Here is a 55,670-nt window from a genome sequence, read left to right on the forward strand (position 1 = left end):
AAGAACAAACTCAGAGCAAAAAAGGGGAAATGGCATTCTTATCCATCTTCTGTGGTTGTAAAAGGAATGCATTTATTGTCTTTACATGATCTTATTCACACTGGAGTTCACACTGCATTTCTTAGATGTTTACTTTAAAAAAAAAGAAAATTGCTAATAGAAAATCAGGTTTGGCCTTCATGTCTTTAGAGTTACCACTGTACTTACATTTCAATTTGATACTTCTTTAAATGTATTTGTGTCATTTCAGACAATTTATATGGATGGTTAGAAAACTTTCATTGATTGACTTGAGATTAGCTGGTTTCTGGTTTTCCTCAAAACATATTCTCTCATTAAGTTCTGTGAGCCTCCATTGGAAGTTCTTGGAACAGGGAAAAAGATTTCCCAAAATCCAGATTTCCAAGTATATCAGAATGGTAAAATTACAGCTATTGGAATAAATTAAATATATTTTGAATTTTGATGTTTCTCCTCTCAACTTAAAAACATAATAAAAAAGAAAAAAGTATTTAAACAAATCTTCTTATCAGTTGTTCCCTGTTATTTAAATCAGGCCTCAAAACCATAATGTAACATTTAGGAAAAAAGATGCAGCCCAGGAGCGCACCACTAGAGCACAAGATAGAGAATATCTCCACAGCCACCATGGCTTTTCCTCTGGTGCTCAGGTATGTTGGTACAAAGGAGGCCCACACACTGCAGAAAGCCAACATGCTGAAGGTGATGAACTTGGCTTCATTAAAGCTGTCAGGCAATTTACGAGCCTGGAAAGCCACAATGAAGCTGGCAAGTGAAAGGAGGGCCATATAGCTCAGGACACAGTAAAACATAACAATTGAACCTTCATTGCATTGTAGAACCATTTCTTCAGTTGTTGAATGCATGTCTAATTCTGGGAATGGGGGAGAGGTAGATAACCAAACAATACAGATGCTTGCTTGGAGTAGAGAGCAGAGAAGGACAATAGAAACAGCCAGTCTTTTCCCCACCCATGTCCTCATCTGAGATCCTGGCTTGGTGGCCTTGAAGGCAAGAGAAACAAGGATGGTTTTGGCCAACACACAAGAGATGGACAATGAGAAAGTGATGCCAAATGCAGGCTGTCTGAGGAGACAGGTGACTCTCCCAGGTTGTCCAATAAAGAGCAAAGGACAGAGGAAGCAGAACAGAAGAGAGATGAGGAGAATGTAGGTGAGATCCCGGTTGTTGGCTTTGACAATTGGACTGTCTTTGTGCTTAATAAAAGTTCCCAGCACCCATGTTGTAGTGATGGAGGAAAAAGCAGCAAGACAAGCTAAATTATACCCTAAAGGTTCTTCATAAGACAGAAAGTTTATCCTTTTCAGGAGACATCCATTTTTTTCTTGATTTGGATACTCATCTTCTGGACATTGGACACAAGCTACCATATCTGAAATTGGAAAAAAAAAGACACACGTTGTAATCAGGAAAAATAAAATAGCAACAGTGACTAAACTGAGTCCTAAAGATTCTTTATAAGACAAGCAAAAAAAATTTCACAAATTTTTTTTTGCACTGAAAGTCAGAATGTCTAAAAAAACAAGTCAATATAGATTCATGAGACAGAGAATTAATGCCATGCTTAGAATCATATAATTTTCAATGAACTTTTTCATTGACTCGTTCCACTTCCAAATATTGTGATACTTTGGTACTCAACTGCTTGGAAACTCTTTGAATTTGGCATTTTGACAGGAAAAGTTTGTCCCAGTACTCATTGTTTGTTTGGTACTCAACACACAAGCTGGAATTAGTCTGTTTTATCTGCATTGTGACTCACTACATTATTCATTATGGGGGAAATTGTTTGGTACTCATGGTTTTTATAGAATGGGACAATTTGGTGCAGCCAATTCACCATACCCAACTTGCCATGGTGAAGTGAGTGCGGCCAACTCACCATGGCAAATTCATGGTGTGATAACTTGCCATGCCATACTCATTGTGGGACAACTCATTGTTTGACAATTCAGCAATTCAATTTAAATATTTAAAATAATATTAAAATGATTTTTGTCATTCACATTTTGTTTTCTCCCTCCTTTTGCATCCTTTCTTTTAATGACTCAATTCCACAATTTCTTTGATATAAATGTAATTCTTGTCCTGTGGTGAATTGTCATGTAACAAATTGGCCAAGGCAACATGTCCCACAGTGAGTTGGCTGCACTGAGATGGCCGTGCCAAGTTGTCCTAGACCTTCATTTTTGGTTGTCATTCTATCTTGAACCAATTAATGTTGAGTACTAATGTACCACTGTAAAATGACATGAATGTATAACCTGAACAAAAACAACAACAACAGATTAGCTGAAGGTATTAGTATTTTAGTATTTATTTGATTTGTCAATCGCTTACAAGATACAGGTGTAAGAATAAATATAGTTTTGAATATATGAGATAGATACTTATGAGATAGATGGATACTTATAAGAAAAATAAAACAACAATAGGACAGGGATGGTAGGTGGAACACAGACTCAGTGATAAACTCAGTGTACTTCTATGGTGTACTTGATTTCTCTGGAAGTTTTTCTGGAATTTCAACTTCATTTCTATAGCAAAAAACAACAACAACAGAGTATTGTGTTAGCTTACCCATCTCCTTGGAGATTTTTCCTTTTGGACATGGAACACAATCATAGCAGCAGAATTTTTTCCCTTCATTCTTCCTCTTCTGATAACCAGGGTGACAATAATCATTGCACAGAGAAATAGGAATGACCTAATTATAAATATTAAATGTTAGAAGATGCATTGTTTTGAAGAAAAAATAGTTAATATACTGGAAATAAATATTATATTAAAAGAAATACCCTAACAAAAGGCTGTACAAAAGGATCAAAAATTCAATTTATTTAAAAACAGTTAGGTCCTTTTCAATTTGACCTTTAATTTGAATTTGTGAGTTTATCTGATCTGAATTTCCAGGTGTTTTTTCCCCAATTAGATTCATATCAAGATCTCAATATGGAATATTTCATTAATTCAATTTATTCAATGTGAAAAAATGAGTGAATCAAATTCCCTTTAAATCACAGCTCTAATGCATCTTCACTCAAAAAGGAAATACAGTCACTTAAATGCATGTGTTTGTCTTTCACTTTTTTTTCCAATTTTTAGGGGAAGTATAATAAATAATGTAAAAATATATATTTGTCTTAGTTTTTAATAGTAAAAGTTGAAAGAATAATCTTCTTGATTTTTATAAGTTGCCTGGAAGAAAAACACTAAATATCCCAAACAAATGAACCCATCTTACAATGATCATACAAACTCTCCTTGCATCCATACCTGGTTAAACAATCTGTGCCAAACTATCATGTCCACATTTATGGCTAATTCCTTTCCTTTGAGAGCATCAGGGTTCACTGTTCCAACCTTTACTCTCTGGTAAGTAGAATTGGGAAAGACAGCTATATTTATAATATCAAATCCACCCTCCATCTTCTTTTGATCATAAAAAGTCAAGGTTTCTCCAAGAGAATTATTGAATTTCATGCCTTTCAGAAATTGGTGGAGCTAGATTATTGGGACAAATAAAAAAGGAAAATAAAGAATAGAAAGGTATGAGTAATTTTGTCATATTTGCACTATACTTTTGAGAGAGAAACTCTGAAAACATAGACAATCGATTTGTTCAACCTCTTGAGAAACTGTTTACTGCCACCAACATGGTGGGGGGGGGGTACAGAAAATAAGAAGGATTCAATATTGCAATTTAAGGAAGGGTCAAATAAAAGGTAAAATGGATTCTAGGCTAGCACAACCCCTTGATCCCAGAAAGAGACATATAAAAAACTGAAGAAACAATTTCTAAACATGCTCCTCACTTTCCATCTATTTTCATTTCATGTTATTCTGATAGATATAAGGTTGTTAAGGATGTGTTAAGGACTGAACAACAGCTAAGGAACATTCCTTTACTATCTTCATCAATAGGTGAAATTCCTGAATAGCCAAAAGACCTCAAAAACCAGAATTTTAGTTCAGGGGTCTCCAAATCCTGAGCTATGGACTGGACTGGTATTAGCCCATAACCTGTTGGGAACTGGGATGGGCAAGTGATGGGTGAGCTCACGAAGCTTCATCTGCACATGCATGGCATCTAGGTTGTGCACACAAAACTATCTCCCCCTTCTGCCACTGCCACTGCTGCCTCCATTGCCACTGCATGGAGCCAGAAAGGTTGGGGACCACTGTCTTAGTTCATTCATGATTCAATCCTTGCTTCTGAACATGTCCAGGGAATAAAATGGAAAACATACACTGTGAACTTAAACCCAACAACAACATAGAAAAATTCAGCTGAGTTCAGTTTTTTACTTGCTTACACACAATAGACAGAATCTTTCCTGATTAAAGCCTTACTATTCTCATCCTAACAGATATATACTGAGACATTCAAAGTATGGCTATTCTAATTCCTTTCTATCTTTTTTTTTTCAATATCCAAGCTATGTGTCACTTGCTCAAATTTCTGGAATGTGTTCTCTTCATCCTGGGTATCTGCCTGTTAACTGTAGTCCATCAAACCAACTCCACCTCTACAAAAATTATTTCTATAAATACAAAGATGCAAATAAAGATAAATATGATCAATGGACATTAATATTTGCTTCTTGCCTGCTTGCATCATGCACTCTTTTCTATTATCTAGTGCAAAGTATTTGTAGCACACAAATCACCTGCCATGGTTGTGAATCTTCATACTCTGATAATTTATGCCTCAAAAAATGCTTGTGGTTAGATCGAAATAAGGAAACAGCATGTAAAGCTTGAGCCAATACATAGACTGCATTATAGATACTATAGCTGTGCCCGGACACTTCCAGCTCAAAAAGAGCTCTAGGAATATCTTTCATCCTCTCATTTCCAGTACAAGTTTCACTGTCTGGAAGGGTCAAGGTATGAGCTGACAATGAACAATCAAATACTTGTTCCCAGAAAAGTGGAAAAAATCCATCTTCTTGAATCCAAGGAGGCTTTATGAAGTTCAGGAATTCCTTGAACCTGGGAATGTCTTTGGAGTGAATTGTAAAAAAAATAGCACCATCTAAACCCTGCCGATCCCATTTTTTATTCATTCCCGTTAATAAATAATCCATCTGGGCAGTCATGATCCATACCTTTCCCAAGGAACTCTGCTCATGTCTAGGATCAAATGTGAATATAGTATTAATTATCCATGCAATTGTCAAAGTTTCTCCACAGATGATAAAGGTATTGATCTTCTCATCAGCTATGTGCTTGTAAATATTTAACCCTATATGGAACATTTCGGATAAATTGTCCCAGTGGGTTAAATAGGGAATTCTTTGTGTACAAGCAGAGCAGATTCCATGCTGGGAAAAAAGAGACTCCATGGTCTGCAGAAAATATTCTCCATGCCTATTATCAATAGTAAAGAGCCCAACCCATCTCCACTCAAATCGTTGAAGCAGTCGGATCATCCCAATGTATTGTGAGGACTCATTCGGAACCATGGAGTAATAGATGGGAATTGCAGCACTATGAATATCCTTCGGGGCAAATGACCCATATGTGAGCTAATAGAAAATAAATACCTATTATATATTATCATCATCATCAATTTCTCTTTTTCTATTTGTATACTTATATTTCTTGGCACATATGGTCACATTGTGAGCTACGTGGGCATTGTTCAGAGTATAATCTTTTTTTTCATTGCCCTCATTTGGAAAAAGAAAGGAGAAGGGAATATTCATGCCTCTGTCCTCAAAGATCCTACCTGTGGAATCTTGTAAAACTGTATAAGGTCTGCAATATACAATGAGGTTTCAGAGCTGAGTCCCCCAATGACAGAAAAGAAATTTTTCCTTGTGTCACACTTGTAGTTGGGGACAAATTTCTGTGACCTGAACAGGAGTTCTAGAGTGGTCCGATAAGTCATCATTGCATTGTAGTAGCTGTCGTGAATATGGAAGCCAAGAGTGACGTTGGACAAGATTTTTGGATTCTCATTGATCTCCTTCACAGCAAAGACCAAGGAAAGGACATGCTGGTAGAATTTTGTTAGCACGCTGAAAACAGGATAATGTATAGGTCTCATTAAATATTCCTAATTCTACCCACTTTCCTGTAACCTCATGGAGGTGCTTTGGTCAACATTCAAACACAATTGAAGAACAGCTATTTCAACACTATTGCCATCTCTACTGAACTGAACTAAAGGAAAATGTTTCTGGGACTCAGCATTCTGGGCCAATGGGTGGTAAATGAAAAGAAACCACAGTGGATGGACTGGAAAATGAGGAATGAAAAAACATCTAAAGGGAAAGCATGGAGAAAAATATTCTGCTAGAGAAGAAATTCAGAAAACTGATGAAAATACCACAATAACAGAGTTGGAAGGGATGTTGGAAGTCTCCTAGTCATTCTAAAGTAGTAGATCCCTATACTGTTCAAGACAAGTGGCTATCCATACTCTTGTTAAAAACCTGCAGTGTTGGAGCATCCACAACTTTTGAAAGCAACTGACTCTACCGATTAATTGTTCTAATGGTTCTAACAGTTCTAATTAAGGAAATTTCTTCTTAGTTTCACGTTGATTCTCTCCTTGATTAGTTTACATCCATTGTTTTTTGGTTTGCCTTCTGTTGTTTTGGAAAATAGGTTGTGGCAGCCCCTCAAATATTGGAACACGGCTATCATGTCATCCCTAGTGACATGATAGCAGCATTCCAATAGTAAGATAGTATACTATAATATAGTATAGATAGTGTACTATCTATACTAATATCTATAAATCTATATCTAATAGTATAGATGGTAGATACGACTCTGTGGCCGAATGAATCTTTTTTTAACACACTTCTTTTATTATCTGCTGTCCTGTACCTGTTCAAATCTACATAAAGTTAATAAACCTTTGACTTTCTAAATTTTATTTATTAATTGATTTGATTTTTTTCATGCAGCTATGGAAAAGGAACTCCTCTTTAGAAAAAATAAAATTGCTTTACCATTGCTATGCTACTTATGAAATCACAGAAGACTCTTATTATGAGATAGCTATTTTCACATTTCTGCTAAGTTTAGTATTATGTAACCCAACCACTCCCACCAGAATTTTCCTTCGAGCATAAACTATGTTTCCTGATCTATGGTTTTTAAATTTTTGTTACATTAAAAACAAACAATGCATTAATAATATTCCAAATTCCAAACTATAATATCTTTTATTAGAAGGTATTCTCATTATGAAAGGAAACAGTCTAGAGCTGTCACATATGTGAACGATCAGAATTACTTACTCTGGGCTTTCAAAATAGTCCTGAGAAGGATGTTGCTGAAATGAAACTTCATTAAATTGGTAGTTAGCCATGGATACCATCCCACCAATGACAAGGTCCCCTTCCTGGTACCATTCATTTGGAACAGGTATGGGTTCACCTGGATGATATGGCAGAGACTTCACTCTGAAAAATGCAAATAGAAGAAGAAAGAACATTTGGCCAGCAAATGCTCTCTAACTATAGACCTTCCACCATCAGTAAGCTAACCCATGTTGGTCTGCATTCATTCTTTTCCCTAATGTCTTTTTCAGTTGTAAATTGTTATCATTGAAATAATGTCAGTAGGGAGTTATGTCTTCAGAATTTTCTCTCCCTTAGTATTTCCTTATTTATTTTCTCTTTGTGATGCAATAATTGGAAATGTTCAGAGAGGAACTTCAATTCATCACAAAGCTACACTTTGAGCATTAAAACTTTGGTCATTTTCCACTTTTCAACTAAAAATGTTTTTGTGTTCAAGCAAGGTTCACAATAACACTTACACAAATGAATTTCTTTAGTAAAATGAATGATGATATCACTCCCCAGAACTTTTTGGAAATGGGAACATTGTTCCATTTGTGATTTGAAGGCTTCCTTGTGAAAAACACAACAGATTAATTAGTCTGCAGAACCTGATCCACATCTATCTGAAAGGGATCTGTAATCAGGGAAAGGCAATTGTTCTGAGTGGAGCTGATACTCGGTACTTGCTTTAAAGGGATCCCTTTGCATATCCATGGGAGAGCTGCTGTAGAATGTCTACTCCTTTGTCTCTACCTACTGTAATTGACCCTGAAAAAAGGAAGAAAATACCATGCACAACACCATGTCAACACCACCCATTCTCTGAGCTGATCCAGAAGGATATCATGATCAATGGAACTGAAAGCCACCAAGAAGTCAAGTAGGACAAGAAGGGATTTACAACGCCAATTCCACAAATGCCAGAGATCATTCAAAAGTACAACCAATATCGTTTCTGTCCTGGGACAGAATCCTGAGTGAAATGGATCCAGATAATCTGCTTCATCCATGACCATGAGCCTCAGTGTCCTGGTGGCCAGAGTACAGTACTGAAGATTACTTCTGCTGCCTGCTGGCTGCCTGTAATTTGGCAGTTCTAATCTCACCAGGTTCAAGTTTGGCTCAGCCTTCCATCTTTCTGAGGTGGATAAAATGAGGACCCAGATTGTTTGGGGCAATATTCTGACTATGTAAACTGCTTAGAGAGGACTGAAAAACATTGTATAGCAGTATATAAATCTAAGTGTGATTTCTTTGCTATCTGTACCAATTGTGCAACCAAAATTCAAAGATTTTTCTCCTTTAAAGAATAAATATTTTCTACCTGAAATAGACTTTGACAGTGTTACAATTGTAATATCCACTGAGATCCCATTTAAAAATATTCTATTATAGATAGAATGTCCTATTTTATCTCCTATGATAAAAAAAATTAATATTCTTAAGTACTAAATTCACATACCTATGTGAATATTCACCATGGATTGAATTGCATGGTCATTAAGACATATATTTTTTAAAAAATCCATTTCAGATAAATAAAAAACTTATCTTTGTGCAAATAGCCCCAATTCTCAATATACTGTAGAATAATTGTAGTTTTATAACTGTATTACTATTGGTTCATATATATTAGTTCATGGCAGCCATGGTAGCATAGTGGTTAGGATGCAATACTACAAGCTATTTCAGCCGACTGCAATTTGGCAGTTTGAATCTTATCAGGCTCAAGGTTGACACAACCTTCCATACTTTCGATGTTGGTAAAGTGATGACCCAGATTGTTGGGGGCAATATGATAACTCTCTAAATCAGGGGTTGCCAACCTTTTGGACCTCAGGGACCACCAAACTCATAATTTTAGATCCCAGGGACCACTAACCGGTTCTGTGGGAATGGCCTAATTTGTGGGTGTGGCTTGGTGGTCATGTGACTGGCGGGGCATGGCTTGTATGTAAATATTATATTTATATAAATATTGAATTTTTTTATTAAAAAAGAGCAACTTTTACCCAAAATCAGGCAAAGCAGGCAAATTGAGTTGCTCACACAATCACAGATTCATTCAGAGATCTATCTATCTGCCATCGGCTAGCTCAGTCTGTCACATAAAATTTGCTTGCAAGCAAACTCACAAAATTAACTCACAACACACCATGCATGTAAATATTGATTTTTTTTTTATAAAAGGAGCAACTTTTACCCAAAATCAGGCAAAGCAGGCAGATTGAGTTGCTCACAGAATCATTCAGTGATCTATCTATCTGCCATTGGCTAGATTAATCTCTCAAATTTGCTTGCCCTGAGTCTGCACTGAATTTGCTTGCAAGCAAACCTTCAGTCCTAAGGGAGATTTGGCTGTGCTGAGCCGAAGATTTAAAAAGACTAGCAAGAAAACAAGAAATCCAACCATTTCCTACTTCCTAGCTAATCTAAATCTGCTGGCACAGCAGAACAGATGATGGTTGGAAAAAGGAAAAATAGCAACTTAGCAGACAAGTTTTCCGGATAAGGAGTGAGTGGGCAGGGAGGGTTCCTGTGGGCCATGTGAGCTGAGCAGCCTTGTGTTTCTGCACAGCCTGGATTAATTGCTTTGTGGGGGTGCTCTGGGGGTGAGATTTCTTTGTGGCCCACCAAAATTTTCTCTCAGCCCACCGGTGGGCCACAGCTCACTGGTTGGTGACCGCTGCTCTAAAACACCAAGAGAGGGCTGTAAAGCACTGTGAAGCAGTATATAAGTCTAAGTGGTATTGCTATATAGAATATACATATTTGTTTAGAATAGAATAACAGAGTTGGAAGAAACCTTGGTTTCTAGTCCAACTCCCTGCCTAGGCAGGAAACTGTACACCATTTCAGACAAATGGTTATCCAACATCTTTTTAAAAACTTCCAGTATTGAAAGCATTCAAAACTTATGGAGGCAAGTTGTTCCACTGATTAATCGTTCTAACTGTCAGGAAAGTTCTCCTTAGTTCTAAGTTGTTTCTCTCCTTGATTAGTTTCCACCTATTGCTTCTTGTCCTGCCTTTAGGTGCTCTGGAGAATAGCTTGACTCCATCCACTTTGTGGCAGCCCCTGAAATATTGGGACACTGCTATCATGTCAGCCCTTTCTAGGGATGGCCCTTAGAATTAGGTGCAAATTAAACCTGATGTAAATCATGCTGATTCCAAGCCACCTATTCTAATCTTAGTGTCAGCTCTGAAAGCCATATTTTATTTGGGAGCTTCGAGGCTGCCATATTTTGCGCCTATGAATTTGGAAGGGGGGATTTCATAGAGAGGTAGAAGAGTAGACTCAACAACATTCTTTCACATAAAATCAAGGCCATGTTCCCTGGCATGTGGAGGGGAGTGTTTGAAGGAAGGTCTCCAGTTGGGACAACGTTTGACTGGACCATGTGATGGAATGGTGGGTGCAGAAGAGGGATTTTTGATTTGCTAAAGAATGGGGAGTCCATGATAGACAGTTTGAGATTGAAGCTGTGAGGGTTTGAGGCTGTAACAATGGAGTCTGGTAGAGCACTCCAGGCATTGACCACTCTGTTGCTGAAGTCATATTTTCTGCAATCGAGTTTGAAGCAGTTTACCTTGAGTTTGTATTGATTGTTTGCCCATGTATTATTGTGGTTGAAGCTGAAGAAGTTATTGACAGGCAATATGTTGTAGCAGACTATTTTGTGTACTATACTTAGATCCAACTTCAGGCAGCATAGTTCCAGATTGTCCAAGGCCACAATTCCAAGCCTAGAGGCATTCTGGTGATGAAGCACTCAGAACTTCTAATGTGATGTGGAAATAATTTCAATCTGCTTCACTACAGACTATTTTCATAATGTGGGAGTGAGTCTTACTCAAAGATAAAGGAGACTCTGATCTTTTGTTATTTTATAGATGAGATTCCTACTCTGTAAATTTTATCTATAATAAATATATGTTATGAATGGTCCCACAGTTTCCATTTGAAGTACTGGACTATTGGATTTGATGAATTGTGATTCCATTGCATTTGAAAAGAGACTACAGTGAACACTTAACAAAATGAAGTGATAGGGAGAATGTACCCCTGTGAATAGGAAGGGGAGGAATGAAAGGAAAACCTCTCATGAAGGAAGGAATGCTTTGATAAAAGAAATCCACATATATCTTAATTCCATATCTTGTCTCACTAAGCAAATTGCTAAGTTAGATGTATTAACATCCTTCTAATAATTAATCAGAATTTATAGATATTTTATTTCTGTTTTGTTATTAAAATGTGTGCTTGCTAATAACAACTGATAACTACAACATAATAAGTAAAAAGTACAAACTCAAAGCAAAAAAGGGAAAAAAAATCTTAGTTATAAAAGTCTTTAGTTATAAAAGAAATACATTTATCGACCTTGTGTGATCTTGTTCAGTCTAGAATTCACACTCTTGGATTTTCACTTTAAAAAAAGAAAATTGCTGATAGAAAATAAATGTTGAACTTTAGTTGTTATATTTAAATTTGAAATTTCTTTAAATGCAATTGAGTAATTTCAGACACTTTAAGTGGATACTTAGAAAACTTTAATTTGTTGACTTGACAACAGGTTTTCTCTGGTTTTGCTCAAAGCATACAAGTACTCCCCCAATAAGTTCTGTGAGCCTCACTATCCCACCAAGATTTCAGAGTTATAACTAAATCAGACTGGAACACATATTCCTTAAAAAAATAACTTAAAATTAATTTTGAATTTTGATGTTATTCTCAGGAGTGATTCTACCTGTTCCACTATTAGTTTGGTGATCGCATGCAGATGTGTGAGCACCTAACAGGCAGACACCTAATGCATGTATATAGCTTTCCACACACCAGCTGAGACCTGCAGCATCAATCAGCTGAGAGGATAAAGGGAAAAGTGCAGGGGCAGGTGGGAGGGCTGATCCTCTTCTTTCTCTTCTCAGCTGATTGTTGGAGGGTTGTTGTTTTTTACTACCAGTTTGGCTGAACTGGTCTGAACCGGTAGCCTACCACCACTGGTTTCTCTTCTCAACTTTAAAACAGAATACAAATAAAAAAAATAAAAAGGTGTTTAAAGAAATCTTCTCATCAGTTGTCCCTTGTTATTTAAATCAGACCAAAATAAAATAATATAACACTTGGGGGGAAAGATGTACTCAGGTAGGTTGGAACAAAGGTGACCCAACACACTGCAGTAAATAAAACAATAGAAATGTATGGGCAATTTTATCATAGTTGTACTATGCTTTTGAGTCTGGAAACATGTAAAATCCATTTCTCCAAGATTTCAGAGTTACAACTAAATCAGAATGGAATACGCACCCCCCCTTAAAAAAATAATAACTTAAAACTTAAATTTTGAATTTTGATGTTTCTCCTCTCAAGTTTGAAATGCAATAATAAAAATGAAAAAAGGTATTTAAATAAATCTTCTTATCAATTGTTCCCTATTATTTAAACCAGGCCTAAATACAATAATGTAGCACTTGGGGACAAATATACATCCTAGAAGCACTGCACTAGAACACAAGATAGAGAAGATCTCCACAGCCACCATGGCTCTTCCCCTGGTGCTCAGGTAGGTTGGAACAAAAGAGACCCACACACTGCAGAAAGCCAACATGCTGAAGGTGATGAACTTGGCTTCATTAAAGGTGTCAGGCAGTTTACGAGCCTGGAAAGCCACAATGAAGCTGGCAAATGAAAGGAGGGCCATATAACTCAGGACACAATAAAACATAACAACTGAACCTTCATTGCATTGTAGAACCATTTCTTCAATTGCTGAATGCATGTCTAATTCTGGGAATGGGGGAGAGGTGGATAACCAAACAATACAGATGCTTGCTTGGAATAGAGAGCAAATAAGTACAATAGAAACAGCCAGTCTCTTCCCCACCCATGTCCTCATCCGGGATCCTGGCTTAGTGGCCTTGAAGGCAAGAGAAACAAGGATCGTTTTGGCCAACACACAAGAGATGGACAATGAAAAGGTGAGGCCAAATGCAGACTGTCTGAGGAGACAGGTGACTCTTCCAGGTTGTCCAATAAAGAGCAAAGAACAGAAGAAGCAAAGCAGAAGGGAGATGAGGAGAGTGTAAGTGAGATCCCGGTTGTTGGCTTTCACAATAGGACTGTCTTTGTGCTTAATAAATATTCCCAACACCCATGTTGTAGTGAGGAAAAACAAAGTAGCTACAGTGGTTAAAATGAGTCCTAAAGGTTCTTCATAAGACAAGAAGCTAATAGTTTTCATGATGCATCCATCTTTCTTATGGTTTGCATATTGGTCATCAGGACATTGAAAGCAAGTAACAGTATCTAAAAAGAAAAAAAATATCAACACAGATTCATAACAATGATCATTATTAATTTTCATATTGATCCACACCCTGATGTTTATACCTTTGTACCAAATATAGGATCTACAGTATGAAAATACATTTGAATATCTCCTTATGTATATTGTGTGTGTTGTTGTATTAAGTCAAATATTAATTGGATTATACACAAGGAAAATTAGCAAACACCATGAAAATCCATTTTATCTTGATTTGCTTTCTTGTGATAAAGGAGCTCTCCAATGATGATTTATGAATATCTGAATATATTTTCATATGTAAAACCATATTGACTTATTGAATATTTGATTTCTTGTTCTTATCACCATCTTGGAATAAATCAGCATTATATATAAAATACACATAGGTATTACACATCCACTTTGAGGAAAATCTGAATAAGGATTTTTCAACTAACCAAATTGTGCAGAAATGTATAGATAGATGGATAGATGGATGGATAGATAGATAGATAGATAGATAGATAGATAGATAGATAGAGAGGTAGATAGATAGAGAGGTAGATAGATAGACAGACAGACAGACAGACAGACAGACAGACAGACAGACAGACAGACAGACAGACAGACAGACAGACAGACAGACAGACAGATAGATAGATAGATAGATAGATAGATAGATAGATAGATAGATAGATAGATGGAAGGAAAAATAAGAAATATTTAAAGTAGCAAGTAATTTAATTATATTCCTCATTATGTCTGTAGGATCCTAATTATTGTTAAGAGATATATTTCTGTAATTTGTCCACTCTTGCTAAGAAATAAATGTTCATTTTCATCAATTTCAGAAATTCTTGATTTCATTATTGTATTTCAAAAGTCTCCTAATTTCGTTGGTGAACTATGGAGGTGTTTGGATTGCATAGTAGTACAAATGTTTCAATTTAAATAGCAAGACATCACTTCTGAAATCCTCCCTTCCTTCTTTCCTTCCTTCCTTCCTTCTTTCCTTCCTTCCTTCTTTCCTTCTTTCCATCTTTCCCAGTCATTGTATTACATATAGTTTTTAAGTTGTACAATCACTTTCTTGTTTTTTCTTGTTTTTTCATTTAAAAAAAAAACTCTCTGAAATAATTTTTTGTGTGTGTGTGAGACTGTATTCCCTATAATGCCAATATTTCTGAATCTCCACTATGATGGTTGCTTGGGTATAAAGCTGAAACCATTTCAAGATTTATTTATTTAATTAATTGAAAAACGGTGTTTGTTGTTGTGTTATCATCATCACTTGTAATTCCATTGTTGGAATCTATAATTCTTCATGTATTAATGAATTTGATTTCACTGCCTGTTTAGTTTCCAAAAAAACTCTTATCCATGCACAACCAGACAATTTAATTAGCTGAAAGTGTTCTACACAATAGACAGTATAACAACAAAATCAGGTGATTTGTAAACTTACCCATCTGTTTGGAGATTTTTCCTTCTGGGCAAGGAATGCAATCATAACAGCAGAATTTTTTCCCTTCCTTTTTTCTTTTCCGATATCCACGGTGACATTGTTCATTACACAGAGAAATGGGAAGCACCTAGTTATCAAAATTAAAATGTTGGAAGATGAGGATTTATTATTTTCAAGAAAATTCAGTTGTTACACTGAAGAGGGATTACATTGTTACATTAAAAACAAAAGTCCCATCTAAAGATTGTAAAACAAGAAATTGATTGGATTTGATGATTTATTTGAAAAACAATTAAGTATATTTCAATTTGCCCTCTGATTTTATTTTGTGAGCACAATTGATCAGGATTTCCAGTTTTTGTTTGATTAAATCCATATGAGAATTTCAAGATAATTCAGACCATTAATTTCACCAGAAGTATTGAGTCAATCCATCATAGATTTGAGCAGAGATTTGATAAAGCTTCATTCAGCAAGAGAAACATGATCTCTTCAAAGCATTATTTTTCTTTCTCATTTACATTAAACTATGTGAGGGAAGTCCAATAAATGTAGTGCACAATACCAGATATTGTTAGCTTTTAACAACGACAGAGAGAAAAAACATAATCTGGTTATCTTCATGGGTTGTCCAGGAGAATAAAAGTAAATATGCCAATCTAATAAACCCATATGTGATGTTTCATTAATTCAGTTTATCAATTTGATCAGATGGATTGAATCAATCAAATTTAGAATAGAATAGAATAGAATAGAATAGAATAGAATAGAATAGAATAGAATAGAATAGAATAGAATAGAATAGAATAGAATAGAATAGAATAGAATAACAGGGTTGGAAGGGACCTTGGACATCTTCTAGTCCAACCGCCTTGTTAGGCAGGAAACCCTACACCACTTCAGACAAATGGTTATCCAATATCTTTTCTAAAACTTCCAGCATTGGAGCATTTACAACTTCTGGAGGCAAGCTGATGCACTGATTAATTGTTCTGTCTGGAAATTTCTCCTTAGTTCTAAGTTGCTTCTCTCTGTCAATCTGTGCTCCATTCAAAATCCAAGAAAGAAATACTTAGACTCCATAGATTAGAGGAAAGAAATATTTTACTGAAAATTGAAGTGGTAGCATCAGGTAAAATTCTGAATCTGAGAAATTAGGCGTGCAAACCACATATACAAAGTGATGGAATTGTTCCCACCCCCCAAAGTTCAAAAGATTCTTCCAATTAAAAGTTCTGGATATGATCATGTGGGCATCTTCAGGTGGTGATGAGGCCTCTGTCCGTTAACCTTGGCATATTTTGATAAAGATTTGCAGCTGCACAAAAGAAAGAAAGCTAAGCGAGAAATAGAAAGCTAAAAGCAGGAATTTATACTCCCCCACTCCTCATTTACACAACACAAGAACACCTCCAGCTCTCTTTCTAGACAATTCCCCCTCCTCCCCCGTTACTTATGGCAGCCAAAAGATTCAAAGCAGTAGCAGAAGATCTTGAAGGCTGACATTCGGCCCCCCTAGAAAAAAGATGTTAGTCCTGCAAGAGAGAAAAGAAAACAAAAGATACTGATTACCAATCAAATACATTTCTAGGGTTTGTCAGGATATTTTGTGCGAAAGTCTTTGATCAGCTTAGGGGCTCTAACATCCTTCTCATTGACCCACTCAGCTTGGGAAGAAGGGAAATGTTTCCAAGCTACGAGGTATTGGAGGCGACCCCTCCACTTTCGAGAGTCCAAAATATTTTTAACTTCAAAATGTTGTTTACCTTCAATCAGCAATGGTATAGGAGGATTAGTCTGGGTTGGTCTCAGACCAGAAGTGTGTTCAGGTTTCAACAAACTAACATGGAAAACCGGATGAATTCATCGAAGAGTTTTTGGACTGTCACAGGATTTACGATCCGTTCAATCGTGAAAGGACCTACATATTTAGGACCTAGTTTCTTTGACTTTTGAGTGGTTTGCAAGTATTTGGTGGACAGGAAAACTTTATCACCCACTTGGTAGGTTTTCTGTGGAGTTCTCTTTTTATCTGCAAACTTCTTATGAGATTGATGTGCGTCATCTAATGCTTTACGGGCAACTGGCCAGTTAAGTTGGAGTTGAGATATCCATTCGTCTAGTGACTGGATGTTAGGTCTTTCACGAGGAAGCTCAGGTATGGGTACAAAGTCTTGTCCTGACGCCACTTTAAAGGGGGTGAACTGAACCCCTCAGTCAGAAATTATATGTTCAGGAATGCCATGCAGTCTATAGATATGTAGTATGAATAGTTTAGCCAACTATTTTGCCAAGGGAATCTTAGAGCAAGGTATGAAATGCGCTTTTTTGGAGAACAGATCGGTTACTACCCAAATAACTGTGTGTCCAGTGCTCTCAGGTAACTCTACTATAAAGTCCATAGAGATTTCCTTCCAAGGAGCTGTTGGCCTGGCCACATTTTGTAACAGACCTGCTGGCTTACCAGGAGGCCTTTTTGCTGAGGTGCAAACTGAGCAGCTAGCCACATAAGTCTCAATGTCCTTTTTCAATGTAGGCCACCAGAATTGTCGCTTAATGAGGTGTAAGGTCTTCATGAATCCAAAGTGACCAGCCGCTTTAGAGTCATGGGCCTGTTGCAATATTTGGCTTCTCAATGTCTCTGGTACATACAGCTTCGCTCCCATCCAGGCCAAACCATCTCTAACTGTACAGTTATTCGAATGCGCCAGGAACCACTCATCCAGTTTCAGGGCTTCCTTTAATTGCACCATCAAATCACTCGACAATTCCGCTTCTTGCTTCTTCTTTTGCGCTCTAGTGACCACCGGAGCGGCTAGCTGTTTGGTTGAAACAATCAGCCATATCACTTCCTGACGAACACTGTTATATTGAGGCAGTCTAGATAAAGCATCCGCCATAAAATTCCTCCCCCCCGGGATGTACTTCAGTGAAAAGTTGAACCGCTTAAAATACTGGGCCCACCGAACTTGTTTAGGAGACAGTTTCCGAGGTGTTTTTAAGGCCTCCAAGTTCTTATGGTCAGTCCATACCTCAAACGGGTGTTTTGCTCCTTCCAAGAAATGTCTCCATGTCAATAGAGCCAAGTGAACTGCAAAAGCTTCCTTTTCCCAGACAGCCCACCTTCTTTCGGTTTCAGTCAGTTTACAGGAGGTGTAGGTGCAGGGTTGTAGAATTCCCTTTTCATTGATTTGAAGTAAGACTGCTCCTACTGCCACATCACTCGCATCGGCTTGGATCACGAACGGGGCATCCATGTCCGGGTGCTTTAACACTGGTTCTGCAGTGAACAGTCGCTTCAGCTTTTCAAAGGCAGCTTGGCATTCCATGGACCACTCCAGCGGTTTTTTAGGCTTTGGTTTCACCTCCCCCTTAGTTTTTAAGAGATTGGTGATAGGCATTGCTATCTTAGCAAAAGACGGGATGAATTGCCGGTAAAAGTTGGCAAATCCTAAGAAGCTTTGAAGTTGTTTTCGGGTACGCGGTGGGGCCCATTCCAACACAGCCCGTACCTTCCCTGCATCCATTTCAATGCCCTCATGAGATATATGATACCCCAAGTAGTCGATTTTCTCTTGATGGAACTCACATTTGGACAGTTTAGCATACAATTTAGTGGCTCCCAGTTTCTGTAGCACTGAACGCACCAGTCTCACATGTTCATCCCAAGTTTCTGTGTAGATAAGGATGTCATCAAGGTAAACCAAAACCCCCTTGTACAAATGTTCATGTAGCACCTGATTGATCATCTGCATGAGTACGGCTGGAGCCCCTTGTAGGCCAAAGGGGAGAACATTGAACTGGAAACAACCCATTGGGCAATTAAAAGTGGTTTTCCACTCATCCCCTTCTTTAATTCGGATTTGGTAATACGCTTCTCTCAAGTCCAATTTCGTGAAAATTTTCCCTTTAGCCAGGTGGGTTAACATGTCCTTCATCAGGGGGAGGGGGTACACGTTTTCCACGGAAATTGCAATCAGGTTTCTATAGTCCACTACCAAATGCTTGGAGCCATCTTTCTTTTCATGGAACAACACTGGGGCCACTACCTGAGATCTAGCGGGTTGGATGAAACCCGTTTCAAATTTTTATTGATAAACAACCTCAGCTCTTTCAATTCCCATGGTGTCATTGAATATAGCTTTGTTTTCGGGAGCGTCACCCCTGGCAGAATTTCAATGCTACAGTCTGTTGACCGATGAGGGGGAAGCTCATCTGAAGCCTTTTCGCTGAACATTTCTTTCAAGTCCCAATATTCTTTTGGAATTTTTTCCTCCCCGTCCAAGTTTTCAGTACCTGTGGAGGCTAGCTCAACCGGATTCTGAAGCTTCTGCTGGGATTGCCCCTCCCCTTCCAGTCGCTGATTGGTGCGTATGCACAATGACACTTTCCTCCAGTTCACATGGGGATTCCACTTGCGGAGCCAGGGCAATCCTAGTATTAACGGTTGCTCCATCCCAGGGGCCACAATAAAACACAAAATCTCTTTATGCTCCCCCATGGTCATCTCTAGAGGTTCCGTTATGAAGCGTGCAGAGCAACCCCCTGCCACTGATCCATCCAATTGGCAAAAGGCTATGGGCGTTTCTAAAGTTCTCAGTCTGGTGCCCATCTCCTCAACTACTTTCATCTTGATTACACATCTCGTGCACCCAGAGTCTAGCAAGGCTAACATCTCCCCTTTGGTCCCTGAAGTGGGTACCCTTAATTTTACTGGAATGGTCATGGGGCCCTTATTTGGACTTACCAGGATGTCGTCTTCCGAGTCGGATTCACTCTCTTCAAGGAAGGTCGGAGGTCCTAGCTCCTCTCCCGCCAGAGGGGCAACCTCTACAACCTCCCCCGCCTTTAGCGCGGTTTCGCGAGGCTTGGCTGGGGGATTTTCAGATTTCCTCCCTCCTCTCTGCACCCCCTTTGGATCCAGCTTGACCCTGCAGTCTGCAATCTGGTGGCCCTCCTTCCCACATCGAAAACAGGCAGTGGATTTGGGTCTTGCCATCACTCCTCCCTTCGGAGGTTTATGGGCCTCTTGGAAGCGTGGGGGGGGGGACAGCTTGCTCCATCCAGAGCCCCCCCCTGCGTCTGCTTCGGGTCAAATCTATTTCCACTTCTTCTGCCAGCAAGTACCACAGCTGCAAATCATTTGGGTTCCTTCTGGAAATACACATCTGGTATACGTCTTCATTTAGACCATCTTTGTAGGCTTCTATCAGGGCTCCCTGGGACCAGCCTTGGATATGGCATGCCAGCTGTCTAAACTCTTGGGTGTAGTCGGCCACTGACCTCCTCCCTTGATTTATGGTTTTCATCCTGATCCTGGCGTTTTGCTCCGCTAATGGGTCCTCAAATCTTGCCCACAGCGAAGTCATGAATACGTTATAGTTCAGCAGTTGGGGGGAGTTATCATTATACAGAGTCACCATCCATTCTGCAGCTATTCCCTCCAGTGCCCTGGTGACACATCTAACTTTGGCTGCTTCTGAGGTGAACTCTTCCCCGTATTCTTCCATATAGCTCCAAACTTGTGCTAGGAAGAAACCCAAGTCTTTGGGATTTCCTCCAAATTTCACTTCTAACGGAGGCAGCTTGAGGACTCTGCGTCTTCTAGGGATCACACCTCCCGCTGGGGGCCCCGGGGCTGCAGCCGGCTGCTGCGCTGGCACAGGCTAAATTATGGGGGTGGGGGCAGCTTGGCTGCCTCTGGCTCCCCCTTCCCCTTCATACCTTGGAGTGGCATGGGGCTGTCCAAAAGCTTCATTGAGGAGCTGCCTGGCTTGATCCAGTAACAATTCTATCTTCTCCCTCTCTTGCCATGGCTCCTCTTTCCCACGCCGTCGGGAAATGGTGATTCCAGGAGGTGGGGCTCTTTGGGATCCCTCCAGCCAACACCCAACGACCATCTGGGCTTCTCAGTTGGAACCTCTTCCAGAGTAAGGTCGGCTAGCAATTCAGCGGCTGGCACCTCCGGTATCAGCAATGATTGCCCCCCCACAGCTCCCAGATCCTCCTGATCACTAGCTGGAGATGACATGATATCAAACCCCCTCAGAAGAAAACTGGATATTTTCTCCGGGTGGGCTGGTGATGAGATTCAGAATAATGTCAGTCTGTGCTCCATTCAAAATCCAAGAAAGAAATACTTAGACTCCATAGATTAGAGGAAAGAAATCTTTTACTGAAAATTGAAGTGGTAGCATCAGGTAAAATTCTGAATCTGAGAAATTAGGCGCGCAAACCACATATACAAAGTGATGGAATTGTTCCCACCCCCCAAAGTTCAAAAGATTCTTCCAATTAAAAGTTCTGGATATGATCATGTGGGCATCTTCAGGTGGTGATGAGGCCTCTGTCCGTTGACCTTGGCATATTTTGATAAAGATTTGCAGCTGTGCAAAAGAAAGAAAGCTAAGCGAGAAATAGAAAGCTAAAAGCACGAATTTATACTCCCCCCCACTCCTCATTTACACAACACAAGAATGTAACACCTCCAGCTCTCTTTCCAGACAATTCCCCCCTCCTCCCCCCATTACTTATGGCAGCCAAAAGATGCAAAGCAGTAGCAGAAGATCTTGAAGGCTGACACTATCCTTGATTAGTTTCCACCCATTGCTTCTTGTCCTACCCTCAGGTGCTTTGGAGAATAGCTTGACTCCCTCTTTTTCTGGTATCAATTTACTTTCAATTGCATCAAAGTTTCATCCAACCAAGAAAATATAGTAATTTAAATGCATTTATTTCCTGACACATTTTCATTTTGCTATTTGGGGGGACTCTAATAATGTGCCCAATATTGGTGATGTTAGTCTTCCACATTTAAATTTCATGTTTTAATTTGGCTCTTCCTCATGGTTTGCGTGGAAGAAGAACAGTAAATTTCCAAGTTAAAAGAATCCATTTGAGAATGGTCATAAAAACTCTTCTTGAAATCATACAGTACCTGGTTAATTGATCTATGCCAAACAATCATATCCTCATTAATGGCTAATTCCTGTCCTTTTGCAGCATCAGGATCTACTTTTCCAATCCTGCGTCTTTGGAAAGTGGAATTGGGAAAGACAGCTATGTTTATGATATCAAATCCACCTTCCATCTTCTTTTGATCATAAAAAATCAAAGTTTCTCCAAGAGAATTGTTGAACTTCATGCCCTTAAGAAATTGGTGGAGCTATACGATAAGGAATAATTAAACAGGAAAATAAAACAATAGAAATTTATGAGCAATTTTATCATAGTTGTACTATGCTTTTGAGGGAGAAACTGCAAACATGCAAAGTTCATTTCTCCAGCCTGAGAACCTGTTTCCTATGTTTTGCGTATGGGGATAACAAGCTCTGATATTTCAATTTGAATATTAGTCAAATGAAATATAATGTGCATTCTAGCCTTCCATATCTATTGTCTAATACAAAATACTTGTAGCACACAAATCACCTGCCATGGTTGTGATTCTTCATAATCTGATGATTTATGCCTCAATAAATGCCTGTGTTTAGATGGAAGTAAGAAGAGAGCCTGTAAAGCTTGAGCCAATACATAGACAGCATTATAGATACTATAGCTGTGCCCAGACAGTTTCATCTCAAAAAGAACTCCAGGAATATCCTGTATCCTCTCCTTCCAGTACAAGTGTCATTGTTGGGAAGGGTCAAGGTGTGAGTTGGCAACAAACAATCAAATACTTGTTCCCAGAAAAGTGGAAAAAATCCATCTTCTTGAATCCAAGGAGGTTTTATGAAGTTCAAGAATTCTTTGAACCCTGGAATTTCTTTTGAGTGAATTGTAAAGCAAATGGAACCATCAAAGAACTGCCGGTCCCATTTTTTATTCATTCCTGTTAATAAATAATCCATCTGGGCAGTCATGATCCATACCTTTCCCAATGAACTCTGCTCTTGCCCAGGATCAAAGTAAAAAATGATATTAGTAAACCATGCAATGGTCAAAGATTCTCCATAGATGATAAAGGTCTTGATCTTCTCATCAATTATGTGTTTATAAATATTTTCCGATCTCTTAATCATTTCAAAAAATTTGTCCCAATAGGTTAAATATGGAATTCTTTGTATACAAGCAGAGCAGACTCCATGCTGGGAAAAGAGAGACTCCATGGTCTCCAGAAAATGTTCTCCTTCAGTGTTATCAATAGCAAAGAGCCCAACCCATCTCCACCCAAAATGTTGAAGCATTCGGATTATCCCAATGTACTGAGAAGACTCATTTGGGACCACGGAGTAATAGTAGGGAATCTCTGTGCTATGAACATCTTGTGGGGTAAATGATCCATATGTGAGCTAAAAGAAACACATATTATGAAAATATATTAGTATCTTTTTTCTTCATAATTTCCAACAAATTTGGTGAGATTATTGAGGTGTGTGGCCATTTTTAACAGCCCCAGTTGGAAAAAGAAAAAGAGAAGGGAATTTTCATGCCTGTGTTTCCAAAGATCCTACCTGTGGAATCTTGTAAAACTTCACGAGATCTGTGATATAGGAGGAAGTTCCAAAGCTGAACCCTCCTATGATAGAAATGAGATTTCTCCTGATGTCACATTTATAGTTGGGAATAAATTTCTCTGATCTGAAGAGCAGATCCATTGTGGTTCGATAGGTCATTATTGCATTGTAGTAGCTATCTTGAATATAGAAGCCAAGAGTGACATTGGATAAGATTTCTGTACTCTCATTGATCTCCTTCACAGCAAAAACCAAGGAAAGGACATGCTGATAGAATTTTGTTAGCACGCTGAAAACAGGATGAATTTACATATATCATTAAATGTATGATTGTAACTTTGTTGTTTGAAACCTAACATTTTTATTGACTATTTCCTAGTATGATTTGATTGCTTATTCTACCCTATGACTATCATCAACTGCAGTACCTTATGATCCTTGACTCTTGATGAATGTATCTTTTCTTTTATATACACTGACACCATTTGCACCAAGAAAAATTGTGTGTCCAATCACACTTGGCCAATAAAGAATTCTATTATATTATATTCATATTTCCTGATTATTGTCACGCCCCTGTCGGAATCTGATTTGGAGGGGAAGGCTGAACAGCTGACAAGGAGTGGGAGTGTTGCTCTGTTGGCTGTGGAAGAAACTAGGGAACGGCAAAGTCCAACTGGGCAGAGCAGGAAAGAGGTACAGCAAGGGAGAGGGAATTCAGAGGAAGACCCAGGCCCACCCCCTCTTCATCCTAGGGCATGCAGGGAGGAACGGAGAATGGAGCAAGATGAGTTGCGTGGCTTATGGGGGAGGAAAGGGCTTCCCTTCATTAGCTACAGCTGGGAACACAATGCTTAAAAAGTGTTGCATGCAGCAAAATGTGCAAATCATGAATTTATCTGATATCATTGAGGCTTATCTGTGTTTCTGCATGTCTTCCCAACTGTGTGTGTTTTGCTGTGGTTTCAAGTCAGCAATTCCTTCTCCTGCCTTGTCAAATTAATTACTGCAGCATGGTTTATTTGGATTTTTAGTGACAGTACTTTGTTTTTGGACTGAATTTTCTCTGCTTAAAGGCTGTTCCTGGGAGAGTTTTTCTCCAGCAAAAAGTAAGCTGAGCAAAGTGGGATATAATAAAGAGACCCTTCTTGCTTATTTAATTGTGTTGCCTTTGTGAAATGCCCCGGGTCATCACAATTATTTTCCCGTAACCTCAGAAAGTTACTATACCCTATTTGCATGCACAATTGGAGATTGACCAATCCAACTCTATTTATAATTCTACTGCACTTGGGATTTCCATTGTTGCAGATTGAATCAAAGTGTAGCCAAAATCCCTGAAAACACTTTCTCACATAACAAGGGGTTCTCATTGTGAAATAAAATAATCTACCTTTCTTTTTATTCTTTGCAATTCCTCTAACTAGAGAGGACATGAATCTTGAATGATAAGGGTTGCTTACTCTGGATTTTCAAAATACTCCTGAGAAGGATTCTGATGAAATGAAACTTCATTAAATTGGTAGTTGGCCATGGATACCATTCCACCAAGGATAAAGTCCCCTTGCTGGTACCATTCATTTGGAACAGGTAAAGGTTCACCGGAATGACATGGCAGAGACTTCACTCTGAAGAGTGGAAATAGGAGAAGAATAAACATTCTGGGCATGAAATACTCTCTGAGTATGGATCTTCCACCAGCAGCAGCTTCCCATGTTAGTCTGAATTCACCAGTCTCAATATTCATGTTAAAAGCAAGGCTGAACTCTAACTCTTAGCCCTGATTCTTATTGCATGTAGTTATGAAAATTAAAAAGGTCTGAATGGCAATGTAGGATTCCAACAACACAACTTAATTTGGGGCAATTGAAATCACAAGACTTGTGTGTTCTTGTCTTCTACACCCCAATGTCCATGAGCAGTGCTTTTATATATTTTCTTTTCTCGAATGGCTTCTTCAACTGTTTACAGATTTGAGGAAGGGAGAAAATTATCACCTTTGGAATAATTTCCATGGGGAGAAAATTATATACATATTATATGCATATACATATATAGTATATATACATATATGTATACATATGCACACATATATACATATGTTACATTTACTATCTCTTTATGACATAGAGAGGTAGTTTAGAGGGGGGCTTTAATTCATCTCATAGCTGAACTTTGAGCATTAAAACTGGTCATTTCTCACTTTTTAGCTAAAAATATTTTTACATTTATGCAACATTCACCATAATCAACACTGGACACATTTTAAAAAAGTGTATTTTTGGAGTAAAATGAATGATTACAAATATCACTTCCCAGGGTATTTTGGGTATTTGTCTCATTTGTAACTTTTAGGCCTTGTTACATTGTCATATGAACAGATCAATCACATTAATTTGCAGAGGCTGATCCACATCTATCTGGAAGGGATCTTGGCCTGAATGCTGACTGAAACAGATCTAGGTAATCTGCTTCATTAAAGGCCTTCTGAACCAGTTGTGCAGGGAAATGTTTTACCAGTGACGGGATTCAGCTGGTTCACACTGGTTCATGGAAACCAGTTGTAAAATTACTCCCTCCTTCCCTGCTATCAAAGTGGACCCTGGGCACTGCCTTGCACTGCAATGGAGAAACGGGCAATGGAGCAGCTGATGCAAGGGAATGAGAAGGCTGCTTTCCCTCCTTTTCCCTGTTGCTCCTCCCTTCCCTCATGCTGACTGCTCTGTTGCCCATTTGTTCCTTGCAGTACAGCACTCAGGATCCACTTTGTTAGCGGGGTCGTGAAAATTTAGCAACTGGTTAACAAATGGTCAAGTCAGGGGGCTTGTCTTGCATGTGTGGCAAAGCTAGAGGGTGGAGATAGGCCTCTTTAAGGACCTCTTAAGAATGGGGTGAGGTGCATGGTAGACAGTTTGAGGATGAAGTTGGGAGTGTTTGAGGCTGTAACAACAGAGCTGGGTAGGGAATCCAGGCATTGAACACTCTGTTGCTGAAATCATATTTTCTGTAATTCAGTTTGGAGTAGTTTATTTACTTAATTTATATTGGCCCCTATTCGCCAGTGGCGACTCGAGGCAGCTTATACAATGTAAAACCATATTTTTTAAAAAAACAAAACAATAAAAACTAACAAAAAGAATTAAATAAATACAATAGAACAAAATTTGGAAAAAATAAATAAAAATAAAAATAAAAAATCATCTCGCAACTCCCATCCCCTGCCTCAACGACAGCAGATCTTATTCCTCATTGGATGGACTTCATCCCACTCTGGGTTCCACAAGCCTATTGGAAAAACCAGATCTTCAGTGCCTTCTGGAAGAATGCTAGAGGGGAGGCCATTCTAATCTTGGGGGGAATGATATTCCAGAGAGAGGGAGCCACCATGGAGAAAGCCCATCTTCTGGGTCACACCAGGTGTATCTCCCTCAGGGATGGGACCTGCAACATTCCCCGCCTCCCTATTCTAATGGGTTGGATAGATGTGACTGGCAAAAGACATTCCCTCAGATAACCCGGTCCCAAGACATGAAGTTTATCTTGAGTTTGTATCGATTGTTTTCCGTGTATTATTATGGTCGAAGCTGAAGAAGTCAGTGACAGGCAAGATGTTGTAGCAGACAATATTGTGTACTATGATTAGATCTGACTGCAGATGATGCAATTCCAGATTGTCTAAGTTCAAAATTTTAAGCCTGAAGGCATTCTGGTGATGAAACACTCAGAAATTCTAATGTGATATGGAAATAATTTCAGTCTGCTGGACTACAGACTATTCTCATAATGTGGGAGTGATCCTTACTCAAAGATAAAGAAGACTCTGATCTTTTCTTATTTTATAGGTGAGATTCCTATTCCATAAATTTTATCTATAATAAATCTTTGTAATGAATGCTCAAACAGTTTCCATTTGAAGTACTGGACTATTGGATTTGACGAATTGTGATTCCATTGCATTTGAAAAGAGACTACAGTGAACTACGTACAAAACAAAACGATGGAGTAAATGTAGCACTGTAGATAGGAAGGGGAGGAATGAAAGGAAAATATCTCATGAAGGAAGGAATGGTTTGATAAAAGAAATCCACATATATCTTAATTCCATATCTTGTCTCACTAAGCAAATTGCTAAGTTAGATGTATTAACATCCTTCTAATAATTATTCAGGATTTATAGATATTTTACTTCTATTTTGTTATTAAAATGTGTGCTTGCTAATAACAACTTATAACCACAACATAATAAGTAAAAAATACAAACTCAAAGCAAAAAAGAAAAATATGTATTCTTAGTTATAAAAGTCCTTAGTTATAAAAGAAATGCATTTATCGACCTTGTGTGATCCTGTTCAGTCTAGAATTCACACTCTTGGATTTTCACTTTTAAAAAAGCAAATTGCTGATAGAAAATAAATGTTGATCTTCAGTATTTCAACTTCCCCTTTGTGCTTATATTTTAATTTGATATTTCTTTAAATGCAATTGAGTAAATTCGTTGACTAGACAACAGGTTCTCTCTGGTTTTGTTCAAAACATACTAGTATTCCCCCAATAAGTTCTGTGAGCCTCCTTATTCCATCAAGATTTCTGAATTACATCTAAATCAGAATGGAACACCTTGCTCTTCAAAAAAAAAAAAAAAAGCATAACTTAAAACTTAAATTTTGAATTTTGATGTTTCTCCTCTCAAGTTTGAAAAGCAATAATAAAAATGAAAAAAGGTATTTAAATAAATCTTCTTATCAATTGTTCCCTATTATTTAAACCAGGCCTAAATACAATAATATAGCACTTGGGGACAAATATACATCCTAGAAGCACTGCACTAGAACACAAGATAGAGAAGATCTCCACAGCCACCATGGCTCTTCCCCTGGTGCTCAGGTAGGTTGGAACAAAAGAGACCCACACACTGCAGAAAGCCAACATGCTGAAGGTGATGAACTTGGCTTCATTAAAGGTGTCAGGCAGTTTACGAGCCTGGAAAGCCACAATGAAGCTGGCAAATGAAAGGAGGGCCATATAACTCAGGACGCAATAAAACATAACAACTGAACCTTCATTGCATTGTAGAACCATTTCTTCAATTGCTGAATGCATGTCTAATTCTGGGAATGGGGGAGAGGTGGATAACCAAACAATACAGATGCTTGCTTGGAATAGAGAGCAAATAAGTACAATAGAAACAGCCAGTCTCTTCCCCACCCATGTCCTCATCCGGGATCCTGGCTTAGTGGCCTTGAAGGCAAGAGAAACAAGGATCGTTTTGGCCAACACACAAGAGATGGACAATGAAAAGGTGAGGCCAAATGCAGACTGTCTGAGGAGACAGGTGACTCTTCCAGGTTGTCCAATAAAGAGCAAAGAACAGAAGAAGCAAAGCAGAAGGGAGATGAGGAGAGTGTAAGTGAGATCCCGGTTGTTGGCTTTCACAATAGGACTGTCTTTGTGCTTAATAAATATTCCCAACACCCATGTTGTAGTGAGGAAAAACAAAGTAGCTACAGTGGTTAAAATGAGTCCTAAAGGTTCTTCATAAGACAAGAAGCTAATAGTTTTCATGATGCATCCATCTTTCTTATGGTTTGCATATTGGTCATCAGGACATTGAAAGCAAGTAACAGTATCTAAAAAGAAAAAAATATCAACACAGATTCATAACAATGATCATTATTAATTTTCATATTGATCCACACCCTGATGTTTATACCTTTGTACCAAATATAGGATCTACAGTATGAAAATACATTTGAATATCTCCTTATGTATATTGTGTGTGTTGTTGTATTAAGTCAAATATTAATTGGATTATACACAAGGAAAATTAGCAAACACCATGAAAATCCATTTTATCTTGATTTGCTTTCTTGTGATAAAGGAGCTCTCCAATGATGATTTATGAATATCTGAATATATTTTCATATTTAAAACCATATTGACTTATTGAATATTTGATTTCTTGTTCTTATCACCATCTTGGAATAAATCAGCATTATATATAAAATACACATAGGTATTACACATCCACTTTGAGGAAAATCTGAATAAGGATTTTTCAACTAACCAAATTGTGCAGAAATGTATAGATAGATGGATAGATGGATAGATAGATAGATAGATAGATAGATAGATAGATAGATAGATAGATAGATAGAGAGGTAGATAGATAGATAGATAGGTAGATAGATAGACAGACAGACAGACAGACAGACAGACAGACAGACAGACAGACAGACAGACAGACAGACAGACAGACAGATAGATAGATAGATAGATAGATAGATAGATAGATAGATAGATAGATAGATAGATGGAAGGAAAAATAAGAAATATTTAAAGTAGCAAGTAATTTAATTATATTCCTCATTATGTCTGTAGGATCCTAATTATTGTTAAGAGATATATTTCTGTAATTTGTCCACTCTTGCTAAGAAATAAATGTTCATTTTCATCAATTTCAGAAATTCTTGATTTCATTATTGTATTTCAAAAGTCTCCTAATTTCGTTGGTGAACTATGGAGGTGTTTGGATTGCATAGTAGTACAAATGTTTCAATTTAAATAGCAAGACATCACTTCTGAAATCCTTCCTTCCTTCTTTCCTTCCTTCCTTCTTTCCTTCCTTCCTTCTTTCCTTCTTTCCATCTTTCTCAGTCATTGTATTACATATAGTTTTTAAGTTGTACAATCACTTTCTTGTTTTTTCTTATTTTTTCATTTAAAAAAAAAAACTCTCTGAAATAAGTATTTGTGTGTGTGAGAGACTGTATTCCCTATAATGCCAATATTTCTGAATCTCCACTATGATGGTTGCTTGGGTATAAAGCTGAAACCATTTCAAGATTTATTTATTTAGCGGTTTTGCGCGGCTTCAGTAGCGGCAGGATTTTGCGCCTCTGCGATCCCTGCCGCGTTCGCTGCCAAGGTGCCCCTGATCTAAATAGGTCTGGGGGCTATGGCTGCCTTGTAGAGGCAGCCAGAAGAGAGAGGGATCCAGACAGAGGTTTGGGGTAACGCAGACCCCCTTTCCAGCCGGAATAACCCCTTTTCCTGAGGTGGTGGAGCGGCGGTCAGTAATGGCCGCCTCAAAGAAGCCAGCAGCCGGGTAAAATTTGTGCTGGAGGAAGAGGGAAGAGCTGTGGAAGTTGCTTCTGACTGGGATAAAGTTAAGAGAGAAAGTTCCTGTAACCTTGAAGGCTGCTAAGGATACTTTGTTTCTAGAAAGAGATACAAGCGGCGAACATTTTAAAAGAGTAAGTTTTTTTTTTTTCTTGCCTTTCACTCTCCTCCCTAACGTGACAGCAGTGGAACTATAAGAGAAATCCAGGAATCTGTTCTGGAGGTAAATGAATATTGAAGGAGCAAGGATTTCTGAATATTCAAAGGGGGGGGAAAAAAAGAAGAATTTCTTTTTGGCTGTGAGTGGGAAGGGAGAGGAAAAACAAAAAATTGGAGCAACCTGAAAATAAGGAGAAGACTGCCTAAAACTTTAAAGAGTTAATTTTAAAGAGCTATTAAACAGCAATAAGACTCCCTAAAGATATATTTTAAGAGAACTTTGTGATCAAACTTTATCCCAAAAAGAGAAAGTGGAAAAAGAGAAAGTATTAAAAAGAATCAGCTGATTGGACTGTTTGATGACTTTGGATTTTATGAGAATTATCTCAGACTAAAAGCACTTGGGTGGTTGTTTTGAAAAAAAATTTCTCTGTACAATGGCATCAGTTGTGGATGAACTAGAACTTATACATCAAAAATATGAAAGAGAAAAGCAAGAAGGGAAAGATGTCTTTGGCACTCTTTTTCAGTTTATAGAAATGGTGGTCTGTGCTTATGTAAAATCGTATGAGCAGGATAAAGAAGAAGCCATTTTTGAAGAACATGTGACTTTGGTTGGGGAAGAAAAGAAGGAGGAGAAAAAGGAGAAGAAGACTTTAAGACCTGGGAAAACAATCCAAAAGAGAAGAATAAGGTGAAAAGAGGATATCGTGTTAGGAAACAACAGAAAGAGGGAAAACAGGATAAAAGGGAGGTGGAGAGACAAGGGGGTAAAGAGAATAAGGAGAAGAAGAAGCAAGGGAGAAAGGAAGGGATGAGAAGCTTTAATGGTGGGGAGCAAAATGCAAAAAAACAAAAGTTTTTTAGAGATAATGGATAGATTTTATTGGGAAAGGGATTCTAGAAAGGTACATAAGATTGCATTTTTATATTTGTATTTAGAAATAATTATAGAAGATTGGAATTAATATGTAATTTAAAATGTGATAAATATTTAGTATAATTTAGTGAAATTTTTGTTAAGAGAGGGGAGTACTTTAATGAAATAATGATTTAAGATCGGTGATGTGGGGGGGATAATTTTGGAAAGTATAAGAAGTGTTCCCATAATGGTATGATAATTAATTGAAATGTGTAAAATGTCTAAAGATATAAATGATTGTTAACACAAATGATTAGGCTATGTTATAATAGTGAAACTATTCGTGAAATGAGAGGTTTGAAGAAGGAGAGGGGAACATGTAATGTAATAATGATCTATAATATGTGATGTGGGGGATGGAATTAATATGGCAAATAGGTGCTCCCATAGAAATATGTGACCTAATTGATAAGAAATGTGCTAGATGTTTAAGATATGAATAAATATTAATATTAATGAATAGATTTGTATTGGTTTTGATGATATTGTATAATGTCAGAATGTACCAGACAGAATCCCAACGTAAGTTATGTATTTTAAATCAAGTATTATAAATATAGGGGAAAGAGACATAGGCGTCATACTCCAATCAGTGTACAGGAAAAGGTTTTTCTTTTTTTTTTCTTTTAAGAAGAAAGATAAACGGATAGTTGGAAATAGAACAGACAAAGAATAAATATTATGATTTGAATTGAGAGGAGATAAATAAAATAAAATTGAGAAAATTTAAAAGAAAGGAGAAGCTATATAGAAAAATGAAAATGTAATAAGATATGGAATGGTATGTAAAATGAATATGAATTTGAATGTGTGTCTGTACCAAGAGTTTTGACCCGGGATTAAGCAACTTTCAGAAAAGAGATTTTTTATGTTTTTATGTCTTGAATTTTTGTATGTTTTGTGTGTCTTTAAAAATTAATAAAAATTTGTTTTAAAAAAAAAAATTATTTATTTAATTAATTGAAAAACTGTGTTTGTTGTTGTGTTATCATCATCACTTGTAATTCCATTGTTGGAATCTATAATTCTTCATGTATTAATGAATTTGATTTCACTGCCTGTTTAGTTTCCAAAAAAACTCTTATCCATGCACAACCAGACAATTTAATTAGCTGAAAGTGTTCTACACAATAGACAGTATAACAACAAAATCAGGTGATTTGTAAACTTACCCATCTGTTTGGAGATTTTTCCTTCTGGGCAAGGAATGCAATCATAACAGCAGAATTTTTTCCCTTCCTTTTTTCTTTTCCGATATCCACGGTGACATTGTTCATTACACAGAGAAATGGGAAGCACCTAGTTATCAAAATTAAAATGTTGGAAGATGAGGATTTATTATATTCAAGAAAATTCAGTTGTTACACTGAAGATGGATTACATTGTTACATTAAAAACAAAAGTCCCATCTAAAGATTGTAAAACAAGAAATTGATTGGATTTGATGATTTATTTGAAAAACAATTAAGTATATTTCAATTTGCCCTCTGATTTTATTTTGTGAGCACAATTGATCAGGATTTCCAGTTTTTGTTTGATTAAATCCATATGAGAATTTCAAGATAATTCAGACCATCAATTTCACCAGAAGTATTGAGTCAATCCATCATAGATTTGAGCAGAGATTTGATAAAGCTTCATTCAGCAAGAGAAACATGGTCTCTTCAAAGCATTATTTTTCTTTCTCATTTACATTAAACTATATGAGGGAAGTCCAATAAATGTAGTGCACAATACCAGATATTGTTAGCTTTTAACAACGACAGAAAAAACATAATCTGGTTATCTTCATGGGTTGTCCAGGAGAATAAAAGTAAATATGCCGATCTAATAAACCCATATGTGATGTTTCATTAATTCAGTTTATCAATTTGATCAGATGGATTGAATCAATCAAATTTAGAATAGAATAGAATAGAATAGAATAGAATAGAATAGAATAGAATAGAATAGAATAGAATAGAATAGAATAACAGGGTTGGAAGGGACCTTGGATGTCTTCTCGTCCAACCCCCTGCTTAGGCAGGAAACCCTACACCACTTCAGACAAATGGTTATCCAATCTCTTTTCTAAAACTTCCAGCATTGGAGCATTTACAACTTCTGGAGGCAAGCTGATGCACTGATTAATTGTTCTGTCAGAAAATTTCTCCTTAGTTCTAAGTTGCTTCTCCCCTTGATTAGTTTCCACCCATTGCTTCTTGTCCTACCCTCAGGCGCTTTGGAGAATAGCTTGATTCCCTCTTTTTCTGATACCAATTTACTTTCAATTGCATCAAAGTTTCATCCAACCAAGAAAATATAGTAATTTAAATGCATTTATTTCCTGACACATTTTCATTTTGCTATTTGGGGGGACTCTAATAATGTGCCCAATATTGGTGATGTTCGTCTTCCACATTTAAATTTCATGTTTTAATTTGGCTCTTCCTCATGGTTTGCATGGAAGAAGAACAGTAAATTTCCAAGTTAAAAGAATCCATTTGAGAATGGTCATAAAAACTCTTCTTGAAATCATACAGTACCTGGTTAATTGATCTATGCCAAACAATCATATCCTCATTAATGGCTAATTCCTGTCCTTTTGCAGCATCAGGATCTACTTTTCCAATCCTGCGTCTTTGGAAAGTGGAATTGGGAAAGACAGCTATGTTTATGATATCAAATCCACCTTCCATCTTCTTTTGATCATAAAAAATCAAAGTTTCTCCAAGAGAATTGTTGAACTTCATGCCCTTAAGAAATTGGTGGAGCTATACGATAAGGAATAATTAAACAGGAAAATAAAACAATAGAAATTTATGAGCAATTTTATCATAGTTGTACTATGCTTTTGAGGGAGAAACTGCAAACATGCAAAGTTCATTTCTCCAGCCTGAGAACCTGTGTCCTATGTTTTACGTATGGGGATAACAAGCTCTGATATTTCAATTTGAATATTAGTCAAATGAAATATAATGTGCATTCTAGCCTTCCATATCTATTGTCTAATACAAAATACTTGTAGCACACAAATCACCTGCCATGGTTGTGATTCTTCATAATCTGATGATTTATGCCTCAATAAATGCCTGTGTTTAGATGGAAGTAAGAAGAGAGCCTGTAAAGCTTGAGCCAATACATAGACAGCATTATAGATACTATAGCTGTGCCCAGACAGTTTCATCTCAAAAAGAACTCCAGGAATATCCTGTATCCTCTCCTTTCCAGTACAAGTGTCATTGTTGGGAAGGGTCAAGGTGTGAGTTGGCAACAAACAATCAAATACTTGTTCCCAGAAAAGTGGAAAAAATCCATCTTCTTGAATCCAAGGAGGTTTTATGAAGTTCAAGAATTCTTTGAACCCTGGAATTTCTTTTGAGTGAATTGTAAAGCAAATGGAACCATCAAAGAACTGCCGGTCCCATTTTTTATTCATTCCTGTTAATAAATAATCCATCTGGGCAGTCATGATCCATACCTTTCCCAACGAACTCTGCTCTTGTCCAGGATCAAGGTAAAAAATGATATTAGTAAACCATGCAATTGTCAAAGATTCTCCATAGATGATAAAGGTCTTGATCTTCTCATCAATTATGTGTTTAAAAATATTTTCTGATCTCTTAATCATCTCAATCAATTTGTCCCAATAGGTTAAATATGGAATTCTTTGTGTACAAGCAGAGCAGACTCCATGCTTGGAAAAGAGAGACTCCATGGTCTCCAGAAAATGTTCTCCTTCAGTGTTATCAATAGCAAAGAGCCCAACCCATCTCCACCCAAAATGTTGAAGCATTCGGATTATCCCAATGTACTGGGAAGACTCATTTGGGACCATGGAGTAATAGTAGGGAATCTCTGTGCTATGAACATCTTGTGGGGTAAATGATCCATATGTGAGCTAAAAGAAACACATATTATGAAAATATATCAGTATCTTTTTTCTTCATAATTTCCAACAAATTTGGTGAGATTGTTGAGGTGTGTGGCTAGAGGATAGCCATTTTTAACAGCCCCAGTTTGGAAAAAAAGAAAAGAGAAGGGAATTTTCATGCCTGTGTTTCCAAAGATCCTACCTGTGGAATCTTGTAAAACTTCATGAGATCTGTGATATAGGAGGAAGTCCCAAAGCTGAACCCTCCTATGATAGAAATGAGATTTCTCCTGGTGTCACATTTATAATTGGGAACAAATCTCACTGATCTGAAGAGCAGATCCATTGTGGTTCGATAGGTCATTATTGCATTGTAGTAGCTATCATGTATGTAGAAGCCAAGAGTGACATTGGACAAGATTTCTGTATTCTCATTTATTTCCTTCACAGCAAAGACCAAGGAAAGGACATGCTGATAGAATTTTGTTAGCACGCTGAAAACAGGATGAATTTACGTATGTCATTAAATATTTCCTGATTATTTTCCTGGAATCTCAGATAGGTGTTTTACCCTATATGTATGCACAATTGGAGAATGACCAATCCCACTCTGTTTTTAATTCTACTGGACTGCACTTGTGATTTCCATTATTGCAGATTGAATAAAAATGTACCCAATATCCCTGAAAACACTTTCTCACATAACAAGGGGGTCTCATTATGAAATAAAATATTCTACTTTTCACTTTATTCATTGCAATTCCTCTAACTATATAGAGATAACACAAAGGTTGTATGATAAAAATTACTTACTCTGGATGTTCAAAATACTCCTGAGAAGGATGGTGTTTGAATGAAACTTCATTAAATTGGTAGTTGGCCATGGATACCATTCCACCAAGGATAAAGTCCCCTTGCTGGTACCATTCATTTGGAACAGGTACAGGTTCACCAGAATGACATGGCAGAGACTTCACTCTGAAGAGTGGAAATAGGAGAAGAATAAACATTCTGGGCCTGAAATGCTCTCTAACTATGGACTTTCCACAAGCAGCAGCTTCCCATGTTAGTCACCAGCCTCAATATTCCTGTTAGGAGCAAGGCTGAACCTTAACTCTTAGCCTGATTCTTACTGCATGTAATGATAATACTGAAAAAGGTCTGAATAGCAATGTAGGATTCCAGCCATACAATTTAATTTGGGGCAATTGAAATCACAAAACTTGTGTGTTCTTGTCTTCTCCTCCCCAGTGAATATAGGGAGAAAATTATCACCACTGGAATAATTTCAGGAGGGAGATAATTATGTCTTCATTTTTTCTCTCTCCCATGATTGACTCCCTGTGTGTGTGTGTGTGTGTGTGTGTGTGTGTGTGTGTGTGTACACAGACAAGCACTATACAGAAGCCTGATGATGGCAGATGAGATTCTGCTGAAATGTTGCTACAACTTTAAAAGCACAACTATAATGACGTGGTAAAATACCCGAACAAAGCTGAATAACACACACACACACACACACACACACACACACACACACACACATGCAGGTCTTGGCGTGTTTGGGTCTTTTCCCATGTAAGATTGAGAGTATCTTGGTGACATTTCAGCGAGGTCCCACTTGCCATCTTCAGACTGGTGCTTTCGCCTATGTGCTTGTGCGAGCAATACAAGCATGTATGTTTGTATATATACACAGATATATTCATACACATACACACACAACACACACACGTGTGTGTGTGTGTGTGTGTGTGTGTTTGTGTGTGTGTAGAGAGAGGGGTGGAGGAAAGGGAGATAATTTTATTTTAATATCTCTTTGAGACATAATAATTGGAAAAGTTCAAAGGTAAATATCAATTCATCTTGTAGTTACACTTTGGGCATTAGAACTTTGGTAATTTTCCAGTTTTCAGCTAAAAAATATTTTATGTTCATGCAAGATTCAATATAACAAACTATGGACACACTTAAGCAAAGTACATTTCTGGGGTAAAATGAATTATTAAAAATATCACTTCCCAGGGTATTTTGCGAATAGAATATTGTCCCATTTGTAATTTTTAGGCCTTGTTTCATTTTCATATGAATAACACAACAGATCAATCATGTTAATCTGCAGAAACTGATCCTAATCTATCTGGAAAGGATCCTGGCCTGAATCCTCCTTGAAAAGAACCCATGTAATCTTCTTCATTCAAGGCCTTCTGAACCAGTTGTGCAGGTAGGTGCTTTACCAGTGATTGGATTCATCTGGTTCACACTGGTTCAAACCAATTGTTAAATTACTCCCCCCTTCCTGCTGTCAAAGCAGACCCTGGGCACTGCACTGCACTGCAATGGAGAAACAGTCAATGGAGCGGTCGCTATGATAGAAGGAGAAGGCCGCTTTCCCTCTTTCTTCTCTCTGCTCTTCCTTCCCTCATGCCAGCTGCTCCATTGCCTGTTTCTCCATTGCAGCTCAGTGCAGTACCCAGAGTTGGACATCATGGGTGGCTTGTCCTGCATGTGCAGTGGAGCTGGAGGATGGGGGTGTGCTACACCTTCCACGACAGCCAGCCTGACTCTGGGTGAACTGGTTGTTAAATTATTTGAATCCCATCACTGTTCTTTACCCCACATAGATGCATAATTGGGAAATGACCAACCCAACTGTCCTTTCAACTCTGCTATGCTGAACCAATTCTTTGGATTTCCATTGTTGCAGATTGAATCAAAGTGCTGCTAATATCCCTGAAACACTTTGTCCCACATAACAAACTGTTCTCATTATGACAGAAAATATTCTACTTTTCTCTTCATTCCTTGCTATTCCTCTAACACAAGGGTCCTCAAATTACAGCCTGTGGGCCAAATATGGCTCACCAAAGCCATTAATTCTGACTTCATGGGACCATGAGGCTGCTCCACCCACATTGCCCTGCCCACCTGGTGGCCTCCACCCTTCATCAGAGTGCAGGACTTACCTTCATGATCAGAACTGGAAGGTAAGACATAGAACAGCTGGAGGCAGGAGAGGCCAACAATGGGGCCATTTTTGGTTGGGAGAAGGCTTCTGGGGGCTGGAGTGACAACAATGGGGTGTGCAGAGGCCCCAGGAGGCCAAAATGGGCCCATTTTTGGCTGGCAGAGCGGTACTAGAGCTGTGGAGGCCAGAAAAAGGCCCATTTTTGGCCAGCAGAAGGCTTCTGGGGGCTGGGAGGATCAAAGATGGGACATATGGAGGCCCTGGGAGTCTTTGCATGCCCAATTTTTGACCAGGCCTCAGGCACCTCTACACATCCCATTTTTAGCCAGCAAAGTGTCCTTCTCCTGCAGTTCTGGGCCAGTGGCTGGCAAGGCTGCCTTCTCCCAATGGAGAACACCCATCCCCATCCCTGGAGAGGGAGGCAGGAAGGGCCGGGTGGCCATCGGACCAGTGCTCCTGAGCCCCTGCTTTGGGGCTTCCTCGCCAGATTTGTACCGAGTGATGCCTCCCTGGTCAAATTCTTCCTGATAGATGCACAGAGCCATTGCCAGAGCCTGTTGCACACATTCGGCACTTGTGGAGGAAGTTCTGGGGCTGCCAGTGAATTTCCAAAAGTAGAATGAGACCAACACGATGAAAATAAAATGGAATTGCAATAGCAATAGGATGGCGTGGGAGTGGGAATAGGATGGAATTGAAAAGGAAAAGAATGGAATGGAATGGAATTCAACAAGGTATTCAACTCTATTCTGATTGAACCCTAACCCTAACCCTAACCCTAACCCTAACCCTAACCCTAACCCTAACCCTAACCCCTAACCCTAACCCCTAACCCTAACCCTAACCCTAACCCTAACCCTAACCCTAACCCTAACCTAACCCTAACCCCTAACCCTAACCCTAACCCTAACCTAACCCTAACCCTAACCCTAACCCTAACCCTAACAAGGATTAAAGGAGATGCAGAAGATGCCCCAGGAGCCAATCTCATCTCTGTACCCATCAAACATTCCATGTCGTGGTTTATCTTCTCCACCCTAATTTGCTCTTCTTCTTTAGTTGTACTTGAAACCTTAATTTATCCAGAGGGGCTCAAATAATGGAAAGGAGAGGTGGGGAGGGAGGGAGGAGGTTGGGGAGGGAGACAGAGGTGGCATTCAGCAGGTTCTGACCAGTTCTGGAGAACTGGTTTTGAGTAGTTCAGAGAGCCAGCAAATTCCACCTCTGATTGGAGATTTTACAGTAGCCTTCCCCTGCCATGCCCACCAAGCCACTCCCACAGAACTGGTAGTAAAAAAAATTGAATCCCACCATTGGATGGAGAAAGAGAGACTTGTTGATTTTAAGCTCCTAGGGGCTGAGAAGAATTGCTGCAAAACAGAGTTTCCTGGAGTGGAGTACTAGATTCCTAAACAACTTAAAAATGATATAGTAAAAAGAAGTCAACCAAAAGAGCAACATGCAAACAAAAGCAAATAAAAAAACTCCAGGAGCAAAACAAATTAAAGTTTGTTTTCTCCTCCTCTCCTTCCCTCCCTCCCCCTCTCCTTTCCACTATTTGAGCCCCTCTGGATAAATTAAGATTTCAAGTACAACTAAAGTTGAAGAGCAACATGCAAACAAAAGCAAATAAAAAAATCCCAGGCAAAACATACTAAAGTTTAATTTGTTTATATTGTTTAATGGATTGCTAAATTGTCCATACCCACCCAGTCATATGACCACCTAGCCATGCACCTCAGCCAGTCCGCCCCCAAGAAGTCTGAAGAACCAAGAATTGGCCCCTTATTTAAAAAGTTTGGGGACCCCTGCTCCAACTAAAGAAGGAACAAAGGTGAAATATAAGAAATGCTTACTCTGGACTTTCAAAATAGTCCTGAGAAGGATGCTGCTGAAATGACACATCATTAAATTGGTAGTTAGCCATAGATAACATCCAACCAATCACAAAGTCCCCTTGCTGGTACTATTCATTTGGAACAGGTATGGGTTCACCTGAATGATACGGCACAGACTTCACTCTGAAAAGTGGAAATAGATGAAGAAAGAATATTTGGGCAGCAGATGTTCTCTAAGTATACACCTTCCACCACCAGCAGCTTCCCATGTTGGTGTGCATTTACCAGCCTCAACATTTCTATTAAAATAAGACTGAAGCCTAACTTACAGCTCTGGTTCTGCTTTAGAGAGTCAGAGTTGGTATTCAGCAGGTTCTGACCAGTTCTGGAGAACCAGTAGCAGAAATTTTGAGTAGTTTGGAGAACCGGCAAATACCATCTCTGACTGGCCTTGACCCCATCTATTCTCTGCCTCCTGAGCCCCAGCTGATTGGCTGGGTCTTCTTTTGTTGCCCTGCACAGGAGAACAGAGCTGGAAAGTAGGTTAGTAGGGTGCGGAGGGAATGGGATTTTACAGTAACCTCCCTCCAGAAGTGCAGAGGGAATGGAAATTTTACAGTATCCTTCCCCTACCATGCCCACCAAACCACACCCACTGAGCTACACCATGCCACACCACACCACACCATGCCTATCAAGCCATGCCCACAGAACTGGTAGTAATTTTTTTTGAATCTCACAACTGCATGGTGTTAATATTCAAAAGATCTGAATGACAATGTGAAGTTTCAGTTTCTTGGGAGTAATGAAATGATAGACTTCATCTCTATCTATCTTTTATTCTCCAGGCTCTATGAGACATTCCTTTCTTTATATATCTGCTCATTTCTCAGATGTCTTCTTCAGGTTTTTACAGTTTTGATGAAGGAAACAAATTATTATCATTGGAATAATTTTAATGGGGAACTAATTATGCTGTCAGTATTTATCTAACATTATTAGCTTTTTTTTAAAAAAAGATGGTTGAATTTAGTATGTCCAAATTTCTTTTCTATTTGTGGCTTAATAATTGGAGAAGTTAAGATGTAAAAAAATTATCTTAATGAATATTAATGAATACACTTTGAATATTAAATATTATTATTAAATGTTAATAAATATTACTATTAAATCTTGGTCATTTTTCAAGCAAAATACTTTTTTTTGTTAGTGCAATATTCACAGTAACACATTTGGAAGTGCATACAGAAAGTGCATTTCACCAGTAAAATGGAAGAGTTATTTGTATTACTTTCCGGGCCTTGTTACATTGGCACATGAATAATCCAACTGATCAATCAGTTTAGTCTGCAGAATCTGATCCACATCTATCTAGAAGGGATTTGTAGTGCATGCAGTGCAATTAATTTGAGGGGATTGCCATCTGGTGCCTGCTTTCAGAATACATGTATCCCATTGTTTGTCCATGAGGGAGTTGCTGCATGCCCTTCAATTTGCAAGACATCAATCTAAAGGTTACCCTGATTTCCATTCTCATTTGAGACTTCTCCGTGACTCTGAATGACATAAGCCTATCAAAATGTGACATCCAATAGGTTCAAGAAAATATATTATAATAAACTGGGAATTATGTTGAGTACAACATGTTTATTAAACAACTTGTCCATCCAACACTAAAACAAAACAAATTTGAGTTGGAATTAATTATTTTCAATAGAGTAGAGTAAGTAGAGTAGAGTAGAGTAGAGTAGAGTAGAGTAGAGTAGAGAAGAAGAGAAAAGAAGAGAAGGGAAGGAAAGGGAAGGGAAGAGAATATTCTTTATTGACCAAATATAATTATTGCTGTGGATTGAACCCTTGACTCTGCTACTGGACTTTGAACTTTGCATCTTGAATGTTTGATCTTTGGTCTTGGTGTTTTGTGTTTGGACCATGGACTCGGGTTTTTTTTTTTTTTTACTTTAAACCAGGTTGATGACTTAACAGACTTACTGTTTTCCTAAATTGGACTCATTGGTTTTGGATCTGGTTCCTACATAGGGTGAGTATGAGGGAAATACTATTCAAGGCTGGCAAAGCGTCAATAAAGATTTCAAACCCACATGGTCTGTGTAAATGTGAGCAGGACAGGACATGTACTGATACAGTTGCCACCTTGAATATTTAGACTGTGCATTTGGATAATTAAGTCACCAGATTTACTCCAAATAATAGAATGTTTGATTTAACAATTAAACTATCCTTATGGTTAGATGTTTTGTGTTTAGATATGGGTGGAAGACTATGATATAGCACTTGGGGAGAACTGTGCAGAACTGTGCAGAGGCCATGTTCCAGAAGAATTAAAATTATACAATTTCCACAGTAGAAACCCAAGGTGTGCCTTCTCAAATAGATGAAAAACAAAGTAGAATATGGGACCAATGATAATTTTGAATGAACCTATATGATAGTGGTGGCTAACCTTTTATGTCTCCAGTGCCAAAAATTGTGTGTGCGTTCACGTGCGTGCCAACACCCAGAAGGCAATGTGTGCAGGGGCCCCACATCCCCTGTGCACGTGAGCATAACCACCCCATGTACACCATGTGCCATGCATCTCTACACATGCATGCATGACCCCCACACGCATCTCTGTGCATGTGCGTGCATATCCCAAGCAACCCCCACCCCCCATGCAAGTGCATCAGATACCTGACAATCAGCTGTCGGGTGGGCGGCATGCATGCATGCACAGTAGAGCTCTTCCAGGTGGCCTCTTATGTGCTGGCAGAAGTGACTCTGTGTGCCACTTCTGGCAAGCATGCCATAGGTTCACCATCATGGCTATATGACATTTGGGAAAGCTTATTTTCCAGAAGCTCTGACATGTTTACAAGAACCATCAATTTCTCAAACTACTTCTGCTCTATCTCACCAAACTATTAAAAGTTCCAATGGAGTCATAGTATTCATTGATTCACTGATTCATTGTTTATTTATTTATTGATAACATTTAGAAAGTTGACAGTCTTCTGACCAACACTTTTAATTACCAGTTGTTTAGGTAATTCCCCATTAGGAGAATGAGCGCACACAGGGAGACGTAGTGAGAGTGATGAAGAATAACACACAACAAGCACACAGATACACTGTATAGTAAAATGTAGGTTTTTACTTCCAGTAAACAGTTAAGCAAAGTTCAACAAACAGTCCAAGTCATTCACAGTTAAAGCAGTCAGTTTTCAGTCCGGAGATAATCCAATAACAAAGTCCAGTATCAAAAAACAGTTCAGTAAATAGACTTACATCAAATCCAAGACTAACGATGATCAGTAACAGTCAATAAGGAAAAATGCAGGAATGGCAACACTCTCCAGAACAGGACAGAAACAACCCAGGTTTCTGGCTCCATCTTATGGCCGTTTGAGGAACCACACCCAATTAAAATTTTAGCATTCCCTTAAAAAGACAGTATTAAAATGTCTATCCTGGTTTATATATTTTCCAACCCAACTGTTAGGTGACTTACATTCCTAACATTCTCCCCTTTGGGTAGGACAATATATACAACCTTACATTCTAAGTCCATAATCCTCACAGCAAGCCTTATGCTTTACAGAGCCTTGGGCTTTTGTAAAATGATCTGCAATGTTATTTTCTGACATACAGTATTCCAGTTTAAACATTTTACTTTGGACACATTGTCTCACATTTAAATATCTTAAATCTGTGTGTTTTGATCTTGTCTTAACAGCAAGATTGGAAGCCATCTGTATTGTTGATTGGTAGTCTTCATAAACAACAATAGAATCTGTTACATCAATTCCCATATCAATTAATAGTTGCTTATAACAAACTAAATCTGTACATAATAAAGACAAACATGAGAATTCAGCCTCCATTGTTGACAAACTTAAATATTTCTGTTGAATAGACCTCCATCCAATCAACACCTTTCTCAATAATACTACAGTACCTGACGTAGATTTACGTGTATTTATGTCTGCAGCAAAACTTGCATCGGCATATGAAGTTAGACTTAGTTCATCTTTAGCCTCCAAATACAATGCATAATGCATTGTTTGTTTCAGATACCTTAACACATGATTAGCAGCTTGCCAGTGTCTTTCATTTGGCTCAGCATTAAATCTGGCTAATTGGTTAACACTGTATGCTATATCTGGCCTTGACCAATTACTGAGATAAGATAAACTACCAATCAAGGACTGATAAATGTTCTCATCAAAAATAGGACTTTGTACATCACTATGGCTAAACTCCTGGCTCATTGATGTTTTAGCCAGCTTACAAAGTTCCATTTTAAAATTCTTTAGTAATTAGTTAATTTTATCTGCCTGTGAGATTTTGTATCCTCCCCTAGCTCTATCTTTCTTTAAATCAAGATATTGTTTAATCTTTGCTAATTGTTTTATTTTAAATTTCTTCTCTAACAGTGATATTATTTCAGTAGCTTCTTGTTCAGTTTTGGTGATTAATGATATGTCATCAGTGAACAATAGCAACAATGAAATTATACCATTACTTTCTTTTTTAAACAAACATGGATCAGCCATGCCAGCTACAAAACCTATCTTAGTTAATTCCTTAACTATACATTGGTTCCACTCATATCCTGATTGCTTCAAGCCATAAAGACTCTTTTGCAACCTCCAGCAACCAGTTGTATTATCATTTTTGATACCTAAAGGTTTCTTTAAATATATAGTGTGTTGCAAAACTGCATGCAGATATGCCATCTCTATAACTAAATGATTTATAATGTATTTATAATGTATTTCTCCTTAGCTGTCACACTAATGCTGCTCGGAATGTAGTAGCCTACACCTCATCATAGTTGTTTGCTGTCTGATTGAACCCTTGTGCTACTAACCTGGCTTTATGAATAACAGTCCCATCTACACCTGTCTTTAGCTTATAAATCAATTTACACCCTATGGCTTGTTCACCTGGTGGTAACCTGACATTTTCATATATCCCCAGTTTTTGTAAGGATTTCAGTTCCTTATCCATTGCTTCCTGCCAAGCAGCCTGATCCTTAGCAGGATACAGTTTCAGTTCATTATAATTACTAGGAACTGTATTTACTTGGCATACAACACTAGCCTGATATCTATCAGGTGGTCATGTTACTCGGGTCAAACGTCTTGGTAATACAGGGCTTACTGGTGGACTCACCTGTGCCACCTGCTCCTGTTCTCCTACTTCCTCCTGTGCTTCCTCTTTAATGGCTATTCATGGTTTACTTATTTCATCTTTAGGGACTACTTTGGTGTCAATAATAACATCATTGCTGGATTCCTGTTCCAATTTATTCCACCTAACGTGCTCAAGAAATTTTGCACTAGTGCTACAATAAACATTAGCTGTGCCTTGATCCTAAAATCTAAACAATCTATGGTTGGTCTCGTAACCTACAAAAACTAATTTCTTAGCTCTATGTTACCCTTTCAGTCTTACTTGTGAGGGAATATGCACCCATGCTAGAGCTCCAAATGTGTGTAGGTAACTTAAATTTGGTTTTCTACCATGCCAACGAGTGAATGGCAATTCTCCAGTTGTTGTGTAAACTACATTGTTTAACACATGATTGCTACACATTATGGCCTCACCACGCAGTGTTTCAGGCAAACCTGAATCAGATAACATAGTACGAGCCATGGCTTGTAATGTTTGCCCTCTTTGTTCTACAAACGAGTTATGTTGTGGTCTGTAAAGTGCAGAATGTTTATGCTTGACACCAGCCAATTTCAGCATTGTTTGGAATCTATTGTTAACAAACTCAGTCCCATTATCAGTAACTAAAGTAATTACTTTACTCCTCATTTTTCTCTCAGCAAATCTTAGCCAGTTAAAGAAATGTTGGAATGTTTCTGTTTTGTTTTTCATGAGATAGCAGAAACCGTAACATGAGTCCATTATACTCAAAACATAGCAGGCACCTCCCAAACTGTGGTTTTTTAGGACCATTTATGTCAGCAAACACAACCTCTAAAGGTTCTTTGGTCTTAAACCCATTAAGTCTGTTTGCTGGAATAACCTTGCTTTTCTCTTGGCTACAGGCATTACAGTTTAAGTACTTGCTACAGGGTTTTAATTTTACTCCCTCTGACAAGTTGACAGTTTGTTTGAGTATTTTGAAATTAATGTGCTCTTCTTGATTTTATGGTCTGTGCTGCATGTGCTACAAGATAAACCACATTGTAGATATTATAGCTCTCCCCAGACATGGTCATTTCAAATACAGAGACTGGGACTTTCCCAAGCTCTTTCTTCTTAGTGCAGTGTTCAGCTTTCAAGTGAAATGGATGTAGTGTACAATGAAATATGGATTCCCAGAATGAATTAATATAAGGAAAGGGACTTAAATAAGTTTTTATGCTCTCAAGAAAGTCCTGAAATCCTGGCACAATCCTTGTGTGATGTTAGAAGTAGAGGGAACCATTGAAAGTCTGGACTAGGATTTCTTCTCTTGATAACATAATGGTGAAATCCCATTGGTAGGTCATGAGCCACACTCTGTGACCAATTGGTTTTTTTATATTAAATTCAAAGGCATGTAGCCCCCATTGTAAAGTTTCCATAGATCAGGCAGTCCCATAGGCAAGGAATACACTGATATTCTTCAATAATATACTGTTTATAACATTGTTTACATGAGAAAAAAGGAATTGTTTATTTATGACAACATCTGTTAAAACTGGGATCATCCCCATCCAAGCAATGCAAATCTTGTTCTGAAAAAGCTTTGGTTGGAGGTTCTGAAGAAAGATTTCTCCACTTTCATCTGCTGATACTAAGAGGCCAATCCAGTTCCACCTAAAATGTTTTAGTAAATGAACAATTGCCTCATATTGCAAATTTTCATTGGGAACCATGTTGAAGAAGGAAGAAAAATGACTTTTATCACTCAGGATTGGATCAAAGGAGCCATAATCAATCTATTTGGAATAAAGATGCACATAAAATTCAATTGAGAATCCAATTGTGGTCATCAAATGATAGCAGTGGTCCAGTATCTAAGAGGTTGCCACAAAGAAAAGGGGATCAATCTATTCTCCAAAGCACCAGAAGGCAGAAGAAGAAGCAATGGATGGATACTAATCTATGAGAGAACCAAGCTGGAACTAAATAAAAATAGCCTGATGATTAGAACAATTAATCAGTGGGACGACTTGTCTGCAGACATTTTGGGTGCTCCAACACTGGAAGTTTTAAAGAAAAGGTTGAACAAGAATTTGTCTGAAATGGTATAGGATTTCCTGCCTGAGCAGGGGTTGGACTAGAAGACCTCCAAAATCCCTTCCAACTCTGTTATCTAATTTCAAAACCTCAAAATTTTCCACGGAGATTTACATATAAAAAGGAGATTGTATACTTAAAAATAGGAAACTTTGAGAACTCAGAATTGAGAAATGCTGTAGATGTTCATTGTTCATTGTCAATTGTTAAGCTGGCTAAAACTGATAAAAGCTAGAATTTATAAAACAGCAACAAAAACAATAACAACAACAGAAGTTTTCTTGGTCTGCTTTTGCCAAACAGGCAGATCTGTGAAAAATGGTCATACCTGTGGAAACTTCTAGATGTTCAAAATGTGGGCCATCTGAATGGAATTGAGGGAGATGAGGTCACCAATGATAGGCAAGAAGTCCAGTTCCCTCCTTCTGCCACAGTTGAAGTTCACAAGACTCCTTCGATTCAGAAAAAGAAAATCTAAAATGTTCTTATTTGTCTGCCAAGCATTGAAACTAGTTTCATAAATCTCCAGTGCTGGTGTGATGTTGGGGAACAACTTAACAAGGGCAAAGTACATCGAAAGAGGTTGCTGGACATATTTTGGTATCAAGCTGAAATAAAAATGCAGAAGTAGAGAAAATTATATCACAAAAAGAACTGAACCTAGATGCAAATCATTAATTATGTAGATCATTTCAGTGACTTGTGTGGGATTAATTTTGGATTTCAATCAAAGATACCTTTTGCTTTCAATATTATTTTGACACCTCAACAGAATAGGAGCCATGTATCTGAATCCTTTGTAATATTACATGTCTGTCCAAATGAGCACTGATTTAAACATGTGCCATTATCATTTCAAGACTGTATAAAAGGTAAAGGTTAAAACTTTGGATAGTAAAGGTTCCTCTCGCACATACAAGCTAGTCATTTCCAGCTCTGGGGGATGGTGCTCACATCTCCATGGTCATGTGGCCAACATGACTAAATGCTGAAGGTGCATGGAATGCTGTTACCTTCTCATTACTGTGGTCCCTATTTTTCTACTTGCATTTTTACGTGCTTTTGAACTGCTAGGTTGGCATAAACTGGGACAAGTCATAGCAGCTCACTCTGTTATGCGGCACTAGGAATTCAATCTGCTGAACTTCCAACTTTTCTGATCGACACACACAGCATCTTATCCACTGAGCCAATGCATCCCTTTGGATATACTATAGAGTTAGATAAATGGGAGAAATTATGGGACAGAAATTATGAATTAACAATGTCAACTGCCTATAAGGAAAATCTATATAAAATGTTTTATAGGTAGCACTTACCACCAGCAAGGCTGGCAAAGTTGTTTGAAAACATGTCCAATTGGAAATCAAATAATGGGTTTGTATTATCATATGTGGTGGATGTTACGAACTAAGCTAACGCGTTCATTAATAACCCTAATAGTTTTACTTCAACAGCAGGCTCGTAATCCTGCACTTCTGATTGGCCCGCGAATAGCGAGTCGTGATTGGTCGTTTCTGGCTGAATTGATTGGCTGACAGCGGGTTGCCTCTGATTGGACGTTTCTTAGAGCGGTAAACTCAAACCATTGGGTGTTTTGACAGCAGCCAGCTCTATAAAAGAGCTGCTGCTGCCCAAGTATTTTGCTCTGTTCTGAAGTCACTAATAAAGAGTTGAAGTCACAGTTCAATGCCTCGTCTCTGTTCCTTGTGCCCATGCTCAGGACTTAACAGTGGACATGTCCAAAGACAAAAAGATATTGGACTAAAATACACACATGGTTAGAAAAAACTGATAAAGCAACTTATTGATTTTAAACCAGAATTTTTTTTGTTGGGTATTTTACCAGAACAGTATTATAAAGGGAACACATATCTAATACTACCGTGTTTCTCCAACAATACGGCCTCCACCAATAGGAAGCCCCACCATGTTTTATTGGCATAAAATCAAATTAAGCCCCTCCCCCCAAATTAAGCCCCATATTAAACATGCGAAATGGGGGGGAAGCGGGGCTTGCCGTTAGGAAGTACTTTTGTTGCATGCCCGGATATGGTGCTACCTGCGTTGGTGGGGCACTTCATATCGGGAGATCTCCCACCGTTGCTTCTCCCTTCTCCCTTGCTTTCCCTTCTCCCTTGCTGCCGCGGCGTTTGGCGCAGCCACGTGCGGCCAGTCAGGGCTCCTCCCTGCAACCGGAGCCCTGAGGAGACACTTGGCTTCAGGCGCTCCCGTCTTCCCTTTGCTTTGAAGGTAAAGCGAATTATTTTACAAAGCCTCCCTGCCCGAGAGGGCAGCCCAACCCACGTGGGGAGGCTAATTTCCCGGGGCCTCTTCCGTTCCTCCCCGACCTCCCTACACTGCGCGCCTCTGACGCGCCGGTCCCTTCAGCCCAGCGAGCTCTTCCACCTCAAAGAAAGGCCAGGCGGGCGGCTGCAGAGCAGCAGCAGCGGGTCTGAGCCGCTCGCAGCGGAAACAGCCACCACCCTTAGCCCGACGCGGGGAGAACGAGCGAGGTTAGCGCCCGCCAGCCCGTCCTTCCTGCCTTTGGAGGCACCTGCACCGAGCGCCTCCGCGGCTCGGTTTCCCCTACTGGCGGGTCCTCCTTTCGTGCAGAGGGCTGCGGGGAATGCACTCGCCTGAGAGGATCTCTCCCTCTCTCTCCCGCAAGGTCAACGTCTGCGCTGCGGAGGAGAGGGCTGCAGCCGGTTCCTCCTGCTTGCTGAGAAGTGAGGAAGCCGCGGCTCGCCCGTGTGAGATTTGGGAACGAGGGGCAGGAAGAGGCACACACACACCCGCATCTCGCTTTCCCAGCTCTGCCCAGCATTTACGGCTCTGGCGCGGCCCTGGCAGGATGAGCGGAGGGTCCGGCGGGAAGGCGCTCACTGCCCGCCACGGCTGCGCCAGAGCCGTAAATGCTGGGCAGAGCTGGGAAGCGAGCCGCGGGTGTGTGTGTGCCTCTTCCTGCCCCTCGTTCCCAATCTCACCTGGGCAGCCGTGGCTTCGCCCGGTGAGATTTGGGAACGAGGGGCAGGAAGAGGCACACACACACCCGCATCTCGCTTTCCCAGCTCTGCCCAGCATTTACGGCTCTGGCGCGGCCCTGGCAGGATGAGCGGAGGTTCCGGCGGGGAGGCGCTCGCTGCCCGCCACAGCTGCGCCAGAGCCGTAAATGCTGGGCAGAGCTGGGAAAGCGAGCCGTGGTGTGTGTGCCTCTTCCTGCCCCTCGTTCCCAAATCCACCTGGGCGAAGCCGTGCTTCCTCGCCGGGTGAGATTTGGGAACGAGGGGCAGGAAGAGGCACACACACACCCGCATCTCGCTTTCCCAGCTCTGCCCAGCATTTACGGCTCTGGCGCGGCCCTGGCAGGATGAGTGGAGGGTCTGGCGGGAAGGCGCTCGCTGCCCGCCACGGCTGCGCCAGAGCCGTAAATGCTGGGCAGAGCTGGGAAGCGAGCCGCGGGTGTGTGTGTGCCTCGTCCTGCCCCTCGTTCCCAAATCTCACCCGGGCGAGGAAGCCACGGCTATTAAGAGATTGATTAAGAGAATGATTAATTACATAATGAAAGCTTTCTAGTATGGATAAGCTAATATATAGCTAATAAGCTTGTGTGTGTGTGTGTGTGTGTGTGTGTGTGTGTGTGTGTGTATGTATATGTATATGTTTATGTATATGTATATGTATATGTATAATAGTACAGTTGAACTTTACCCAGTAATACAACTCCACCTCTTGGATTCTTGAGACCTGAATAGTAGATTTATTCTCTATCAACTGTGGGGTAAAAATCTCATTTAATTAATATTAATTCTATTAATAATGTAGCAACTATTTAAATCATTGAGGATGAGACTTTCAGTGGGACTTAGATATCTAGGTAAGTATTTTGAAGAGACTGGTTGGACATCCTTTTCCTAATGGATAAAATGATGCTCAACCAATTTTGTAAAGTCATCTCCTGACAGAGAGTGTATTTGTCTTTGAAAGTTTAAGAACACCAGCACATCAACTTCAACAGTCATCAATAAGTGGAAATTTTGGCAGCAAATTATTTGATCAGAAAAAAAGCACAAATTTTTAGTTCATAATTTTCTGATATGTTGGAGCTTCCTTCTTTCATAGAAAAGGTACATTGAAGATTGCATAAAATGTGTCCACGTATCTAGTTCTTCCTAGAACTGCTATTAAACTTTACATGCAACTACACACTTCAATTATATGTTAACACTTAAGATGCCTAACATCTCTAAATGTGACAGTAAAGGGACCAGAATAATGTACCACTTCCCTACATTCTGTTACCTTTCTCTGAAGTTGCATTGTTCTTTGAAGAGAGAGTAGAGGCACTTACTTTACCATTTCAGCAACATTTGGCAGTTTTTTGAAACTCTGTATCATTTTAGCTCCTGAGGTGAAAATTGTCTTTGGAGCTATAGAGGACTGGAGGCAGACTGATTTCAATCCCTCACTGATACTGCTAGGAAGACAGAAGAAGAGCAGAATTAATTTCAGTGCCAGGAGTCTTGAACTATCATTCCATCTTTTCAAGTACATAGTCAACAAAATATAGCTATCAAGTTTCCCCAAAAGTTGCTTTGATTAGACCTAATGGGAAATGTTAATGGAGAAGGAGGTTGTAATATTAAAGATAAAACAGAATTGTTTCCTTGACTTGGCTAAATGAGATTTTGGTGGCACAAGGTGAATTTTCAGGAATCTTTCAAAGTACAGACTTTTTTTAACCTTTTTGTCCCAGACGACATCCTTATTCAAGTGTGATACTGCCAAAGAAACAAAAGTGGAATTATTGTCATTTTGCAAATCATAACCTCATCCTCTATTCCCTTGTGATTTAGGCAATTTTGTTTGTATAAAACTTGTAAGTGGTTATTAGTTACAGTTAGTTTCCTGTAGGAAGTGTCATTTTCTTTCTGTTGCCTTTCAATCTTCTTTGTTCTTACCTTGATCTTATATTCAGTAAATTTTCAGAAACTTTGGCTTTTGAAAATTGCATTACCTACATCAATCTATATCAACCCTCACATGGATGCCAACTTCTTAGATCACAGAAAGCTTAATTACAAGGGGCCGAAAGAAAGGTGTGAACTTGAAAATGTGATTAATTTAATATACAGAGAAAAGCTGTAACAGTCCATTGATCTTCCCTAAAATGAAAAAAAGCCAAAATAAATCAATCCTTTTTTAAAAAAAATTATTGATTTTTAAAAACAAACATAAACAAACAAAACATAAAACATAAAGACATAAAACATCTTTTTTGAAAGCAGCATAGTCCCGGGTTACATCTCTAATATTAATATTTATTTGTGTACAGACACAAATTCCAGTTCATGCTCATTTTTATATTCCATTCCATATCTTATTACTATTCTACATTTGCAATATATCTTCTCCCCTCTTTTAACTTTCTTAATTTTATTTTATTCATTTCATCTCAATTCAAATCATTGTACTTATATTTTTGTCTGTCCTGTTTCAATTGTCTACTATCTTTTCTCATTAAACAAAATTTCTCCTGTAATCACTGATTGGAGTATGATGCCTTTATATCTTTCCCCTAAAATTATAACATTTAATATAATACATAACTTCCATTCGGATTCTGCTTTGCACTTTCTAAAATTACATACTGTATTTTTTTTTAAAGAAAAAATTATAAATTTATAATATAATTAGAACAACAATCCATACCAATTCAATTGTATCATTAATATTAATATTTATTTAAATCTTAACATTTTACACATTACTTTTCAGATAAATATCATACTTCTATGGGAACACTTATAAACTTTCCATATTTAATTCCCCCCCACTTCACTTATATTTTATAAAACATTGAATAATTAAAATGTTCCCATTCCTTCCTAATTCAATTCTCTCATTTATTTTATTTCATTTATTTTATTCACAAAAGATTCACTAAATTACACTGACTATTTTATCCCTCTTTTTAATCATATGTTGTTTCCAATTTTCTAACATTATTTCTATTACAAATATAACAATACCATCTTATGTGCCTTCACAGAATCCCTTTTTCAGTTAGATTTTCACCCATTATCTCTGAATAGATCCTATTTCTTTACAACTTGCTCCAAACCTTTGTATGGGACAACTTAGATGGCGACGCCCAACTAGGAAGGTGAAGCTCTCGCTCCTGGACCACTATCTCCCTATAAAGCCATCACCTGCACCAGAAACCACTTTTAAAGCTGCTGTTACACCAGTAACTGTGAGTAAACCTGAGTCCAAAAAACAAGCCCAAAAACGCTAGATTCTGAAGCTGTGGAGCCCAAATATTCCTGCTAACAGATCCGGAGCCCTCCTCTCCTTCCCCAGAGAAATGAAGCCCTTTCCTTCACTCGGAGCCTGCCTGCGGAGTGCTAACAACCTACCTTCATTTAAATCCCTCACACAGCTGATAGAAGTTATCTTCCACGCCAGACAATGCATTTCCTTTAATATCCCCACGCAGTTTTCACCGCCACATCGGTCAGCTGGCAGAAAAAAACGAGGAGAGAAAAAGCCCTGAGGCTCTTAGTAGCCAAAAGTCACCCTGGACGGCAGAGGAATGCTTTTGAGACTGACTCGAAGAAAACCTCTCCATCCGAACTAAAAAGAGACTTAGCATGGCTAAATCAAAGCTGTGACAGAAGTAAAAAAGAAAGGAAAGATCTTGTAACAGCGTGCTTAATCTTGGTAAAAAATCACTCCAATTTCTGCAGTGGAAAGATTAGGCATGCACGCCCCTAACTACCTCAATTCCAACTACTGCTGGCCTTAAATGCAAACTACTCAATGCAAGAAGCCTCGTGAATAAAATACCTGAATTTTTCCTCCTACTAAATATGGCTAAATTCGACATTATATTTGTCTGTGAAACATGGCTCAATGCATCTCTCCTTGACTCCATTACCACAGTAAGAGACTATCATGTTTACCGATCAGATCGTGAAATTCATAGAGGAGGTGGTGTTGCTATCTTCTATAAAAAAGTCCTTACATCTAAAAAATATCCAAGTTACCCAGGAGCTTGCTCTTCCTGAGACCATCATCTGTGAACTATCCTTAAATATCACAATTCGATTCTTACTATGTTACAGAGCACCTGATTATGACATCGAACATGTAAACAAGCTAAATACATTACTAACATGGGCTGCATCCTGCCCATACCCTTTTATCTTTCTTGGTGATTTCAATCTACCTCATATTGACTGGACCCTAAATGATTGTACAACTGAAATCATACACACAACCTTCTACAATGCTATTACAAATCTGGGACTGGAACAACTAGTAACCAACAACACTAGACTAAACAACTGCCTCGATCTCATCTTCTTCAATAGTTTGAATTTAATTTACGGAATACAAACTAAAGAACCCTTTTCAGCAGTGACCACAATATGATTGACTTTTGTCTCAACATACGCCCACACAAAAATCACCACAATGATGTAATCCCCAATTGTAACTTCAAAAAGGCAACTATGATCTTATAGACAACGATCTCTCATCCCTTGATTGGCAATCTCTATTCACTGGATGCAATACTGTTGAAGACCATTACAACATATTTTTACTTGAAGTCAAAAGAGTCATCAAACTATATGTACCAACAACAACTCCCAAAACAAAACAAAAAGCAGATTACCAATAACAATAAGAAAACTTCAATCCAAAAGAGATCACTCTGGCGGAAAAACAAATCTGGTCACGTTGCCAATTTCAAAAGCCGATACAAAAATTTATGCCACCAGATAAAGACCGAATGCACCAATTATCACATTAAACAAGAGGAAAACCTTCTAAGCACCAATTCCACCCGTGCTTTTTACAATTTTGTAAACAACAAACTAAAAGACTTAAGGCCCATCCAACCCTTGATAGGACCTGATGGTAAAGACTGCAACGACGACACCATTAAAGCCAACATCTTTAACACATTCTTCGCTCAGTATTTGTAAACAGAAATGGATC

The 55,670-nt window shown here is 38.5% G+C and overlaps 3 protein-coding genes across 3 annotated transcripts; all 3 read right to left on the reverse strand.

The window, feature by feature from the left end:
- Nucleotides 1-512: 512 nt before the first annotated feature.
- Nucleotides 513-6,061, reverse strand: LOC148129135 (vomeronasal type-2 receptor 26-like). Its single transcript, XM_087948331.1, has 5 exons — nucleotides 5,777-6,061; nucleotides 4,713-5,573; nucleotides 3,319-3,546; nucleotides 2,623-2,749; nucleotides 513-1,414 (listed from the first exon to the last, which is right to left on the reverse strand). Exons 1-5 carry the CDS (start codon nucleotides 5,939-5,941, stop codon nucleotides 513-515), a joined length of 2,283 nt encoding a protein of 760 aa, XP_087804457.1. The 5' UTR covers nucleotides 5,942-6,061.
- Nucleotides 6,062-12,759: 6,698 nt separating this feature from the next.
- Nucleotides 12,760-23,844, reverse strand: LOC113429188 (vomeronasal type-2 receptor 26-like). The gene is made up of 5 exons (XM_087947372.1): nucleotides 23,560-23,844; nucleotides 22,538-23,397; nucleotides 22,044-22,271; nucleotides 15,107-15,233; nucleotides 12,760-13,661 (listed from the first exon to the last, which is right to left on the reverse strand). The coding sequence occupies exons 2-5, from the start codon at nucleotides 22,682-22,684 to the stop codon at nucleotides 12,760-12,762; spliced, it is 1,404 nt and encodes a 467-aa protein (XP_087803498.1). The 5' UTR covers nucleotides 22,685-23,397; nucleotides 23,560-23,844.
- A 4,443-nt stretch (nucleotides 23,845-28,287) lies between these two features.
- Nucleotides 28,288-39,128, reverse strand: LOC148129136 (vomeronasal type-2 receptor 26-like). Its single transcript, XM_087947373.1, has 7 exons — nucleotides 39,079-39,128; nucleotides 36,429-36,593; nucleotides 35,818-36,109; nucleotides 34,782-35,642; nucleotides 34,288-34,515; nucleotides 32,935-33,061; nucleotides 28,288-29,189 (listed from the first exon to the last, which is right to left on the reverse strand). Exons 1-7 carry the CDS (start codon nucleotides 39,126-39,128, stop codon nucleotides 28,288-28,290), a joined length of 2,625 nt encoding a protein of 874 aa, XP_087803499.1.
- Between the last annotated feature and the right edge of the window lie 16,542 nt (nucleotides 39,129-55,670).

Source organism: Notechis scutatus, chromosome Z, assembly GCF_049901735.1.
Source record: "Notechis scutatus isolate UNSWTSFEM ecotype Mainland chromosome Z, rNotScu1.2, whole genome shotgun sequence".
In the NCBI taxonomy this organism is placed as follows: Eukaryota; Metazoa; Chordata; class Lepidosauria; order Squamata; family Elapidae; genus Notechis; species Notechis scutatus.

Excerpts from the sequence above, each read along its gene's own strand:
- LOC148129135 (XM_087948331.1), bottom strand. The coding sequence starts at position 5,941 with ATGATGACTTATCGGACCACTCTAGAACTCCTGTTCAGGTCACAGAAA. Across the intron at positions 5,574-5,776 it reads AGTTTTACAAGATTCCACAG|CTCACATATGGGTCATTTGC; the intron begins GTAGGATCTTTG and ends ATTTTCTATTAG. Across the intron at positions 3,547-4,712 it reads AAGATTCACAACCATGGCAG|CTCCACCAATTTCTGAAAGG; the intron begins GTGATTTGTGTG and ends CCAATAATCTAG.
- LOC113429188 (XM_087947372.1), bottom strand. The coding sequence starts at position 22,684 with ATGAAACTGTCTGGGCACAGCTATAGTATCTATAATGCTGTCTATGTA. Across the intron at positions 15,234-22,043 it reads GGCATAGATCAATTAACCAG|GTGCTTCCCATTTCTCTGTG; the intron begins GTACTGTATGAT and ends TTTGATAACTAG. Across the intron at positions 13,662-15,106 it reads AAAAATCTCCAAACAGATGG|ATACTGTTACTTGCTTTCAA; the intron begins GTAAGTTTACAA and ends TTTTCTTTTTAG.
- LOC148129136 (XM_087947373.1), bottom strand. The coding sequence starts at position 39,128 with ATGGCTCTGTGCATCTATCAGGAAGAATTTGACCAGGGAGGCATCACT. Across the intron at positions 33,062-34,287 it reads GGCATAGATCAATTAACCAG|GTGCTTCCCATTTCTCTGTG; the intron begins GTACTGTATGAT and ends TTTGATAACTAG. Across the intron at positions 29,190-32,934 it reads AAAAATCTCCAAACAGATGG|ATACTGTTACTTGCTTTCAA; the intron begins GTAAGTTTACAA and ends TTTTCTTTTTAG.